This window comes from Ammospiza nelsoni, chromosome 16 (assembly GCF_027579445.1).
Source record: "Ammospiza nelsoni isolate bAmmNel1 chromosome 16, bAmmNel1.pri, whole genome shotgun sequence".
Taxonomy (NCBI): domain Eukaryota; kingdom Metazoa; phylum Chordata; class Aves; order Passeriformes; family Passerellidae; genus Ammospiza; species Ammospiza nelsoni.
In genome coordinates, this window is record NC_080648.1 from 2246456 (window position 1) to 2307403 (window position 60948).

General features: G+C 47.6%; 2 protein-coding genes, 1 long non-coding RNA gene and 1 other non-coding gene across 9 annotated transcripts in view; 3 read left to right on the forward strand and 1 right to left on the reverse strand.

The window, feature by feature from the left end:
- Positions 1-17653, reverse strand: part of SIL1 (SIL1 nucleotide exchange factor) — a 328507-nt gene extending 310854 nt beyond the window's left edge. The window contains exon 1 of one of the 2 annotated variants that reach the window (XM_059483627.1): positions 17552-17653. The gene's annotated coding sequence lies outside the window, so the exon portion shown is untranslated. Of the gene's footprint in view, positions 1-4198; positions 4292-17551 lie in introns of those variants that run through there. The other variant, XM_059483629.1, reaches the window with a different exon arrangement.
- Positions 17654-30360: 12707 nt separating this feature from the next.
- On the forward strand, positions 30361-32006 carry LOC132080516 (uncharacterized). The gene is made up of 3 exons (XR_009419575.1): positions 30361-30567; positions 30882-31120; positions 31712-32006. It is a non-coding gene; the product is annotated as an uncharacterized LOC132080516 (long non-coding RNA).
- On the forward strand, positions 31368-31570 carry LOC132080734 (small nucleolar RNA SNORA74). The gene has a single exon (XR_009419604.1). It is a non-coding gene; the product is annotated as a small nucleolar RNA SNORA74 (small nucleolar RNA).
- Positions 32007-34886: 2880 nt separating the features above from the next.
- MATR3 (matrin 3) lies at positions 34887-60485 on the forward strand. Of its 5 annotated transcripts, none has more exons than XM_059483873.1 (16): positions 34914-34964; positions 42726-43807; positions 48087-48148; positions 48704-48745; positions 49011-49114; positions 49397-49447; positions 50122-50174; positions 50638-50763; positions 51371-51496; positions 51677-51847; positions 53090-53221; positions 54417-54460; positions 54926-55316; positions 56848-57241; positions 57823-57944; positions 59420-60485. In XM_059483873.1, exons 2-16 carry the CDS (start codon positions 42917-42919, stop codon positions 59468-59470), a joined length of 2760 nt encoding a protein of 919 aa, XP_059339856.1. In that variant the 5' UTR covers positions 34914-34964; positions 42726-42916; the 3' UTR covers positions 59471-60485. The 5 variants fall into 5 exon arrangements, with proteins under 5 accessions (XP_059339858.1, XP_059339859.1, XP_059339856.1 ...); XM_059483872.1 differs by lacking the exon at positions 34914-34964 and adding an exon at positions 35054-35325; XM_059483875.1 differs by lacking the exon at positions 42726-43807 and having other exon boundaries at positions 34887-34964.
- Positions 60486-60948: the final 463 nt, after the last annotated feature.

Here is a 60948-nt window from a genome sequence, read left to right on the forward strand (position 1 = left end):
GCTGTGCAGTGCCACAGACAAAGAGAAGGAAATGCAGCTGACCTGACCTGCAATTTCCCTCCTCTGAGCAAGAGGGTCCCCAGGTCTGTGAGGAGCACTCATGTTTGCTGGTGTGCTACAGACACCTTGGGAGCACCCTGTGGCCAGCTGTCCCTCCTGCTTGCCAACTGCACAGCTACACCAGCAGGAGAAAGAGGAGGCTTGGAGCTGAAATTCAGCCTATGCCTAGGACAGGAAACAGCTGGACGGCAAAGAGAGGATTATTGGGAGGCCACAGAGGATTACTGGGAGGCCACACTCTAATGCCCTTCCCCAGTCACTAGCTGGGTGTGCATAACCCTGTGCTTTCACACAGGACAACCTGCACACACCATCACCCGAGGTCAATGCCCAGGATGATCCCAGCAGCTCTGCTCCTCCAGGCATCCTGACCTCAGGAAAGCACCCCTGTACCTCCAGTGGGTGTCCCAGCCCCACTCCAGTGAGAGCCCCAAGCCCTGCCAGAGGGTCCCACCTGGGCACAAAGCCCCAGCCAGGCAGGGCAGCCCAGGGAGCAGCAGTTGTTTGCCAGCCCCCTCACACCTCCAGGATCCCAGTGGAGAGGGTGTAGCTGCCACACAGACCATTCCATTCATGTCGCTTATGAAATGGCTTTAAAAAAACATTTATTCTTCTTGCCTGCTCCTCATCATTTACTCCTACTAGGACTCTGCTCTGGCATGTTAAAAACACTCCTACACAAAGGGAAAAGTTGTGGGAACACCTTCTTGCTGCCTACAGAGAACCCACACAGCAAGGAAGCCACACTTTGAGGCTGGTAGGAATAAACTGGGCTGGCTGAGCCCAGCCTGAGCAGGGGCAGCAGGTCCTGCTCCAAACTCAAACCAGCCCACAGGAGGGAATTGTAACACGGGCACAGGGTGGCAGGGGCAGGATAACCATGGCACAAACACGTTTACAGAGCTTGGCATCTACTGAGCACTCATGCAACCTTTGTAACCGCTGCTAACAAATAATAACAATAAATATTAATAACCCCTCCAGGCTACCTGTGCAGCCATCAGCTCACATCAGCCCCTCGAGCAGCAGCTTGGCCATGACACCACCCAACACAGCTCCGACAGCCCTGCCAGGTGCCAGGGATGTGTCCAGCAGCAGGAGACAGCCCAGCAGTGCCCGGGACAGCTCTTGGCACCAGCAGCTTCACCAGCACTGCCATAGCTCCCCCAAGAGCAGGGGAGGGGTTGTTGTGTGTTGGATAAAGCCAGAACTGCCCCTTCTAATGGCCACAGCAACCCTGACCCTGCTGTTTATACAGCTCGCACAGTTTAACACTAAGCATTGTTTAGTCTATCATTTAAATTGACTTAATTAATTCATTCAGCAAGCTGCATTCACACAAAACGCTGCTCTCCAGAGGGCAGGAGCACAGCTTTGAGCTGGGGTGGTGTGAAGGCTGAGCAAGGCTGCCCTCACCCTCGTTAGCGGCCGTGGCACAGGGGCCACGCTCATTAGTGCTGCTGGCAGAAGGGGCCACGCTCCACCAGGGCTCAGCACGACCCCAGTTCCATGAGCTGCCTCCCCCAGACCCTCCACGCCAGAGACAGACTGCTGAGTCCAGCATGGGGAATCTTCTCTGCCAGCATGGAGTGTGCAGAAGCAGAGCGTGCCTCGGAGATCAGAGGCTGAATTTATCATTTATTATTTATAAGCAGCGCATCTCTCTGAATTTCTGGCAGCTGCTCTCACAGGGCTCTGCTCTGCCTGCACACCACATGACACTGACTCCTCAGAGCTCTGGGGTTGGCAGGGACCTCTGGGCCCACACCAGAGCACTGGTGCTGATTTGCTCCAATGTAGGACTTCAGGACTTGCCTGGAGATGAGAGTGCACAGGGACCTTCAGGACAAACATCTTTCTAAAAGCTGTCACACTGCCTGACCTCCACCACATGAAACAGCTTTTCCCTTCCTCCTCACCTCCCCACCACCCCAAATCCCAGCCAAAACACCTCTCATCCTACCCATACCTATTCCCTTCTCCCACTCCTTGCTGCAATTTCCCATGCACAGCACACACAATAAGTGATGTTTTCTCCCCCCCCTCAGATCTATCCTTTCCACCAGTTCCTATTTGCAAGGTGACACCTTGCCTCACACTATCCCAGGAGTCTCCCAGCATTCTGTGTGTTTTTATCCCCTCTGCTTTCCCAAGCTTGGAGAATCTAACAGGAAAGAAAGCACATGCTGCACTAACAAGGTCCCAGAGAATCCTGATGTCCCACTGCAGCTGGGCCCACGAATTGTCAAAGATTTAACTGGCTTGTTCCCAGCCTCTCTGGAAACAGCTTTTTGTATTTTCCAAGTTCCTGCTGTTCACCCATGGTTCTCACAGGGAATAACAACCTCCTTCCCCTGTCAGATACCAGCTTCCCTATAAAGAAACTCAATTAAGAGGTTAAGAAACCATGAAAAAAAAATTCCTGCTCAGTGTTACAGAAATCCAGCGGTGATGGATCCAGCACACGACTCCCACAGCAGCAGCCACACCACACTGCCTGCCCAGCACAACCATCCCTGCCCTGGCTGAATCTCAGTCAGGAGCCCCAGCTCAGCCTGCAGGTTTCCTTCCCACGGGGATTGCCAAGCCAAGGAACCCCTGCCAGTCCCTGCAGAGCACTGGCACAGAGCTGCCCCAACACTGGGCACGCAAAGGACTCCTCCAGCTGCCCTATTGATCTGCCAGGAGCCACGAGCTGTGAGCTTCATGAAAAATGCATTTTCTCACCTCTCCACAGAGCGACAGTCAGTGGTGACAGCTCTGAGTCCCCGTGACAAGCCAGGGGACCGGGAGCAGCAGGGAGCAGGATGGCACACGGGCAGCAAGCGTGGGGCTCACCGGCTGCATGCCCTGGGTATGTGCGCAGGAATAACATGGCATAGCAGCTTGTGGATTGAGCTCATGAGATGCCTGGCTGGATGTCCAGCCCTGGCTTGGCTCCCACATGCTTCCAGTTTTGTGGCAAGCTCCCAGATGAAAAGGCAGAGGCCACTGGGATCAACCTTGTGGGTCAAATCCAGTCAGGAGCTGCCAGACGGGCAGCAAAACCTGGGATAAAGCCCTAACAAGCCAATCTCAAACCCACCCCTGAAGGGGAGGAAGGAGCTCTCTGGGGATGAACACAACCTGCTGCCACACAGGCTCCCTCAGGACCAGTCCTGGCTTTGCCCCAAGTCCCTGCATCAATCTGGACACATCAGTGCCCACGCTGGGGCTCAGCTGCTCCATTCCAACACTGACACCATGGTTACAAACACTGAGGTCAGCAGCAGTAGCTCCCTGTGCTTGGATCAAAGGCTTGATGCAAGTTTGCTTTTTTTCCATCCCTGCACTGGTCCTTTCTCAGTGGTTGCAGAGGATGCCTTTGTTAAGCAGTTAAATAAGCCCTGGGACAGGAATGAGCATGAAGTGAGAGCTGAGAGATTGGCAGTCCCACCATCCAGAAGTGACTCTTGTGGTCATTGCCGTTCCTCTATCCAGGCATTTCCCACCAAGACTGAAAAGCAACTCCTGCTCCCCAACCATCAAAGCTTCCCCAGGACAAAGCGAAAGCAGAACAGCCAGCCACTGCAGGCAGCATTCCTTCAACAGGGTTTTTCCTAAGGAAATTTAAATTAAAACAAGCCCCAAGGCCTGCAAATGCAGAAGCAAATGCACAGACACAGAAAGCAAAAAGAGAACATAATTCCTTCCTTCTCCTGCTGTTCATCTGCCACCCCTGCTTTGGGGAATGGCTTGTTGCCTTTTAGAGCTATTTTAGATGTTACTTGCAGCAACGTGTGGAGAAAACAGTTGAAATGTGATGGTGCAGCATTCTTTTTAATTAAACAATCCCTCAGGCACCAAGGAATGGCTCCAGTCAAGCCCAGGACACTGCAGGTCTGCCTCCTCGGGGGGAGGTGCTGGCCCCACTCCTCCAGCACAGCAGAAGGTCTCCCAGGCCCCTCTGGAGGTCTGCTATCAGATGGCCCAGATCTTCTGCAGGGTTTGTCCTCCCTGCTGCCATCCTGGCTTTTTGTCCTGTCAGCCTCTGCTAAGCAGAGCTTTGATCCCCCAAGCAACTCCTGGTTCAGGGACCTTCCTTCTTTTTGCTGCCCAAACAGGAAGGACATGGAGCTGGAGCTCCCCATCACCTCACCTTCAGATGGGAAGGCTTTGATGTCGTACAGAGTGCCTGGATCTGAGATTCCTCAGGTCTCTTCAAACAGCAGCAGAGCCACAGCTTGTGATCTGTGCAAAAGAGCATTTTCCTTAGGATTGGAAGTCACGCCAGCGTTCATCTCCACCTTGTCATGGCAGAACAAGCTGCATCGGTGCTTCAAAGAGCTCCTCAGCCTTAAATCCTTATAAAAAGTTGACTAAGTGGAGAACCTGTCTCTGAACATCTCATGAATTCCAGCAGAGGTTATGAAACAGCTTTCCTGTGACTGCACTGCCTGGGACCCTGCACGTGCCACTGGAACCGCAGCACCATGGGCTCCCCTCACAAGGAACGCTCTGCTGCCCCAGGAGATCTGCACTCACGGGTTTTGGAGAGAGAACTAAAGAGCCAGTAAAGCTCCCAGGTCCCTCCTGGGCTCCATGACCAGTCTCCCTGCTCCTCAGAGCCGTGGGGTTCACTCAGCAGAACTTCAGCTCCATCCCCATTGCCCCTCAGTCACAGCACTCCTAAACCTGCTCTAAGGAAGGAGAAGAACAGAGATGTGTTCTGAGTGGGTTTCCTCCACAATTTTCTCTTCCAAGAGACAATTACTCTGTCTGTAACCTCAGTACCTTCCAGTCAATGCACTGTTTCTCATCTGGAGCTCAGACCAACAGCAGGAGATCCAGACACTCAAAGGGAAAATCCTTTTGGTGAGACACCCTATAAAGAGCCATTTCATGGACTGGCATATCTCAGTATTGAGCAGCACTGCTCCACAGAGGGTTCCTCCTTTGACAGTCCTGACTGTCACTGCACCTGCTGGCTCTGCAAACACCCAAGCAGCAGCCAAAGGACACAGGGACTTTCACTCCCATGTCTTGGTGTTTGCTGTGAGGTGATTGGCAAAGCCAAGAGCTCGAAATCTGCTGTCAGAGTGAGCAGCAGACTGTTCCGTCACACACCCTCAGCTCTGATCCAAGAGGCACCTGCAGCACCTTCCTCTCTGCTGTGAGACACCAGAACATCCTGAGCAGCTGCCTGTGCATCCTGGTGGTGCCATGGCAGGTGGGGACATGGCATATCCACCACAGGTTTGCCACACCACGTCTGTACATGTCTGAGCTTCTCCCACGATAACTGCAGCTCTCAGCTGTCCCCTCCTGCACACAGGTTTTCTACCCAGCCGTTCTGCAGAGCTCCTCCATCAGCTGCCATCTAAATGAAGCTGCTCTGTGAATCCAGGCTGTTTCAGTGACAGCCTCCACAGTGACTTCCAGTGACCACACACGTCACACATCAAGACAAGTTTGGCACTGACCCCAATGAGGGAGTGAGAAATCTCCACACACCCAGAGGCAGGCAGGGGCAGTTCCTCATATGTCAAAGGGAACAGCAGTGGGAACAGGCCACATGTTTTCTGAGGCAAGGACCCTGACAAATGGCACATTTATTGTGCTATTCAGGAAGAAATAATAACTACAGTGGCCTCCAGTCTCCAGCTCTTTTAAGTCTGTACTTAAAGAAAGAGCAAAAAAAGACCAAAGCAAACAAGGCTTCCACAAAACCCTCTAAACAGGCTTTTAGCTGCTGGACAAAAGCGTGGCAGCAGGAACTGCTCTGCATTGTCCCATCTCGTTCCTGTTTCGTAACAGCCCCGGCACTGCAGGCAAAGCACAGCAGCAGCAAAGCCCTGCTTGGGTGCTGGAGCTGCCCTGGCTCCAGCTCCTGCCTCGCCACTGTGCTCCAGGTGTGCTCCAGGTGTTTCCCAGGTGTGCTTCAGGTGTGCTCCACGTGTGCCCAGCTGCCCTGGCACGTGCTGCCTGCTGGGCTTGTTCATCCCAGGGCAAAGAGCAGGGAGCCAACCCAGGCACCTGTGATGCCATGAGGATTTTTGCCTTTTCTTTTATATACCTTTTATGTATTCTCAGTGCCCTTATTCCTTATGTCTGATAACTTACCATGAGCCTGGCATTCTGTAAGGCCAGAAAACCAAACATCCAAAAGGCCTCTCAGCTGGAGGCTGGAAAGCCCTAAGCTGTCTTGAGAAACTAAGGTCCCCTCTAAAATACATCCTGTAAATTAAAATTAGGCCCATCTAGTGAGAAATACTTTGAAATAGGAAGATATCAGGCTATTCCTTCAAGCCTTTCATTGAGGCATCTTTGTTAAATATGCTAATTTGCAAGGTCTACAAATTGTATACGTGATCTACCATGTGTGTGCAGTTCAGCACATTCCACCTTGGTGAAGTGGTGCACCATAAAGATCCATATTAAATACCAAGATAAAAACCCTTTTTCCCCTGTCTATGTCTGGCTCTTAATTTTAAGACCAAGGAAAAGGCATCACCTGGTGGGTTCTGTGCCAAGGGCATGGAACAGCAGCACCCAGGGCTCCATGCACAGCTCCAGGATGATCTCCTGGGAACACATTCCCAGCACACATAACTCTCTGTCTAATCAGGCACTCAGCCCTCTTTTGGAGGAGATTTACAGAGAGGTTTTTTTTTTCTCTTGGAAGCAATAATAGATGGACAGCAGGAAAGGGAAGAAATTAATGAACAAGTAATCATTCCCAAAGTTGCAAATAGGAACAATTCCTCACTCTGAGACAACCCTGAAAAACAAGATTAAAATGCTTAGGGGACATATTCTGAAAACTGCAGGTAATAGAACAGATAAAATGTATTTACACTATCTCACAGGGGACATGTACTTTTTATTCTGCTGAGGAATGTAATATTCTGCTGCTCATTGCAGAGCTAAAAGGGTGTCCTAAAAAAAGGAACTTAACAAAGTGTTTTTAGTGGCAACTGGGTCTGATTCCAGAACACAGGTTCTCCTCTGCCCTGCAGCCAACACGCCATGGGAGCCACAACCAGCACCTGCAGACACACCCAGCACACAAACACCATTAATAATCCATGCCAGCAGCACCGTTACCAAGCAGCAGAAAGGAGGCTGGGATGGCAGGGGGGGTCACAGCAACACTCTCTGCACTGATGTTTCCTAAGAGGAGGAGGCAGGGCTGCCTTCCTCCACTTCCCAGCGCCCGCAGAGCCGCGGCTGCCAGCGAACAGACTGTGCCTCAAGTAGCCGCCAGCAGAAACAATTTGTCATGTGTCAGATCAAATAAACTCTTATGAGGCCACTGTGCTCCCTGAAGCAGACGGCTGCCAAACTCCAGAGGAGAAATCCAAGGAAGCGAGGCGGCCGTGTCAGCCCCGAGTGCTTGAGGAGCCCAGCACACTCCTTGCTGTGAGACTGCAGATCCCGTGCAGCACCCCACACCAGGCAGACACCAGCAGCTCCCATCAGGAACAAGGGTTTGGTGTTTAAATTAGCACTCCACATAGTCCAGAAAGTCCACATTCCTCATCCAGCAGCACAGCACCTCGCTCATCCCAGGGAGGCCTGAGGAAGGCTGGTATCTGCCAGGTGTCTGGAACGGGCTGCAATGGATTATCACTTGTCTGAGCAAGTGCTTCTTCCCTCCCAGCCAGCACATGCTCTCCTGCTACAAGAATTCCCTCAAAACGGCATTACAGATTACTACTTTTTCATTTTAAATAGACTTATTTTTGTTCACTCCCAAGCACCATTGCAGTTCCCCATGCATTGGGCTTGTGCCCTTGTGCTGAGGCCCCTTGCAGGTCCTGTTTGCTGCACAGTCCTGCAAGAGCCACTAAAGCACAGGGCCCAGGCATGTCCTTGTCTGTGATCCTGCTGGGAAGAACAAACCCCTAAAGTTGCTGCGGGCACTTCTGCAAGAATAAATCATGCCAGCAGTACTGTGAGGATCTCAAATCACTCACCTGCTCCTGCAAAGACCAGGCTCAAGCACTCCCTGGTCTGCACAGAGGGTACATCCCTCAGCCCAGGGCTCAGCCACTGGCTCCAGATGATCCAGTGTGCTCCATCTGGGAGCAGCCACCTGAGCCCTGCCACAGCCAAGAAAGCCTCTCCTTCTGTAGATGATGGATAATGGCCCCATAAAAGTGGGTCTGCAAGAGGCCTGAGGTTCCTGGCTGGAAGGAGATTAGTTTATGGCAGAGTGAGAGCAGCCACAGGTAGAAAGGCAGGAGATGCAAAGGAAGGACAGGAGAAGCTGGACGTGTTGCTTCAAGTCACCAGAAAGCAACCTCCTGCCCCAAAGCCCAGCAACAGAACCTTGACACTGCCTATCAACAAAAGGAAGTGAGCAAATGGGAAATCTGGCAGCCTAAAGCAAGGAACAAGGGAAGAACAAGGATTCAGGCATGGGGCATTCCCCCAGCATTAGCAGGGCCAGTACAAACCTCAGCTGTGAGGGGTTTTTCCAGTTTATTTAAACAGCATCCGGTGCCTGATGACGAGTTCTATTTATACCCCTTCTATCTGTACCAGGACTCCTCTCCAGCCACAGGGACTGGCAGGAGCACAGGACCCCATCCATTGCTCCAGGAGCCTCTCACCAGCTCAGAACACAACCCTCAGCCGGCCCAGGCACCAGGAGAGCTGCAAAGGACTCACGGTGCTGCTTCCAGCAAGGAGCAAACAACACAGGCTGTGCCTGGAACACGGCAAGCGTTACACTGAGATCCAGGGAGGAGGAGGAGGTTACAGCCTCCAGTCTGTCATTTCCAGCCATGCTTTTCAGGCAGGTACAGCTGCACAGACATCAGGAGTCAGGTTCCCACAGATTCCCAGCCTTTGCACGCTCCAGTTTCCAGCCAGCAGCTCTCTGGACTGTGACCCAGCCCAGCTCAGGGGTGGAAAGCAGTGCCAGCTCCAGGCACAGCCCTTGCCCCCAGCCTTTGAAGGCAGGTTAAGCAGGCAAAGCTTTAGGCATCAACCCAGGACATGGCTTGAACTCACATCTCTGAATGGAGACTCTGCCTCTGAAAAATTAATGCTTTTTTCAGCTCTCTGCCTTTGAGAGATTTCTGAGAGAATCAAAGGGCTGGAGTGCAGTGGGAGTCACACTCACATCGGGTTCCTCAGCAAACTCTGGTTCTGTTCCTGAACAATGGTAATTTCTCCAGACACCTGGAGAAACCAAATCTGCCTCAGCCAGCCCATCTCACCCTGCTCCTCAAATCTGAACTAAGGAGCCCATTAACAGCATCAGTGACAAATTTCTTTACCCAAGAACACGTGTCCAAGTGCCACGCTGTGAGCACTCAGATGGTTCCCAGAAGCCTCCTGCTGATGTGGAACACTCTTCCCAAGCTTCCCCACATACACTCTGTACTTGATTACCCCACACTTGCTGGGAGAAGAGGAACAAAATGCACTCCAGAGCCACTTACTGATTCCTGATTTGAGTACAACCATGGCAGCAACACCATTTTTCCCTCCCTCTCCAAGGCTGGCACATGCCATGTCCAGTTCCCAGAGACAGGAACCTCACACCCAGCCCTTCTGTTCTGTCACCCTCAGGAGGGCCCATCTGGAAGAGCCATCACACACTAGGTACCAACACAGTATTCAAAACTACATGCAGAACTTGCAGAAGCACTTAGATCACCCACGGCTCCTGTTGGAAATTTTCCACAGTGCAAGAGTTTATTTTGTGGGCAGGAAGAGAGCAAGAAAATTAATTAAGGCAGAGTAAGAAGAAAAAACTCCTCCTGAAGTGAGTTAAATACACTAAAGCAGCAGTTGTGAGCAGGCCAAGTCCATTTTAAGGGTTATACATTTTCACTTCCACAGTCTTGAAAAGGAAAATGAAGAGACTTTGTTCTGTATGCATATTGTCCACCATTTGTTATTGTCTGTCTATTGATGCTCAGTTGAAAAACAAAATTTAATTAAACCCCACAGTACTGCATTGCCTGCCTTTGAAATATGCCTGCATTAGTGGATCATTACAGTAAATGAAATACAGCTTCATATCGGATTTTTCAAATAACGTCCTAAAACTGTTACAAATTAAATAATACTCCTGCAGAGAGAAATTAAGAGACAGTGTTTTTAGCAAGGGCAAAGAGATGTTTACAGATGAAGTCTGGAATAAGACGTGGAAGCAATCAGGCAGAGTTGCCACAGGGCCCTTCCAGACCTTGTTGGGAGGGTGCTGTGTACCAGAAACTGGAAAGGAAAGAGTGTGCCAGGGGCAGGCACAGGGAAAGGGCAGTGTCCCCAACCCCACAAGAATGTCTGCATGACTAGACCAGGGTTTTGGGGTGTTCTCAACCCAGAGAGGTGTTTCTGCATGGGGGAGAGCTCACTGCAGCCACACACCCTCCACGTCCTCCCCAAACCCGGCCAAAGCAGCCATGGGAGTGAAGCCTTGTAACCACTCAAAGCATTGAAAGCCTGGACACTCAGTGGGCAAGGAAAGGGATCCAGGAAGGTGCTGTTGTGGCAGGATGAGAAATACATCCACAGGGAGGAGAAAGCAACAGGAGCTTTGTTATCTCGGGGTAAGTAAAAGCACATGTGGGTCAGTGAGTCAGCATTGGGCACAGCAGCAATGCCTGATGTGGAACACAGCAAAGCACGTGAATATTGTATGAGCCTTACAGCTCTGGCTTCAAGAGATCTTCTCCTTAATAGCACCTGAGCTAATGCCAAGTGTTCTTTGACGATTTATTTACTCCAAGAAACCATTTTCCCTAAATAAGAGGAGCCCGTTACCGCATCCTTCTTCACGTGAGCCTGGAAAAGGCTGCGCCCTGCAGCTCCTGTGGCCTCATCTCCATGGTGATGCACCAACACACACACACACACTGACTCCAGCAAGAAGGCAAACCTCCCCAAAGGAAAGGCTGAACCTCCCAAAAAGAAAGGCTGAACCTGCCCAAGGGAGAGGCTGAACCTCCCCAAAGGAAAGGCTGAACATGCCCAAGGGAAAGGCTGAACCTGCCCAAGGGAAAGGCTGAACCTGCCCAAGGGAAAGGCTGAACTTGCCCGAGGGAAAGGCTGAACTTGCCCGAGGGAAAGGCTGAACCTGTCCTAGGAAAAGGCTGAACCTGCCCAAAGGAAAGGCTGAACATGCCCAAGAGAGAGGCTGAACAGCCCCCAGGGAAAGGCTGCAGGTGGCAGAGCTCTCAGCAGCACCAGCCCTGGCACAAGGTGTGCTGCAGGTGTTGGCAGGCAGGGCTTTCCCAAGAAGCAGAGCAGGTCAGCCTATCAACAGGCTGGAAATAAAGAAAACCTTGCAAGGGCTCCTCTGGATCCATTTTATAGGAAAACAGCAGATTTCCAGCTGCTGTCCATGCCAGGGAGCAGCAACTGAGAGACAAGTTCCTGTAGTTCTCATCAGCCTGTGAATCAATTATTTATAGGAAGAAGGTTCAGCATATAATCATTGAAAGCTGTCAACTTCCAGCCCACACAGAGCTTCCTCTGTGGAAAGGCTGCTGGTCTGTGAGCCAGGGACTCCTCACCCCTCATGTCACAGGATTAAATGAGCAGCTGTGATACGAGGGGATCCATTACACTACAGCCACAATGAGCACTGGCACCCCAAGGCACTAACAGCACTCAGCAACATCGGGCAAAAACCACAGGAACACAGCAAATGCAGCCCAGCATCCTTCCTAAAGGAAAAATACAGCAGTGAAAGGGCATGGGGAGTGATGTAACGGGGCTGGCACATGGAGCAGCTGGGGAAGGAGACTCTGACAAGGCTCTGTGGGGCCAGCCTGTCGAAGGCAAGGCAAGCACAGCACTCAAGAACCAGCCCAGTGCTCTCCTACCCCCACAGCAAAGCCTCTGTAGGGATCAACAGCTCTCAGCCACTCACCTGCACATCCCCAAACACTATCCCATCAGGAGACTCTGGCTTTGTGCTTCCCAGGCTGTGGCAAAGCCACTCCTAATGGTTAAGAGCAGCACAAGCAGCTTGCAGAGAGGATGGAGATTGCTGAGGCTCTGCAGCTCCCAAGGGTGGGAGCAATCCTCGAGTGCCACAATCATCAGGCTGTGGGAGCACGCCAGGAGCAGGGCAGACAGAGGCTGAAAATGAGCAGGCTTCACACTCCCAGGTACTGCAGGAAACGTGCTCATCCTCAGCTTACCAGCACTCTTTGAGCATAGCCAGAATGAGGTGTGAACATTAAAAACACACCAGAGTGCTGCTCCCAGTCTGCTGGAGGAAATAGAGGGAGGGGGATGTCTGATGGGGAGGAGAGGGCGCAGCACAGGCACCTCTGGAAGAGCCCTGCCTCTGCAGTTCAAGGTTAAACACCTCCTTTGCACTCATCTCTGAATCTGCCTCTCTTTAAAGCTGCACCAGGTAATTAGAATCATTATAACTATTATTAGACCATAATATTATTATAGCATTTTTGCTACACTTGACATCTGTTGGCTGATAGATTTAACTGGTACATAAGAAATAACTGTGCAGAGATTTCTTGCAAATGAGCACCAACACGGAAGACATTAAAGCATTCTGCATTCAAAAAGTTAATTTTATGGAAGGACACTTGAAATACAAATTCTAAAATTAGGTTAAACCTTTAAAACCTGCCGTTAAAGGAATTATTTGGGCTTTAAGTAGGCAACCATTTAAAAAATCCTGACTTTTATTTAGATGCTGGAAGACATATATGTGGCTTGGTATCTCCTTCAGATCAACATATGCATCTTTTTCCCATCTACTCCAGAGATTTCTAAATCATCCTTCCAACTTCCTTTCCCTCTCTCTGCAGCAGGCACTTGAATTATTTGGGCAGAGTCTGACTGCACAGGGAACCAGTATAATCAGGGCTCTTACAACCTGCTGTCTGCAAATCCTATAGAATTATCAGCAAACACACATCCAGAATAAAATACAGCCTCCTGCAGCCCATGAAGCCCAAAGGGCTTTGCAAACTAGACTTGGGATGCAATTTATCCACCACTGAGATTCAGCTGTAATCCAGAGTGGAACACAACCTTTCCATTCATATTTAACTACAGCACACAGCCCCCTGGAGAAAAGTGAGGAAGAATCCAACAGAAGCCATAGGAAGGTTTTAGGGAGACTGAATTTTCTCCCCTAGAACTGAAATTAGGTCAGGGCATCCACCAAGTTGGACACAATGATGCTTGTAGGTGCCTTCCAACTCAGAATATTCCATGATTCCATGACTCTACCATCAGCCACAGACCAATAGAGGAGAACAAAGAGGGCACAGCATCTCCATCCTGTTGATGGTGTCCCTGAAGCACAGCTGGATTGAACAGCTGGGTACCACAAGTTACCAGCCTGGAGAGGAGGAAGACATGAACACCACAGAGGAATCCTGTGTTGTCCTTAAATTCAGTGGGGCCCAAATTTCACCCCACCGTTACACCCATGTGCAAAGAAAGATGGAATAGCACTTCAGAAAAGGACCAATTCTTGAACCTCAGGCAGCTGAGCCCAGCAGCTCAGTACTCACAGAACTCAGGGAGGGTAGAGTTGGGCAGAGATGTTTGCTCCAGTGAAATCTATTTCAGCTCTTCCTTAATCAGTTGGCACTGAGGTGACAGCAGAGGCCTGGTGCAGTGAGGTGTCCTGCAACCACCCACCAGGACACAATATTTGGGATTAAAAATGAGTGTCATTAATTTCTCCAGAACAAGTAGTTTTCTCTTTTCCAGAGAAGAGCAACCACACAAGGAACTTGGAATTGCTTGAGGAGAAAAATGCATTTTTGCTACCTTAGCCACATACAGACAAGCCCAACTCTCACTGAGGAGAGACTTATAGAGAGAAAAGGGGAGCAGGAGATGCTGGACACAACTTCCCCCACTGCTGAGGCAGCTCTGAGTGGGAAGCAGGGCTGAGGATTGTCTCAGAGCTGTGACAGCTCCAGCAAGTGTCAGCAAGAAGACCCAGGTGAACAAAGTTCATGAAAGCTCTTAAAAATCACCTCAGCCTTCAGAAGGAGAGCACAACACAATCCTCCCCTACAGAGACCTGCCCATCACACCTCTGACCAGCACAAAGCAGGTTTTTCACTCTATCCATCTGATGCTTTTTGAATAGCCAGAGGAGCTGGGTCTGGGCAAGCTCACCTTCATGAGGCCCAGTGCTCATTAATAAGAAAAAAAAGACCAACCAAAGCAACTCAACCCCACACACTTGAGGGGTAGCTATCAGCAATTCCCTGTCACCACAAGAGAAATCCTTGTGTATGAGCCCTCGGAGCTCAGCCCAGGTCTGCTTCTGTTCAACCTTTCCATTAATAGTTTGAACAAAGAAGAGAAAGCACTTTTATAAAACCTGAAAGGATGCCCAGGAGTTAAGAGCTGGAGGCACTCTGGAGGTCATGATCGGAATTGATAAACTGAAGAAAAGTTCCCAAAACACCAACAAATCAATAGAAAGAAAAGCAAGGAAAACAATGCAAAGAAGTGTACTTGGAAACAGCACAAACAGAGATCAAGCACACAGAGTCCAGGGTAAGTTCTCCAGACAGAGGGAACCTGGGGAAAACTGGGGACCTGACTAAATGTGCCAGTGCTGTGACACCACAGCTCCAAAGAGCTGAACTCCCCTCTGTGATCCAGGAACATAAAATACCCAGTTCTGGGCTCCATGCTGGGTATCAGCTCTGAGGTACAGACAAACCAGAGGGTCTGGGCAGCCAGCAGAGCAGTCAGCAGTATAAAACATGCTGCCCTACACCAGCTGTGGAGGGGTTTCTCCATCCCTGCTCCCTCCAGGGCCAGTCCCAGCTCTCAGATTTTAACAGGGTTTACTCACAAGGAAAACCAGCCACAGGACTCCCCACTCTATGAAGGCAAGAGACAAACTGGCTGCTCAGTTTGCTGCAAGGACAAGTTAGATGGGCTGTCAGGCTCTGAGAGTGGGATTCCACCAAGGCCCAGAGGGAACTGGGCCCTGTCCAGATCTGCACTACCATCCACCGCTGCCCAGCCTGGAGCCAAGCATCTCTCACCTGGCTCAGGACAGGGGCACGGACAAGGAGGCTGTTCCAGGCCTGTATTTCCTTTTAGCATCCTCCATCTGGCTACTCCTACAGCAGTGACAAAGCCAAATGAACAGCCTTCTCTTCCCCAAAATACAACAGAGCTCCTCATCCTGCTGAGGGGCACCCACACAACACAGAGCCAGCACTGCTGTGACCGTTTCCATTCACGCCTTCCTTATCCCTCACTAACAGAGCTCATCAAGCTTCATTTGCCACCTGCTGCTGCAGCAGAGAAGCCAGCAGGGAATGGGATGCTGCCCTGGGGGAGGGCATGGTTTCCTAGCTTCCCTCCTCCCCTTCCACCCCACTGACCTCTGCAATGCCTGAAGCCCACAGGGGCCATCACCCAGCCCTGCCCACCCCAGACACCTTAATTTGAGGGGACAGTTGTTAAAAGCCATTGCCACAAGGTGTTACAAAGCAGGTGACACCAGAACACAGCTGCACCAAACCCAACCAGCAGCTTGGGAGAAACCCAGCAAGGGGGCAAAAGCTACAAATCTCATGCAAAAGCAGGGCTTAGCTCTCAGGAACGTTTCACATTTCCCAAAGACTCAGAGGGATTTGGGGTTTTGCTGAGCTGCCTGGTGAACCACAGCCAGAATGGATCTCACGGGGAGCAGGCGCCGTCTCCCTTGCAGGGCTGCTTCCCAGAGACCCCCAGCCTTGTGTCACTTCCCACTGCAGGTGCTAAGAATATCTGTGTGCTCATAAAAAATAGCAACCAGCTATTGAGAACTTATCAACAAAGTGCTCAACAAATCTTAATTAAAGCTGATTCACCTCGCTCACGAGCCCGAGTGGAGCGTTATTTCTCAGAGGAGAACACTGGGTGTAAGAGCTGAGGTGGGTTACAAAAGCCACGGAGGGAGTCAGTAGCACAGAGGATAAGCACATGGAAAGGCTGACTATTATCCCTAAATTTATCCCAATAATCCACTGCCTCACAAATTCTCAAGGTATGGCTGCTGTGCTTTCAACCCCATCTGCTCAACCCAAGCAGAAGCAGAGACAGGTGTGGGGGTGCTGGAGTTTGCCAGGTGTTTTATTGCTCAGGCCAAAGGAATTCTCCACTGTAAAAATGAAGGTGGTGGTGGCAGTAGCACCAGCCCTGCTCTTGTGCTGCTTCAGGACACAGGGACAACACTGTGGGGTCAAAGGCTGTTCTGACAGTTCACCAGGAATTGTTTCCAGCTGATTTCTTACCAAGAATCGTATTTGTATCCTTTCCAATTTAGTAAATACATGGTCACATAGACAGCAGCCTCCAGAACACTGCTGCTCTCACCTCTGCTAGCTGGACTCCTACACTGAAGTTTCTGGGACAGTATTTTGGATACTTTCACCACAGAAATACCCTAGAGGCTGCTGAAAAACTAAGTGGATCAGGCTGGGTCATTTTAAGGCAGGATTGGGGGAAAGAAAAGACAGAAACTTAGAAGTGCGTCCCTTAACAGTGCTACTCCCAGAGAACAAATTAATTCAAATCATCACAGGGAGCAGGAGCACTGCGGCAGCACGTAGGGTAAATGACAGGGCGTGCCATCATCTTCTAACATCCTCTGAACACGTATCTGCACTTAAAAGGCTCCTGCCAGGCTGTGCACGGACCAGCCTCTTGCACAGACAGCTCCACCACAGAAATGCCTCTGCTGATCACCCTCCTTTGGCAGGCACACTGAGCAGCACCAGCGCAGGCAGCTCTGCCTCTGCGCTGCACTCGGACTGGGTTAGTTCTAGCAAAGAAACACTGCAGAATAAATAACTTAAGAAATTGTGTCTATAGAGCTTGGTGTAAACCCAGACCCTCCTGAAGGTGGGCAGCATCAGAGCTCTGTCAAAGCTCACTCCTAATGCAAGTGTTAGTCAACCAGTGAACTTAAACATTTTAACGCAACATTCCAAACAGTGTTTATATACAAAATCCCATTTGCTCAGCGTTCTCTTCCTGGCCTTGTGGAATGCATCGTTTCACCAGTTCTCCTGCCAGAAAACCATATGCGGGCTTGTACCAAAACAATTAAACCGGTTTTAAAATTCAGACCTCGAGTTACAGAGCGCACACCCTGAAGAAACATCCATTTTAATATTCCAGAACTACTTCAATTTTTCCAGCACGTTTTTATTCCACAGCAGCCTGGGCACACAGTAGGCCAGAGGTCACGCAACCTCGTGCTCCAGGCAGGATCCAAACTGCGCCCGTTGGGGGAAACTCACGTGTAAGATTTTTGTTTAAAAGTCCTGAGTGTAAGGGACCCCTGCCCTGCTCCGACTGTGTGCCTAAGTGCCCCTCACAGGGCACGCGTTTGCTGCAGCACTCCAGCCGCACAGGCTGCCCGTCCTGCCGGGGCTGCCGAGCCTCCGGGGCCGCACACGCAACGTCCCCAACGGCCCGGCCACAGCCAATGAGGGGAACCGGGCCGGCGGGCAGCCTCCACCCGGCAAGGCCTTACCGCCGGGTCCGCTCGCGCGAGGGCAAAGCAGGGAGGCAGCAGTGGGTACCCCCGGGCCGGGACCAGGGCTCCGTCCCGGATCGCGGATCCCCGACCCGCAGCTACGCCCCGGCCCTCACGGGCCGCCAGCACCACCGCCCCCTGCTACCCCCCCACCCCGACTCACCGCTCCGCACTGCGCACGCGCCGCCCGGCCCCAGCCGCCCCGCCCCGGCCCCCCTCTAGCCAATCAGCGCCGTCCTTGCACGAGTTCCTGCCATTGGCCCCGCCCCTGGCCCCGCCCTACTCACTCAGCACGGCCCCACTCTTGGCCACACCCCCTGATCCGTGCCTGTCTGTCACCGCCGCTCTTGGTCCCGCCCCCTGGTCCTGGCCCCGCCCCCTGATCCTGGCCCCGCCTGTGCCCTGTGAGGCGGCGGTGGCGGCGCTGTCCCGGCTCCGCCGTGTCCCGGACTGGATTCGCCGGCCTGAGCCTCAGCCTGAGCCTGAGCCTGAGCCTGAGCCTGAGCCTGAGCCTGAGCCTGAGCCGTGTCCCGGGCCGATCTGAGCCATGTCCCGGCCTGAACCTGAGCCTGAGCCTGAGCCTGTCTGACTGAGCCTGAGTCTGAGCCGTGTCCCGGGCCGATCTGAGCTGTGTCCCGGGCCGATCTGAGCCGTGTCCCGAGCCCATCGGAGCCATGTCCCGGGCTGAGCCTGAGCCGTGTCCCCGGCTGAGCCTGAGCCGTGTCCCGGGCCGATCTGAGCCGTGTCCCGGGCTGGGTTAGCCGGGCTGAGCCGTGTCCGCTGCCCTGGACTGCGGGAGCCTCCCTGGCTGTGGGAACGGCGTGTCCCGGGCAGCAACCCCATCCTGGAGGATCTGTCCCTCAGGAGTGAATGCCTGCTTTGGCGCGCCTCTGTGCATCGTGTTAGGTTGGACTAATGGAGGAATTTCTCCGTGGAAAAGGTGGTCCGGCCTTGGCAGGGGCTGCCCAGGGAAGGTGTTGGATTCTCCTGCCCTGCACATGTCCAAGGAAGGGCTGGAGGTGGCGCCCAGTGCTCTGGGCTGGTGACAAGGTGGGAATATCTGGGATGGATGCCTGGGATCAGGAGGGAATATTTGCAATGATCTGGAGATGCTGGCTTTACACATCACATCATCCCTGCCACAGGCTACTTCAGCATCCCCTTTATTTTTCACAGGTTTAGAGGAAGGTAGTGAGGTTTCAGGTAAACAAGGGTGTAAATTATCAGTCTTGGCACCCCTGGTTTATGCTGAAATGAGGTGAGAAAGTCAGAGAAGGCACAGGGAGCTCACTGGTCCCCTCACCTCATTCACTCAAAGCACTCTGCTGATTAAAATCATGCCAAAGCATTTCCCACCCCTCTCCGAACTGCAACTGAGTGATGGCATTGCAGAGATGATGGAAAATCAGCCACGAGCTGTGCAGCCCTCCCTGATGAGGGCTGGGCTGTGGCTGAGGAACAGGCCATGGGATCAACTGCACAGCATCCAAAACCAACGTGCCAGCCCCAAAATTAAACTGCAATGCTTAATCATCTAGTGAAAGGTGCTCAGTGACATCAGGGGGATCTGTCCCTGGGTCACTGTCCCCACAGCTCTGCTCACCCATGCTGTGTTTCACTGCTGGCACCCACAGAGATGCTGGAGGCAGGAGATTGACTGTAAGCAAATCTCAGCTCTCCTTGCCAGTAATTGAATATTTTCAATCTTTCCAGGTTGGTTGTAAACATCTCAAAAACATAATCTGGAATCAAATCCCTCAAAGCCTGTCAGGAGTGCACCAGAGCTTTATAGATGTTTATGATTTTTGTTGAGGTTTATAGTTTCTTAGGCAGCTACGTGATTGCTGCCTGGGTGTAACTCCTGGCTTTTGGATGGGGGAAGTACTGCTGTACTTCATCCTCTTCCTCCTCCTTTAGGGCTCCACACACCAAGCCAAGGCTGGCAGCCAGGCAGGACTGGTCTCTCTGCTTGCAGCCCAGGAGCCAAATGTCAGCTAGGGCACTGGGAAGAGGACTTTCCCCCTGCTTGTCTCAGGCTGCTGCACACCAGGCACTTTGGGAAGCCTCACTGAGATGCTCAGTCCATCCAGAGAGGAGCACTGCTGCATCCCCGGGCAATCCCAACCAAATCCCACATCTGAAACTGCTCCCACATCTAATAGATAAGAAATATACTCTGCATGTATTACCTTCTGCATCTGGAGTTCCTCTCTCTGGTCTGATGGGTTGGAGGGCTTTTTCAAAAGGTATTAGAGAAGATGGGTGTGAGAGAGTAATTTGGGACTGGGAGTAATTTTTCATCAGTATACTTAAAGACAATCACAGCACTAGGAGGGAGGCCTAATTGTGGAGTTGTGTAATTAGTTTTTATGTCACTGCAATTATTCTGTTGGCTACATATAAAGAACATGGGAAAATGCAGCACTTAATTTTAAATCAAGACTTGATTCTCTTTTAGTAGGTAATTGATGTTGATCACATCACTTAGCAGCAACTATAAAATGTGCTATTTAGATTGTAAAAGGATGGAGAAAAGGACTGAGCAGATAGGTAATTGATGAATCGCGGCAGCGTTGGTGGGAGGCAGCAGGAATCCCTCAGCTGCCTCTGCCTGCAGCTGCTCCTGGGCTTCCTCAGTGCCCAGGGCTTTAACAGGCACTGAGCCCCTGTCCCAATCCCACAGCATTGCTCTGTCCTGGACAGCAGTGGAACAGGGCAGCTGCTTTTCATGGAATTGATCCCTCCTGGTTACACCTCTTCCTTTAAGGAATCCAGATTTTCTTCATGGAATTGATCCCTCCTGGTTAAACCCCTTCCTTTAAGCAATCCAAGTTTTCTTTGTGGAATTGATCCCTCCTGGTTAAACCCTTTCCTTAAGGAATCCAGATTTTCTTCATGGAGTTGATCCTTCCTGGTTAAACCCCTTCCTTTAAGCAATCCAAGTTTTCTTTGTGGAATTGATCCCTCCTGGTTAAACCCTTTCCTTAAGGAATCCAGATTTTCTTCATGGAGTTGATCCTTCCTGGTTAAACCCCTTCCTTTAAGCAATCCAAGTTTTCTTTGCGGAATTGATCCCTCCTGGTTAAACCCCTTCCTTTAAGCAATCCAGATGTTCCTCTGGCAAAGGTGTGTGAGTTTGCTCCCAGGACTGCCATATGCTCATCTGGAGCCACCAGGCTCCTCTCCTCTCAAGGCTGTTCGGCTTCTCCCATGGCTCAGTTGTGGCAATGTGTCCCAAATTTGGTCACAACAGCTAAACACTCCCAGACACATAATTGGACATTTAAGTCTACAAGCAAAATTAAGTCACAAGGTGCCAATGCTGTGAAGCCTCACAGTGCTGCCCTTGACAGGTAACTTAGTTTTTGGTGATGTTTTCATACTAAAAGTACCTGCAAGTAGTTTTGGTTGGGGGAAGACCCAGAGACAAGGCCCACAGCAAGGCACAGACATCCAGAGGGTTCATTGCCCTTTTCTCTCTGGAAGGATGCCAGGATGAGCAGGAGAGGTGTCTCTTCTGGGTACAAAGCAAACTCCACAGGCTACAGGAGACTCTTGAGGTCACATTTCCAGGTGGCAGGTCCAGGCTTGGCACTTGCACCAAAACAGATGGATTTGTGGCCAGACAAGCCACTGCATAGAGTCCTACCAGGATTTTTAAGTGAAACACTTTTCCCCTTCAGCCTTTCCTTCCCCTGAACCTCTTTTGTGTGCTGTACAAAATATGAGATGGAATTTGGGCTCCAGTGGGTGTAATTGCTGAACAGCCTGCCCTGGCCAGCCTCACCGCTGCCAGAGCGCTGCCCACAGCCACTTTCCTGCTGACACAATGAAATGCATTTTTACAGCCCAAGACATGAGTCATGACCCAGCCTGAGTTCAGAGCAGAGCATTTTTGGAGTACTTATGACTCCAAAGAGGCCGGAGGGGAACCCTGGGCTTGAGATGGGATCACAACTGCAGAGTTTCCCCAGTCACTTTTAAAAATGTTTTTTCTCACCCATTTTGTGTGCTGGGACGTGAAGACTATTGTAGGACCTGTTCTGCCATGTCAGCATCAGCCTCTCTGAATTGCTGTGAGGATCAGATGAGTCCATCTTGCAGTCTCTTATCACCAGCAGCACAAATCCTATTTCATTCACTGCCAAAAAACAGACTCATCCAAAGGCTTTTGCCATCAGTCCCTCGGGGGCTCTGGAGCCATAAGTGGGATGCAATGAGCCCAGGGCCATCCCTGCTCTAGAAGGGCTCTGCCGGCGGGGGTGCAGCTCGGGTTCGCGGGTGAGCTGCTGCCCATGCAGCCCTGGCACAGCTCGGGGTCAGTGCCCGCTGGGTGACAGCCGCTGACGGTCCCTGTGCCGTGGCCCCAGGACAGGACAGCTGTCCTGGCACTAAGGGCTCACCACCCACCGGGTGACAGCCCCTGACAGTCCCTGTGCCATGTCCCCAGGACAGGACAGCTGTCCTGGCACTAAGGGCTCACCACCCACTGGGTGACAACCCCTGACGGTCCCTGTGCCATGTCCCCAGGACAGGACAGCTGTCCTGGCACTAAGGGCTCAGCACCCGCTGGGTGACAGCCCCTGACGGTCTCTGTGCCATGTCCCCAGCACAGCTCTATCCTGGCACAGCTCGGGGTCAGCACCCACCGGGTGACAGCCTCTGATGGTCCCTGTGCCGTGTCCCCAGGACAGCTCTGTCCCCGTGGGAGCTCCAGGGGTGGAGGGCGGGCTGTGCCAGGGTGAGAGGGGCAATACCGGGGGGCTGCCGCCTTTCACCCCCGTTATTAACGGCACCGCTCGGCATCGACGGGTTCTTCACTGCACACAGGGCCCCCGGGCTGCCCTCGCTCGCTCCCGCCTGGTACCGGCTTTGGATTAAATCAGCGAAGCCAACACAGTGATAATTCCCAGTGCTCTCCTCCGGAGCTGGGCACAAATGAGGGGAAAGCAGGGAGGAGGATAAAGCCCGGAGTGAGGGCACAGGGACATGCAGGTACAAGAGGGATGTGAAGGGAAACTTGAGTTTTCAGTGCCACCAGCTCAGCTGTGACCAGGCAGGGATAGCGACCCTAGGGACGCTTTTCTAGAAGCCATCATGCCAGATGACCTGGGCAGGGGCTTTATGTGTGCTCAAGCAGGGATTTGGGTGAAAAAGGCAGCCAGGGGACAGTTCAGTCCCCTGCCTCCTCCCCACGGAACAGAGCCCGGTCACAGACACACAGTCCTGGTTATCCCCCAGCAAAGCCAGACTCCCTTGGCCTGGAGCAGTCAGTCCCTCCCAGGGCTGAAGGTTTCAGATCACTGGACAGCCGTGGGCAGCACCATCCCTGCCTCTCTGGCTGCCTCCCCCAGGAGCCACATCTCAGCTGCCACCTCCTTGTCACTGCATTTGAAGCACGTCCACATCACAGCACACACAGGCTCAGGAGCAGGGACAATTCATAAAACACCTCCCCTAAGGTGGAAATGAGACCACCCATCTCAGCAGTGTCACACCACTAAAGGAGAGGGGATGGTTATGAGCCATTATTCCCTGCACAAATGGGCTTTAAATCATCATCTGTCACCAGCACCCAGCACTGGATGTTCCAAAGGTGTCGAGCAAAGCCTTTGTGGCTCCTTTCCACCATGGCATGGGTGACCACAGTGCCCATCACCTGGAGATCCTTGTGGAGCCTCCACACCCACACTCTGCTGCTGCTCTGGGAAGAAATCAGCCCTGCCAAACATCAGCAAGACCAAACGTGCTGCTTTGGGGTCTCAGGTCCATCTCCCTGGGATGGGATCACAGGAGGACAAAGCTCCCCAGCTGCCCCACTCCTCCGGGCCTGGAAGGGAAATTGGGTTGTTATGGAGCAGCAGTGCAGGAATTGAAAGCCTTTTTCCTTCTGGAAGCCCTTGAGGCTGCCAGTCTCAGCTGAGCCACTGCTTGCCAACAGTTTTTCATTTCTTCTCTGTTTCATCTAAACTTTCCATTGGGTTCCTCATCCATCTGAGCTGCAATGATAAATATGGAAATAAAGAGGCATTTACAGCCCCTCTCTTGGGCTGGTTCTGTGTGTAAACAAACTGTGCTCACAGCATCCTCCTCTCCACAGTGCTGGCTCAGGAGTAGCAGGGTCTGCCCAAGACTCAGTGGGCTGAAGGATTTGGGGGAAATCCCTGGGTCACTGTGGGGAGAAAACTGCAGCAAAAGGAATGGGGCAAGCAAGGCCCACAGGGACTTCTGTAAAGGACTAGAAGGGAAAGAGCAACAGCTGAAGAGCTGGATGGGCAAAGTATGAAGAAAGACTTTAATTTGCACAGAATCTCCTAATCCATTAATCACAGGGACATTTGTGTATGAAAACCTCCCTCTCATTTAACACTATCTCAGGTTTGTCCAAGAAGGTAATAACTGTTTGGCAGGGGAGTGGGAGGAGCGAGGTGGGACAGGCAAAGGCCTTGGGCTTGTTTCCAGGGAGAGATCAGCCATTAACAGTGTGGAGCCAGCCCAGGGATGAGCAGCCATGAAAAGCACTGGACATGGCAGTCCAGGAGTCACAGTGGCACTGGGACACCAGTCCCCTGAAAGAGGATGCCTCAGTGCCTCTTGGCTCTCTGGAGGTTGCCTGTAAAGGCTGGACAAACTTGCCTGGGTGCCTGGAATAGAGGGTTTGGGGGTTTAAGAGCAGACTGACATCTTCCCTTCCCCTCCACCACAGTCATTTCCTCTTCATTCACTGCTCCAGTGTTCCTTTCCTCGCCCTACAGAGCTGGATTGTGAGGATCATCCTGGAGGCAGGGGGAAGCTCTGGCAGCACAGCATGAACTGATCCATCCCCTGATCTTCCCCTTATGCTTCTCTCAGGTTTAACCTGTTCTGCTTTAATCCTGCGTTCTTTTCCAGCAAATCCAGCCTTGCACCAGACCAGCCAAAGTCTCCTTGTGTCCCATGATGGTCCCACAGACCTCAGAATTCCCTGTCAGCCAGTGAGTAAACATAATATCTACAAACCCAGCTGCCTTCCTGGAGCTGTTACCTGTGTTCCTCAAGGGAGGAAAACAGGAAAAATTAGTATGCAGCTTCTTCCTCGAGAAATCAATGCGATCTCAACTCACTGTGAAGTTCTCTGACTGTTAGAGATGCTGCACTGGTAAAAACTAACCCTCAGAGGAGAAAGGGTGGGGAAAAAAGAAAGAAAAATAAATTCCAGTGACTAGACAAGTCTAAAATGTTGCAGAAGGCTAAACTGCCAGGGCTGGGGCTTGTTTGGAAGTCCCAGAGTGGAGAGGGCTGTGCAGTCCAGCTGTTTATCACCCCACCAAGAATCAGCTGTAATTGTTAATTCTAATTAGAGCTGTTGGGTAAAAATGTAATCAAGAGTTTCCATTAGGAAAAAAAAAAGACATTTCATCTAAATTAAAAATTTTGTTTTTTAAGAAAGGGGGTAAACGTTGAAAATTTTGTAACAACTCATTTCAGCATTTTCAAGATGAAAAGGGATGTATTTTTGCTGTGAAATGCATCATCAATTCAAATGTGTTTTATCTTACAGTCTGAAGAGCAAAAAATAGTTTTCAAATCAAAGCAAAAATGGTATTTTTAGGCATTTTCTTTAAAAAGCCTATCTGGAGGTTTCTGTCCTAATTAAGAATGATTATTGGTTTTCTTTTTTCCTTAATGGAATAAGCTGTTCCTAGTTAGCTCTGTTCTAAAACACCAGGTTGATGTTGATGTGCCCACCCATCTGTCCCAGCACCTGACCCCAGGGCTGTGCTCACACCACCCCACTCTGCGTGTCAGCACTGCCTGAAATCCCTGGGATTTGAGTCAGGCTTTATAAAACTCACAGAACTAAAGCAAATTCCTTGCTGCCAGGAGATCTGATGGGGCACTGGAAGGACGCAGGTGTGTTTGGTGGGCCTTGTGCAGGTCTCAATTCCTAAGGCAGGCTGATTGTGGTGCCCACACTCGGGCAAGGCAGCTGCAACCCCTCCTTGCACGTTTGACCCTGTGGCTGATGCCATGGGATTGCCACAGATCCCAGCAGGGGTTTGCATCCTGGGGAATCCTCTCCACAGGGTTAGCAGATCACCTTTATCACACTGAGACAGTGGCTTGGGATCTGGTAGATGAATAGCAGAGCTTGCGGTGTGTGATCTGTCCTCTGGCTAGGAGCACTGAAGGAGAGGACAGAAAAGACGAGGGTTAAATAGGAGCTGGGAGCAGAAGGGGACAGCAGGGGAGGAGAGTGGGTCAGGGAGAAGCTCAGAAGGAGGAGAGGAGGGTGGAAGAGGAAGGGAGCAAAGCTCAAGGGCTCTGCCAGAGATGAAATGGAAAAAGAAATTGCTGTGCAGCAGTTTCAGCCCAGAACAGAGGGAACTGCACGGGCTCCTCGAGCTGCCCGAGGGCATTTTGAACAACAAAACCAGCAAGCTCTGACAGGGCCAGGAGACCCAGGCAAGAGTGAATGGACAGAGGAGCTGCAGGGTCCCACAGGCAGGGTCCCACAGGCAGGGCATGCTCCTGCCCAGCCACATCCAGAGTGGCACTGCCCTTGCTGCTGCTGCACCACCTCTCTGGCAGCCTGATCGGGGTTATGTAACCTTTCCTGACTGCTCTTTCCCCCGACCAAGTGAGGTTGCTGCTCCAGCTCCCTGCAAGGAGCAGCCGGAGCAGCCTTTCCTGAGCTGCCCAGAGGGACACAGCCAGCCCCAGCCTCCGAGGCAGCTGAGCAGCAGATCCTGCCCCACTGCCACCCCCGGGGAGCTGTGCTGGCAGAGCTGGCACCCAGGACATGGCACCAAGCCCTGGTGGGAGGCTGCAGGCCCTTGGCCAGGGAAGGAGATGGTTCAATCATGGGTTCTTCCTGCAGGGAGCAACTGGTGGGTGAAGCCTGGAGCACCCACTCACACGTGGGAGCAGACACAGGGTAACACACTGCACCAGTGCTTTATGCACCTAACTCAAAATAAGCTTTCTTTTTAAAAAACATATCTAATAAGAATGATTTTTCTCTCTCTCTTTTTTTTTTTTTTTTTTTGTTATTATTTTGAAGTTATAAATTATTGAAACCAATTATTCTCACTGCTCTCCCAAATCATTCTCAGGCAAAGAAAAGGCAGCTCTACCTTCAACACTGCTTTGTAACAAAATGAGTCAGATTCATTTTGCTCATGATTTGCCCTTGGCTCCCTTTGTCCATGTCTTAAACTACATCCTGGCTCGGTCTGATTAGCAGCGTGTCCTCGGAGGCAGAGGAGGCCCTGCAAGAGCTCGAGGTATTGCAGGTCAAGATTAAAGTGCTCTGCATGCCATTCACTGTCAAAGCTGTAACTGGCTTAACTCAGTGCAATTAGATGGCTCAGAGGTTACACAGTAACGGCAGCAGTGTTTCAGTGCAGCTGATTAAAGCACAGCCCTGGCGTTAACGGATGTGATTAAAAGGCAGTGTCAGGGCTGAGACCTGGCAGAGGAGCTCAGCAGGCAGGGTTAAATCTACAGCTTCTTCTGGGGTTGGACACCCCAGGGCCTGGAAAAGATCTCCAAGTATCAGCTGAGCCAGCTCAGCTTCTAGGTCTGGAATGCCATCTTGTGATGGCAGTGGGGAAGTGGAAATGGCCCCTCTGTGGAGGCAGAGGAGATGATGGAATTACAGAATGGGTTGGGTCCGAAGAGACCATAAAAATAATTTTATTCCTCCCCCTGCCATGGCAGGAACACCTCCCACTGTCCCAGGCTGCTCCAGCCCCAATGTCCAGCCTGGCCTTGGGCACTGCCAGGGATCCAGGGGCAGCCACAGCTGCTCTGGGCACCCTGTGCCAGGGCCTGCCCACCCTCCCAGGGAACAATTCCTCATTCCCAATCTCCCATCCAGCCCTGCCCTCTGGCAGTGGGAGCCATTCCCTGTGTGCTGTCCCTCCATCCCTTGTCCCCAGTCCCTCTCCAGCTCTCCTGGAGCCCCTTTAGGCCCTGGAAGGGACTCTGAGCTCTCCCTGGATCCTTCTTTTTTCCAGGTGAGCATCCCCAGCTCTCCCAGCCTGGCTCCATGGCAGAGGGGCTCCAATCCTGGGAGCATCTCCATGGCCTCTCTGGACTTGCTCCAACAGCTTCAGGTCCTTCTGATGCTGGAGCAGCTCTGCAGGGGTATCTCACAAGGGCAGAATAGAAGGGGACCATCCCCCCCCTCACCTGCTGCCCACTCCTCTGTGCGTGCAGCCCAGCACAGGGGAGTTTCTGGGCTGCCACTGTTGGCTCATGTCCAGCTTTTCATCCATGATATCCTCCAAGTCCTTCTTTGCTGGTCAATGAGCTCTTCTCCCAGTCTGTGCTCATGTGTGGGGTATCCCTGATCTGGGTGCAGCACCTCAAAGAGGAAAAGGCACCATCGAGGCCATGGCTGCCCTGCCTTCTGCTGTGTGGGAGCCAAGCAAGGCTGGTGTCACTCACAGGGCAGTGCAAGCACCAACACCCATGAGGTGTCATCATCATGGGCCCCAGCCATGACAGACACCAGGGGGATAAAAGTTCTTCTCACCAAAGCCTGAACATGCTTGGCTGTGGGGCTGGAGGTGACCACATGGTAAATGATGATGTACAACCACAAATCTTTTCTTCCATAGGTTTACTGAATTTTCTTCCTCTTCCCACGGTACTACTCTGTCTTTTTCTCCAGTGTGGCCAAACGGTGTTGAGCCAAAATCTGATTGGTACGGAAGGATCACAGTCCCAGCCCTGCAGTGCCAGAGCTGAGCAGTGACGGGGGGCAGGCAGTGAGCCCTGGGCACGGGTGTGTTCAGGGCTGAGGTGACAGTAAAGGATCTCTCTTGCTGCCACAGAAGCTGCAGACATCAGCTACATGGGGGATGTCCCACCCCAGACTTGGAGCACACATCTTTTGAAGCACTACAGCTCCATGCCAGTGCAGATCTCTTGAGTGGATGCATTGTGCCAGCAGACAGTGCTCATGTCCTGGTTTAACCCATCCTGCTAATTTATGGGAGCAAAATCACTCAGATGTGATTCCTCCTTTATGTTGTAACTGAACATTCACTCGACAGAGGTTACCCAGGCTTCTGGAGCCTGTTGAGTTGCTTTGAACACAAGCTGCAGGGCTGTGCTGGGATGCAGGGAGCTCAGGGGAGGCTGTGTCTAGACTAGAGGAACTCTCCTGAAGGCTTGCTGGGCTTTTGTTTTGTAGTAACTCATATCTCTAATCTGGCTTGGAACAAAGCATCTCAGTCCTTTCAGGCCCTGCCACAACACTTGCAGGAGAAAAGGAGGCTCTGTTAATGGTCAGCAAGCCAAGATGAACAACAGGGACTGGCTGCAGCTAATGCAGAGAGCACATTCCTGTGACAGAAAAGGGCTTCACCCCCATGGCAGAGCTGCTCTGCTGTGTTTCATCTGGTTTGATGCAGTTCACAAATGATGTGCAGGCCTTGGTTTGAGCCCCCCTCCAAGGCCAGCAGGCAGAGGAAAAGCTGTGCACACAGAGGGAATCTGTACTGGGAAGTGAGAGACTGGTCCTGGCACTGAGAGTTGCTGAGTTCTGGTATTTGGCATTCAGGAAGCTTTTGAAGTATCTCCCCAATCCTGCTGAAAATGTCTTATTAAAGAGACAAAGCATATTAATTTGGGCCCCATGCTGCGCTAATGGATTAAACAGTTCCAAACTGAAGCTGTGGCTTAGGGTCTTGGCAGAGTCATCATCCATGCCTGTGTGGGCACGTGCCCTTGGCCATGGGCAGCGAGACCCCCAGGAACAAGAGCATGAAGTGTTCTTACCTGTGTCTGCTCTTACCTGTCTCTCCCCCAGACAGGCTTTGCTGTGTGCACTGGGCATAGCTGGGAAACCTGTTCCTCACCAGGTTCATCAGTGACAGGGGAAGCACTGAGCTCCTTCTGCTCAGCACCAGCCTCTGTCCCTGCACACAGCCGTGTCCTGGGCACAATGAGCCCAGAGCTTCCCAGGACAAGGCAGGATCAGGCTGAGCTGGAGAGGAGCACCCCACATCCAGGAAGAATAGCTGCCTGCTTGGGCTGAAAATAGACCATGAAACATTTGAAGAAGACAGAGCTGGAGTGGATGATTGCCTGAGGCAAGGCACAGCTCCAGCTGAGTTCACTGCTGAGTTCTGAGAGCATAAGCACATGAGGAGCATGGGGGACGGATGCCAGGCTTTCTGGAAAGGTCTTCAAGGGTCTCACTGGAGCACAAAGCCCAGAGAAAAACTTCCTGTGAATGGATCTCCAGCGAGAGAGTTACAGTTACACTGCTGTGCCTGGACATGGATACACAGAGCACTGGGCTGATGTTACAGCATCCAGTGGAGACCAGGGAAGGTGTGGAACTGCGCTTCTCTCAGCAGGGCACTTGGCAGCACCACAGCTTTTTCTCTGCTTATTTCAGGGCTGGATTTTTGTTGCCGGCAGCTGTTTCTGAGCTGATACTTCTACCTCCTGTGCCCACATCAGGGGGACACATCAGTGGGACACATCAGGGGCAAGCAGAGGCAGCTCACCAGCCCGCTGCTTCCCACGAGCTGGTGCTTGAGTGTTCCTGCTCCGGCTGTGTCAGGGATGCTGGAAGCGTCCAAGGCCAGGTCGGACGGGGACTGGAGCAACCTGGGATTGTGAAAGGAGGTGTCCCTGCCCATGGCAGGGAGTGGGAAGAGACGATCTTTAAAGTCCCTCCCCGTGACTGATTATTGAGGGTTCTTCCCCGCCCCGAGGGGAGCGGCCGAGGCGAGCGGGGCGGTGCCTGTGGAATCACCTCAGCAACGTGGCCAGAGCTCTTCCTTTTCTGCCCCCCGCCGCCGCTTGGGGATGAAGCGATTCTGGCGGGCTGGGCTCCCTCAGCTCGCCGCCATGAGGGCAAGGAGTGGCTCTGGCGGGCCGGGCTCCCTCGCTCTGAGGGCAAGGAGCGGCTCTGGCGGGCCGGGCTCTTTCGGCTCGCCGCCATGAGGGCAAGGAGCTGCTCTGGTGAACCGAGCTCCCTCGCCATGAGGGGCCACCGCCGCCATTAGGTGAGGGGGGTACAGAGCACGGGTGGCGGCGGCGGCAGCGGGGCTGGACGCCGGGGCTCCGGGGAAGGAAGGTGCCACCTGAAATACTAATTTTCTCCTATTTAGCTGTTCCTGCCGGCCGGCGAGCGCTGCAGCCCGCGGTGCCCGGGACTGGGGGTGTTGCTCGGCTGTGCCGTTCAGCATTAATTCCTCAGCCTTTCGCTCGGTGTGCTGGCTTTTGTCCTCTACCACAAGCCAGGCCGCTGCTGTTGAGCTTTGTGAATGCAGATGGAACTAATGGCTTATTTGCGATGTTTCTGCTGTCCTCTCTTTAGGCCTTCAGCCGATGACCGATGGCGCTGACCCGCAGCTGGGGGTGACCTGGAGCCGCCCGAAGGAGCAGCCCTGAGGTGCCCCGGCCCCGTCGCGTGTGGAACCCCGAGCTGAGCTCTGCTATGCTGGGCTGGGACAGCCGGGGAGGCGCTCCGGGAGGGCACTGGAGCCTGGGAGAGCACATGTGAAGGGATGACCTGCCCGTGGGACACAGCGAAAGCTCTGGAGCCACGTGGGTGAGGTGTGACCGTGAGCCAGCCAGGGGAAATAGGCAAAAATGTTTTGCTGTCTTAGAATTAAAAGGTCTCTGCTGGCTCCTATGCTAGCCTCAGGTCCTCAGGGTGGAAATAACGTGGTGTATCCAGAAATAAGTTTAGCTTATCTAATTCCTCTTGCTGGATGAAGCCTTGATGAGAGTAGGCATCATCAGAAAAGTGCCTCCACGTTTTTTCTGCCCTGTAAACCCCCCAGTTTTGGGGTTTTTGTCTCCCAGCAGTAGTCAGCTGCTCGTGGCTGCTCAGTGCCTGTGCCAGTGTTATGCTGCTGGGAGAGAAAGGTGCTGCTGAGCTTTCCTGGCACCAGCGAGGCCGTCCTGGTGCTCAGTGGTGCCAGGTTTTGGCAGCACTCTGCATGCCTGAGAGTGGAGTAACTCCTGCCCGTGGAGTTAGAGCCTAGATTGGATGCAGACAACACACAGAAAATTGAAAATTCTGTTGCAGATATTTTAATGTGCATTTTCATATAAAAATGAATGTCAGTTAATTGATTTGTCAGTACTAAGGGTTGAGTAGGAGTCCTCTTTTCAACTTTCTTTATTGGGTTTTTATTACAGGTAAATTGTTGGTGTGGGGCTTCCTGGAGCAGCAGGAGTGGTCAGAAGTAAAGCTGTGGATGCTGCTTTGAAGAGCCTGGTTTAAAAGGTGAAGATTGGAAACCTGGAGCCCACAGTTTAAATGGGACAGCTGGAGAATTTGTTTTGAGAATGTGGATGTAGGAATTAAAAATATCAAAGGTGTTTTGGGGCAAGGTATAACAAGAATTATGTGTACAATTTATTGTTAATCTCCTCTCATTGCTTGTTGGAAATACATTTTTACATGACCTCAATTAAATGTATTTATATTTAAGCTTGCTCTGTTTGCTTTTCATTATCTTACAAGGCTGTTGGGTGCAGCAGAATTTTAGAATAGAGACTGGAGAGGTTGTACGGAGGCACCAGCTCTCATCCCTAGGCCTGGGGGGAAGTGAGCCCACAATGAAAGGTTGGAAAAGGCTGATAAATATGTAAAATACATCAGAACTGGTGGGGAAGAGCAAGATGACCAACAGGGCTTCAGACAAAAATGGTATTTAAATGCAAAAGTTGGAACAAAAGGAGTGTTTTGCTCTCCAGATGAGAGTTGGATCCCTTTGGATTCCTTGCAGTCTTCTAGGAAACCCTGAGTTTGTGAAATAATCCAGACTCCTTAAATGTCCCTGACACTGTTAGTTTAGCCATGAGCCCTTCTGCCAGCTGAATATCCAGAGCTTTGAATGGACAGTTTTTGTACTGCACATGGGAATACTTGTTAAAATACTAACCATTGGGAAATAAAGGTTTTTCCTGGTTCAAGCCTGAGTTCTATTGTTTTTGTAGAACAAATCCTGCCTGCGAAACTAATCAGGGGTTTCCCCATGGATTTATATTGTGCCCAGCAATTTTCCTCTTTCCTAGAGCTGGGCACCTGGTGTCCTTACAGAGGGGGGTCCTGCCTGCTGGCAGCCAAAGAACACTGACTGTGTAAGGGTCTGCTGCTGGAGCAGGTATTCCCAAAAGTGGCAAAAAATGGGGAATATGGGCTCTTCCCAATATCCCATCCATCCCTGCCCCTGGCAGTGGGAGCCATTCCCTGTGCCCTGTCCCTCCATCCCTTGTCAATTGTCTCTCTCCAGGTTTCCTGGGGCTCCTTCAGGCCCTGCAAGGCCACCCTGAGCTCCCCCCAGAGCTTCTCCTGTGCAGGTGAACAATGGCAGCTGTGCCAGCCTTTCCTCCCAGCAGAGCTGCTCCATCCCTGGGATCATCCTGGAGCCTCCTCTGGCCTGGCCCCAGCAGCTCCAGCTCCTGCCTGGGCTGGGGCAGCTCTGCAGGTGGGAAATCACCTGAGCACAGGGGCATAGGTGATGCCTCAGGTTTCAGTTTTTATATTTTTCAGGTTTATTCTGCTTTAGTGTATAAGTCTGGGCTTCATATTATGGGATGGTGAGTTCTCTGCACAGAGTGGGGAGACAAAACAATTCCTACTCTAGCTGGGCACCAAGGACAAATGATCCAGATCTCAGGCCTAAGAGCACAAACAACATGGACTGGAAAGAGAAAAACAAGCAGGATGGGACTGCCTGGGCTAAAGCTGGAATTGGACAATTAGCTCCAATATGCTTATGGACCTAGAGTGTGAGACCCCGTGACCTGTTGTCCCTTTTGTGCCCATTTTGGGTTGTGCTGCCCAAGGTGGATCTATTTGAGGCCTCTTAATAAATCCCTACTTTATTCTTTAGCTCAGTCTGGTCTCTGTTCTAGGTCCGCCCTCACAAGGCATCACAGGGACAGAATCCCCCCTGCCCGGCTGCCAATGCTGGTGCTCATGGGGTGTGGTCTGGGTTCTGGGGCATGTCCAGCTTCCAGCTTTGTGCAAAACTGGGAAATAAAAAATAGGGATGTCCTGAAGGTTCTGTAATGGTCAGCACAGGGTCTGGAGCTCAGGGTGTCCCCTCTGCAGGAAGGGGACAGTGAGCACCATGCAGCTCCTTCTGCAGCACACAGCTGATCAGTAAAGGTCAGAATGAGTCACCTTGGACCTGGTCTGGTGCCCCGAGTGCAGGACAGCAAAGGGAATTGGCAGAGAACCCATGAGGTCCAAGACTGGCAGTGAAATAAAGCCAGGAAATGGAGCAGGACCTGCATTTGTTCTTGGGAAATGACAATGTGATTTATGGTTCTGTTCAGGAGAACCATACATTTTGCAATCCATATCTGACTTCTGCTAGGCAAAAGTGGCTGGATTGCTTTACATTTGCTCTGCTTTTACTGCTCTGCAGCACCACAGCACAGGAAGATTGTTAACTTAGATTTATGGGCTTGTTTTTGAGCACTTCATTGTTTTTTTACCTTGAGCTTGTTAAGAGCTGAATTTCTTGTGATTGTTCTCTGAGCATTTCCATGTTATTTCAACACATATATTGTACCACTTCCATTTTTTAAAAATACCTTGTGTTGTTGTTTCATTGTGCTCTCCGGCCACTTACAGAGAAGAAAAATCAGCCTGTGATGAATTGAAGAGGTAGATTTTTCCTTTCCCTGAATTCACGTACATACCCTCACCTTCCTAAAGCTGCTGGAGCGCAACAGTTTCCAGGCTGATGGAGAGACCGGTTCTTTGGCCACAAAATTAAATAGGGAGAAAGATGTTGAATTTGGAATTACTACGGAGTAAATCCAAATTACGAATAGTACTTGAGGGGTTGTACGAGTACTTTGGTGACAGCTCACGGGTTTCCGGAGGGCAGCGGCACAGGGACCTCTCCTCATCCAGCACAAGGTGGCAATGTTGGATCAGTGGAACAGCACAGCCTTGCACATCGGCGGCAGGGCCTTTTTACCAGAACCTTCTAACGGCCTCACAGCCAGCGAGGGCCCAGAGTTTTGAATATTTTAGCGATGGTGACACCTGCGTTGTGCTGAGGAGAGCGGCCTCGGGCGGGGCGGGGCCGGCTGCCCGCGATCGTGCCCTGGGACACAGAGAACAGCGTGGGGACCAGAGGATACTGTGGATATCCCGGACAGCCTGGATCCCCCGGACGCCTCGGATAGCCCGGGCACAGCCCGCGGCGGCGGTGCCGGCGCTGCCGGCGCTGCCGCTGCCCGGAAGCGGCTGAGGGGAGCCGCGAACCTGCGGTCCCGGGCCCCGTGCTCCTCCTGGGGGGCGTGGCCACCGTCCCGCTCCGCCCCCCGCGCCTTCCCATGTTACCCCGCGGGAGCGCGGACAATGAGCGGGGCGCGGGCGGCGGGCTGGCGGCGCGCGGTGCAGCGGCGCTCTCGCGAGAGCACGGTGAGCGGCCCCTACCTCTCGCGAGAGCCCTACCGGCTGCGCCTCCTCCCCGTCCCCATCCCACACCCCACATCCCTCACGGCGGGCGGGGCGGGCGGTCCCGGCCAGCGGCGGGAGCGGCGCGGACTCACAGGCGATACCGGAGCCGAGCGGGGCGGCCGCCGCCGGGCACGTGAGCAGGCGGGCAGCGGGCGGGCGTGCTCTCGCGAGCGCGGCGAGGCGCGCGCGGGGCTCGCGCAGCCGCCTCAGTCCCTCTGTCCCTCCCTCAGTCCCGCCGTCCGTCCGTTCGTCCCTTTTCCCCCGCCGCCGGCGCCGCACCGAGCGGGAGGCGCCGCCGCGTTGCGTCCCCGCCGGCCCGCAGGTAGGAGCGGCGCCGCGCCCCCGGCCCGCCGCCATCTCGGGGTCGTGCGGCTGCCGCCCCGCCGTGAGGGGTGGGGGGCGAGGCGGGAGCGCGCGGCGGGGGGGGGCGCGGGCCGGCGCGCGGCGGTCACGCGCAGGCCCGGCCCGGCCGGTGCCGCGGCCCCCGGGGCGCCCCCGCCCGCCGCCAGCCGGAACTGCGGCCGCGCCGGGCCCGAACAAAGCCCCGACCCCCCCCGCCGCCCCCCGGGCCCGGGAACTGCGGCTCCCGCTCGGGCCCTCGGCGCTGCAGCCGTGGCCCGGCTCCGCTGCCCGGAGCTCTGCCCTGCTCCCTGCCCGCTCCAGCCGCGGCCTCGCTGCCGGCCCTGTTCCTCCCTCCTTCCTTAACCTCTAAACGCCGTTAGAGCCTAAAACCGCTGGTTTTGATGTCCATCTGGCCTTAAGAATTAATGAATTGAGTAACAAGAATCCTGTCAGTGCAGGCAGCCGTTTGACCCCTCTTTCTACTCAGTTTCACTTTCATATAATTCAGGCTGTGCTTACAAATCAAGCTGCGGGGGTGTTTTTTTTCTTCTCCTGGTGGATTGATAACGTTCCGTTTCTTTAATGTACACACACTGCTTTCAGAGTCAGAGTAATGAGATACAAAGTTCACCTATTCTGAAAACCTCCAGAAGTTGAAAAGAACTTTCTGGGAGCCTGAAAAACTGCTTTGTTAAATGATAAATGAGGCATTTACGCTGTTGAAAGAAAGCTGAACCATCCCTCAGATTCCAAATGTGTGGCTGTTTTTCTTTCCACGATGCAGACCTTTGGGAAAAAAGTATCTAATAGTGGTTCAAACTGCTGAACGATCTTCATTCTTTTTACTCAGCCTTAAATTCTTCAGGTTTTTTGAACTGTAGGTGGTCCTGATTTCCTGGAGTCAGATAAGTAGGGAGCAGCTCTGGTCGAAAATGTAAGTTTCTTAAAGCAGTCTGTGTAGTTTTCATGGGGAGAAGAAAAGGGTGCATTTTCAGGAGCTTCTTTACAAAGAATCTATTGATCCAGTGATTTCATCTTCTCCTATTTGAAACGTTAATATTTCATGTTTTCAATGTGCTAAAATGGTAAATTACTTTTATAACATGTAGTGGAACATACTAAGGTTTTTATTGTATTCCCAAGAAATTATTGAACTTCTGTCTTGAATTTTATCAAAAAAACTTCCCAGAATGATTCATTACTGAGTTCTGAGTGAGGATACTGGCACTCAGACCTTGGATGTGTTTGTGAAGTGATAAGTCAGTGTTTGTACTTCTACATTGTGCACTTGGTGTTACATACATCCTGGAACTAAGTGATGGGAAAAGAACACCAGAGAAATTCCTAAATGTGTCCTTAAAATGTGGATATCCATGTTCCTAAAGATAAAAACTGAAAATCAGTTCAAGAGGGGGGAAGAAGAGTCAGTGTTTGGGGCTCCAGACTGAAGTTTTGTATAGCTATTATATTATAACCATTGGTTTACTCAGGAATAAACTGCACTTAAATAAAAGCACTCATTAATTGGGTGAGAAATTTGGAAAAGCTGTGTGCTGCCCTTTGCTGTGATTGCACATGTCTCTGCTGAGAGATTTGGTGAATACAAAGGTATTTTATAATGTAATACTCAGGAGGCTTCTGGGTGGCTCAACAAATCTGGGAGAGAAGCTGTTGCAAGCAGAGCTGCAATTAAATTATTTCCATTCAGTTTGTTCATTTATGAGGTTTTTTTTTAATGCTGCTTCCTTTCTTCATCAGCTCTCTGAGTCAACAAGTCTTGAAAACAAAAGCAAATACTTCATAATATTTCTGAACTCATTTAGTTTGTGAGTGTTTAAATACCATATTGTGCAGTTATAATTTCAACAAAAGGGGTTTTATTTTGAGCACTGAACCAGTGAAACAGTTCTTTGATTTTTTTCTCTGCAGCTTCTTGCAACTTCAAGCAGGATTTCAGCTGGGAAAGACCAGGATTTTATCCCAGCCCTGGAAATGCCTCAAGGCAGATGGAAATTCAGGTTACCAGATCAGAACACACAACTGTTCTGTGTGAGGTTTTTCTTTTTTTTTTTTTTTTTTTTTCTTTCTTTTTAATTTTTTTAATGGTAAAAATTGTTCTGTGATTTGTTCTGGGGTTGATGTCAGAATTTTGGTGTCTGAGGGGCTGTTGGTCCCCACAGCTGCTGGGAATGCAGGAGGATTGTGTCCTTGTTGTGCATGGGAGCACATTTCTGTTGCTGGAGTTTCCCAGTAAAACCCCACAGCATTCCACACAGACTGGTTTTGGCAGAGCCCCTCTGTTAGTGCCTCCATGGAGCTTTTTGGAGCTTTAGGAGCCTGTGTGCATCTTCTTACTGGAGAGCAGGGGCTCTGAAGGTGTCCCTGGGATTGAAAGCAGTGGGAAGGAATGGCTGGAAGCCATAGAGGTGTTTGTGGTGTGGTCACCACAGTGACAACAGTTACCTCTTGTTTCTGGGTGTAAACTTCTTTCCCTTTCAAAAAATAAGTGGGTTTTGCCTTCTTTCTCTTGTTCTTGAGTCTTCTTTTTTCTACTTCTGTTTATGTAAAGGAATAAATGCACTTTTAAAATGCACCTCTTACATGAGAGGCCTGGTTGAATTTATTAAATTACATAATGAACAGAAATAGGAAACCAATCTCTTTTATGTTCCTTTTTGCATTCAGATGTTGAAAACTGTAAGTTCTTTAAAGATTCTTAATTGCTAAACCAGTCATTTGAATTCCCCATTTGTAAATGTTCTGTTCAGATGTCACACTTCCCTGTTCTGAAGCAATCCTCTGTTACAGTCACTTCAACTCTCAGATTATTTTGTGTTCCTCTGATCAGGAAGTCCCTGGGATGAAGAGAAACATAATCCTAAGAACTGAAACTCCTCCAGTTGTTGTGCCTGAAGCAGAGTGGTTAATCTGTGCCCAGAAAAAGCGTGAGTCCTGTGTGCCAGGTGCTCCTGAAGTTTCATGAAGGCATGACCTTTGAGGTGGCTTGAGCAAGATGAGTGCTTTTCTTGCATGTGGAACAGCTATACTAAATAAATTACCACTCTGAGTATTGGCAGCTGAAATGAGCAGGAATCTGCATTTCTCTGAGGCAGCTGGGCAATTCCTCCTTTGCCTTTGGGCAATGCAGTGGCCTTTGCTGTGTTGTCCAAAAGTTAATCCCTTGGATTTGAGATCCATTGTACTTGGTCATTCAGCAACTAGACAACATCTGCTTCCAATTTCCTTGCAAGTTCTTGGTTTTGCTACCATTAATTCTCAGACCAGCGTGGGGGGGCTGTGTGTCCAAATTCCAATCTCTTCCCTCAATAGCTCTTTTTGCCATGATGTGCTGGAGCCAGTTTTGCCAAGGAGCAGAAGAATTGTCCCATGGCAGAAGGGATTGCCACACAGAGTATGATGTGTAAGAGATAAGGAAAACCTATAGATGTTTATAAAGAGCAGACTTCCAAAAACTTCTGTGGTACTTTTTTCCCAAGGGTGTACGGTCTGCAAAAGCATTGTGTTGTTACAAAATGAGGGTGTGCTTTTCAGCTTGTAGATAATTTCAGGTTTTTACCATAAAATTTTGGTTTTTTACCTGATTTATTTGTTCTAATTCAATGTGTTCTGAAGTGAAAGTGAAGCTGACTAGAAAGTGAAAACAGTTACTTGTAATTTTTAACACTTTTTTTATAAATAGTGGAAGAGGAATGGGTAAAAAAAGAGTTCTTCTAAGAGCAAGATTACCATTAAAATTACAGTAACTCTGCATAAGTTAAAACCCCCTGAGAGTGGCAAAAGGAACAGGGAGCTGGGGACTTATTTTCAGCCTATTTGTGTTCCATAAAAGGTGACAAGCTGAGGTTATTGTGTTCAGCATGATCAATATATTCCAAAAATTCACTGAATTAAACTGTTGTCAGGTCAAACTTAATATTGGAGCAAGAGTTCATATTCATTAGCTTTATTGAAAAGATATGTTCAGATTTACACTAAGAGAAAAACCTTCTACAGTGTTTAAAAATCAGCCTCATTTTGGGCTCTGTTTGATAACAGTGTACTCTGTAGGATTCAAATTCCTTATTTTTGTTGTCTGCCTTTATAGAACACTCTTTTGCAACTTGTAGATACAAATTGTTTTCATTGTCTGGAAATCTAATAACATTTTGACTTTCAACTTATTTCAAGATTGCTTGATAATATATATTTTCAAATCTTAATATGGCCAAATTTTTCCCCAGAGATCTTTAAAAAAGGTGTTACCTGCAAGGCTGTCTGTTCCCAGTTAGCTGAAATTTCATGGAGAACAAGTAGCACAACACTTTGAACTAATTCATGTCTGGCTCTCAGGCAGCTCTGTTCAGTCCTGCCCATCTTGTTGCTGTGACTCAGTTGATGGCACCCTGTCTCAAAAGCTGGCCCTGCTCCATGGGAACCTGTCCCCATCAGATACTGGGATGGAATCAGCAGCACAGCAAGTGCTGCCTTAGGACCACGTTAAACCTGACCCTGTGGAAGTTAAACATCCTTGGAGTGAGGGTAGAGCTCTTCCCCACCTCTTTCTGTTGTCTTAAAGGATGGGCTTGGTTAGGAGTGGAGTGCAGCAGCTGTTGTAAGATGATGGTGTGATAAATAGTGGTTTTTTGAGGATATTCAAACTGGTTAATTTAAGTACTCAAGTACCTAATTGGATGTAGGGCATTTCCTGACTAGTACCAATTGCCAACTTGTGCTGTGTCTTCATCATACACTTGTCTTACTGTCCCACTTCATGCTTTTCCATAAGATTGTCCCTCTCTATGTCTTTGTCTTGGTTATTCTGCCATCTTTCCTGTTTTTATTTTCCCTTTGCCCCTTCCCTGGGTGTTTGCAGCTGCAGGAGCTGGGTGTGGTTCTGTGAAGCTCTGCAGTGGGGTCTCAGCATGGCACCATCGGGTCCTGCAGCCCTGGTCCTGCCAGCCTGGGGTGCCATGGGGTTTGCACCCTGCTAATCTCTGCAGCAGCACACAATGAACTGCCACTTGACAGCTGTGACAGGAGGATTAGGGAGCATTTGTTCAGATAAAGGGTGTTTTTCAAAAGTGGAGAACTTTCCTGATTTGGTGGAAACTTGAATAATGTTGGTCCTTGCACTAACAGCAGGACACAGTGAGCCTGTCCTGACCACAGGGGTATCTGTGGAATTCCTGCTGGCTCAGCTCAGAGGGCCCTCTGGAATACCTGATTTTATGAAGAACCCAGTAAGTTCAGCTTCAAACCCTTCTGAAAGAGGGTGAATGAACTAGGAAGAAATTCAGGTGTAAAAATTAAATGAGTAAGGATTAGCTTGTAAAATTGTCATAAAAGTACTTCAAAGAACACTGAATGAATGTAAGATAAAAGCATGGTACCCAGGTGAATATTAGAGTTCCTCTCTGTTTGAACTCAGAAGAGTTTTGATTTTTACAATGTAGTTCTTCAGTGCTTTGTGTTCGGGTGTCCTCCAGTGTGGCCCCCTTCTCTGGGACATCTCCCTCAGAATTCACCTGGTATGTTCCCCCTCTGTTCTTGTGTTACTGTTTTCCTCTGAAGCTTTCTGCAGTGTTTTTCTGTCTTCTGCCTCAGAACTTTCAAACTTATTTTCATACCCATGTTTCTCAATCTCTTATTCTTAACAAATGTCACACAGTTAAGCTTCATTTTAATGACTCCAGCATATTTGAATCTTAAAAATGTAGCTGAGATGAGTTTAAATGCATTGATAACAGAGTGTGTAGCAAATTGTATAAAGAAGTTAGTTGGCAAAGGTGGAGTTGTAGGAGTTATGTGTGTTTTGTGTATTTTTCAGGGAATCTTTTGGTTTTTTTTACATAAATGCATAGTTTTGTGACATGCTGCTACTGAGAAAAACCCAAGTGCTTTTCAGCTTTGTGCAGTGTTGGAACAGGCTGTGTATTGAGCAGGCAGTGGAGCTAGAGACCTCTAACCTTGACCTTTTTCCTTCTCTTTCCAGTACAAGAGCCATTGCCTCCTGCAGAGCTGGTCTCTTCAAGGAAAATCCTTGCTTTCATTTTGTCCTTTCCATTCCTCCCCAAACTACCTGTTCTCTTGGGAGCTGACTTCATTTGCAGCTGTGCAGCCTGTGCCTGTTTCTTTTCCCAGTGATTGTGTGTTTGATGTGCTCCTCGGTGGCTCTGCTGGAGAGGCAGAGCTGCTCTGCCCACACTGGCAGTGTTGGGGACCCAGGAGCAGATTATTCCTGCTGGAATATTTTCACGTGTTGAATTGCTTTGAACTTTGTGTATCTGTTCCAAGGCTGGAGGAGGATGGGGTGAAGTATTACAGTTATTCCTGCTCTGTCCTGAAAGAACATTTTATGAAATGTATTCATTGCAGCATGCTGTGGATATTAATGGATTGTTTAGTTAGAACTTTGTGTAAATGCAGTTGAACCTAATGTTGGAGTGCTAGGTCAGTGTTTAGTGGGGCACCAAAGAGTCACCTCTCTCTTGTGAGCAGTGGTTTAGGATCTTTAACTCCCACAGGTGGTCACGGTGTCAGTGCCAGCCCCAGTGCCACTGGGATGTGGTGCCATCTCCTGACTCACTGGGGTCTCTTCCTGCAGGAGCAGGGTTTTCCTTGGGTCTCCCATCCCTGCACTAAGCCTGACCTTGTTTAGTTTGAGGTCTGAGAGTACAGGCTGGTGTGTCACAGCTGCCATGTAACAGAGTAAAGAATCCCTTCAGAAATGCTGTTAGCAGTGTAACTGCAATTGGAACAAGAGGTCTTGTTTACTTCCTGCAAAATGTAAAACTTGTTTTTCTTGTTCACATCTGTCTTCACATCAGTAATTGGAATTTTACTGCGTAAAGACTGAATATTGTGTTTGGTCTTATTTACAGATCTTATAGCAGAAACTTTTTGCCCAAACTTCAGTTACTTTTAACTTCCTTTCGTCCTGTTCTGTGGTGCTAGAGGTTTCATTTTCAAATATGTGTTATATGCCAAAGTCATCTTGGATTCTATGGGCCTAAGTTTTTTGTGTTCTTCTCACAGACACAGTACAGTAATGTAGGGTAAGAATAAAGCCATTAACCAGAGATCAAGACTTACATGTCAGTAAACTTTATAGATGCTTTCAGACATCACAAACTTCTGAAATTCACCTTTCTTCAGTGTGAAAGTAGCTTTTTGTGGAAGAAGAGTAGTATGTATAGGAAACACTACTGTATTTTTATCTGCAATAATATATGTAGGTTCTGGGTACCTCTTGAATCTGTTATGTGATAAAAGCCTTGTAAGATTGAGATCTTTAATGTTTTTTAGCTCAACATGATGCATAAGTTTAAAACTGCATCTGTTTAAAGGGATTTATGACTAAAACTGCTTGTTTTTCTACAGAATTGTCTGGTGTTTCTCAGCTTGAAGAAGATCTGCAGTCATTATTGATCCTCTTTCTTGGCGTTACCGTTTTTGAAGTGAAGTTTGCCTAGCTTTCTAGTGTGAGCTCTCTTTGCAGCCATCTTAAAAAAAAAAAAAACTAAACAAAAAGAATTTTTTGATCCATAAAGTAGACAAGCTCTAGTTCTACAATGTCCAAGTCATTCCAGCAGTCATCTCTGAGTAGGGATTCACAAGGTCATGGGCGTGACCTCTCTGCAGGAATAGGCCTTCTTGCTGCTGCTACCCAGTCTTTAAATATGCCAGCATCTCTTGGAAGGATGAACCAGGGTACTGCACGCCTTGCTAGCTTAATGAATCTTGGAATGAGTTCTTCATTGAACCAACAAGGATCTCATAGTGCACTGTCTTCTGGTAGTACCTCTTCCCATAATTTGCAGTCTATATTTAACATTGGAAGTAGAGGTCCGCTCCCTTTGTCTTCTCAGCACCGTGGAGATGCAGACCAGGCCACAAACATTTTGGCCAGCTTTGGTCTGTCTGCTAGAGACTTAGATGAACTGAGTCGCTATCCAGAGGACAAGATCACTCCTGAAAACTTGCCTCAGATCCTTCTACAACTTAAAAGGAGGAGAGCTGAAGAAGGTTATGGTAGAGATGGCAGATCATCCACACGGGAACCACCATACAGAGTACCTAGGGATGATTGGGAAGAAAAAAGGCATTTTAGAAGAGATAGCTTTGATGATCGTGGTCCTAGTCTCAACCCAGTGGTTGACTATGACCATGGAAGTCGTTCTCAAGAATCTGGTTATTATGACAGAATGGATTATGAAGATGACAGATTGAGAGATGGAGAAAGGTGTAGGGATGAATCTTTTTATGGTGAGACTTCGCATAACTATCATAAATTTGACAGTGAGTATGACAGAATGGGTCGTGGTCCTGGTCCCGAGAGATCTCTCTTTGAGAAAAAGAGAGGTGCTCCTCCAAATAGCAATATTGAAGACTTCCATGGATTCTTACCGAAGGGTTATCCCCATCTGTGCTCTATATGTGATATGCCAGTTCATTCTAATAAGGTGAGTTATGCACCAGATACTTCTATTTTCCTTTACGTTGTAGTATCTGTTCTGTTTTTACCTATTTCTTTAATTATTTCTATGGCCTGGTTGCTTTTGAAATGATCTGAAAGTTGGTTTGAGAGTGAAAAAGGCACTTGGTTTATTTGCAAGGTAATTGTTGACAAACATTGTAAACCAGGGCTTTACATTAATGTATTTTATTTGCCCAGATTGCTTAACTTCAAGTCAAACAGCTATCATCTACTGGGGTATCTTGTTTATATTTTACATCTACATGTTCTCTTAACCACAAACATCTGGCATTCAAGCAGTTTTGGGGTGGGTTTTGGTATTTTTTTGTTGGTTTGGGGTTTTTTTGCAGTGTATCTACTGTGCCATTCCGGAAGCTAGTTTCAGCTCTCCTCCACATCTGTCTTGATTGCTGATTTATATGTAGTTAAGATGCATTCTTGCACAGTTCTGCTTTTTCCCTGTCCAGAGGGAAAGAGTTAATGTAGAGCCCTGGAACTTATTTGCAAAAGTAAAAACCACGTTTTAGATTAGCTCATTCTTGCCTTTTTAATTTCACTTTAACACTCTATCTCATACTATGGCTGAAATTTGTCGTCATTTTTCTCCTTTTTTCACAACTCTCTTAGAACACTTCAGACTCACTTTTTATTGTCACATGTTGCATCTATCCCTGTAGACTCTCCCAGCAATCAGTCTGCTGTTGCAGTATCCTGCTCTGTGTTCCTAGTAGTGTTCTTTACTTGGCTCACGAGTAGAGTGGATCTTCGGGTGTGTTCGGTGATGCTGGAACTTCCCTCTTAGTTATCCACACCTAGTGCAGCTCTGCAAAGGGAGCAGGTTGCTCAACATGATTCAGATGGTGTTTTCAGAGCCTTCTCACTTTCACCTTTTCCAATGTACTCATCTTGCTGATTTCCAGTGTACTAGGCAATTTAATTGGCTAATTGGCTAATACAGTGCCCCTCTTGTCTCAATTAGTGGCTAATTAGCTTGAAGGCCTTCAATTGAAAACATAATACATGCTGTTACTGTAAAATTGATACAATGTGGAATTGCTGTTACTAACCATTTCTTTACAGTTACCTCTCAAAAAGTGCTGTTCTGTACATCTGATCTTTTTGAAACACAAGAATTATTCTTTCCCTGCAAGGAAAGGATCAAACCAGTTCTAGAGCACAAGCTGTATGGCTCCACCTGATCTGACAGTTTATGAACTTGTGTTGCTTTAATTACTTTTGATACAAAATACAGTAATCCAGGTTTCTCGTCTCCTGTATTTGACGTTTATTTTCACTAAAGTTTTAAGTGTTAACAGCTTAGCTGCCATGCTCAGTTCTGTAAAAGGACTTCATTTGGTTAGATTGAAAACATTAACTTCTGAGGTCCTTGAAGATGGCAACCAGTAATCCTGTAAGTAGGGGTCTTTTTAGCTCTTTATTTTAAAGGCTCGTGACTCTTAGTGTGCTTTGGACTGCAGATCTAATGAAAGGATATCCTCATGGAAATACCTTTCCAGGTATGAGAAATACCAAATTCTTTTAACAGCATAACCTAAGTGGCTGACCTCTTCTGTAACATGTAAAAGATTTTTTCTTTTTAGGAATATACTCTGACTTTAAAACTGCTAGTACACAGTAAAATACTTGTGGTTGGATCATCTGGTTCTTATGACCCAAGTCGAGGCTTTATTTCTGATTTCAGAAATCATGTCACCACAAGAATTTTCTTTCTCTCCTTCTTTCCTCTGCTTTGTATACCCAACCATTACACAATTCCTTATTTTGTGTCTCCCACAAAATCAAATCAAGTAAAACATAACTTTTAAAGTAATCTGATTTGAACCGAAATGTATGGAAAGCAGAAAGGGAATGCTTTTCATAGCTGGGACTATGTAAATTTATTACTGTAGTAACAAAATATCATTTTCCCCACCTCCAAATAAAAATATCGGTGATTTTAAAAAGTGTTTGATCAAGCTATGTGTGTTTAAAATGCAAGCAAGGTGTTAAATATCCTTAGTGTAAATTAAATTGGCAGAGTAGTCTTCTGGTGTTATTTTTTAAAAATTTTAGTGATGTTCTTAATTGCTTCTTTATTTGATGTGTGTATATTTTAAGATGAAGTTTATTTTCTGTCTGTGAAGTAAATCGTGCCCCAGTTCTTCAGGCATTTTGTCAATCCTGATCCCTTTATCAGGGAATGAGGTGTTAGATGTGGAGGGATTGTTTTCCTGCCAGAGACAAAAAGGCTGATGCAACCTGAGCAGATGAATTTGGAGGTGAAGTGCTTGAACCTGGTACATCTCAGAGGGAGAACCTGGCTGTGGCCCTGGGAGAGGGCTGGCTAAAATTAGGTGCTCGAGTGTGGCCTCATTTTCTGAGGAACAGAGTGTCCTCTGGCTTGCATCAACCCAGCCAAAGGGGAATCTGGGTTTTCCAGAAACTCAGTTCAGGTTTTCTCTCTCTCAGCTTGGGGCCTTTGTGTTAAAGAGTTCCTGTAAATACAAATAATCTGGTGCCCCAAAACTCTGGGGAGGGGATGCTTCCAAATGGGTGCAGGCAGCAAAGGGAATCCAGATTAAGAATTGTGTAATAAAAAGTTATTGTAGATGAGCTGCCATTGTTCCCTGGGGGAGAAGAGAAATCTGAACTTGCAATCACATCCCCCTTTTCTGCCAATTGGAAAGCATTTTAATAGAATTAAATCTCCCAAACTTTGCTTGTGGTTTGCAGATAACTTCTACATCAGTTTTGTGTTGAGACAGATTCAAAGCATGTTATGTCTGGTGGAACCAGCCCCTGAATTTAGAGGGGTTTAGGGTTTAAAGGACTATTTTCTAGAGTGTAATGCTAACACTTGGTAGCAGGTACTGAACTGAAGAAACTTTGTATTGAATGGTTCATAGATTTTTTTTTTTTGGTGGGTATTTTTCATCCTAATTGCCAGCCTATTTATAGTTGCAGAGCGTACATCTTGTGCAGTTAACAAGAAAAAGTGGTGCTCTCATTTTACATCTTGCTAAAAGGGATGACTTCATCTTGCTCCATGTCAGGAGCATCATGGAGTAATATTGTAGTACTTTATGAGAGACTTTAAATCCAGATTTTTCTCCTTTGTAGGAAGTGCAGGATAGGCATTTAACATATGGAAACACTACAGTGAGCCTTGGGAATGTCTCATTGTATCCAGGACTGCTGTAGTGTGGCAGAGACCAAAAATCTGGAAAGATAAGGGATTAGGCAAAAATCCTTTGTGGGTGCTGAGCAGAAGCAGACATTTAAGAAGAGCCGCATAAAGCAGTTGCCAGTGCACTTTGTGTTCATAGTTGAAAATGTGGCTGATAAGAAAAAACCTTCAGTTGGAGAAAACCTTCAGCCCCAAGGCTCTTGAATAACTCTCCCCCCTGTTTATCTCTGCTGGTGCTTTTCTTCCCTGAGGAGCAGCAGAGTGAAGGTCAGGCTGTGGCTCCCAGATGTGCAGCAGGGAAACTCCAGAGCTTCTGTCACTTCACAAATGTGAATAAAGCACAGATTTGTGTTTGTACTTGTAAGAGTATAAAGATACAGAGCTCAGGCACTAAAATAAGTAACTCCCTTTGTAGTTAAAATGGTCTGCAGAGAAAAAGCAGAAATCCCTCATTCCTTTCTAGTGCTTAAACCAGAACCAGGAGGGGTTTTACCTGGATAATATGGTTCAATTTCATTACTTCTCCTTTGTACCATCTTGGTTTAGATCTGCTTTTTTCTTTTATTATTCCCCTCAAGTGGTCATATATTTTATATTTCACCTATATATTTGTAGTTTGTCCTAGCTATGCACTTAGGTTTCTTTTAGTCTTTCCTTTCTGAATTCCGTGCAATTTCTTGGCCTCTTTATGGTTCTAAAAATTTGAGTCTTACTTCATAATAATCTGTAGAAATCTGAGGAATGAAGCAGAGTAGAGGAAATTCTGCAATGCCTGAAGAGATACAAACAGCCTTCAGTTGCAAAGGCTGCCATGGCCCTCTGTGCCTGGGCTGGAGTTTTCCAGGGAGTTTTGCACTCTGAGGCAGCAGCAGCCCCGTTCCCATCAGGCACCTTTTGAGCCAGGTTAGCAGAGAAGAGGTAGGTCCAGTGTCAGTGTCTCCTCAAAGCACCAGCACAGATTCCATTCTATGGATCTGCAAAACTGCAGCTTAGCAGAGCAGACGCTGCTGTAGGCCATGACTTTGTGGGAAGGGCCGCCCTGTGTGGCTGCTAATTGTGCCTTGTTTACTTTGTGCAGGAGTGGAACCATCACATCAATGGAGCGACTCACAGCCGCCGCTGTCAGCTGCTGCTCGAAATGTATGAACTGGAAGTACAGTAACTGGGGAGGAGGGCTCAGCCTGGGACAGCACTCAGGCACACCCTGCCATTCCTGGCTGTCCTGTGCAGGGCCAGGAGCTGGGCTGGATGGTCCTTGGGGGTCCTTTCCAGCTCACAGTGTTCCCTGATTATAAATAACAGTTGCACAAAGCAAGTTTAGAAAACTTACTGTGCCTTCTAGGGGATAAAAGCAACTTGGAGCATCTTCAGGACAAAAAGGGATCCTGGTTCATAGCTTTGGAATCCTACTGATGTATATGTAACAGCTAGAACTTAGCAGTTGAGAATCTGTTGTAACTGTAGTTGTTGATACCACTTGTACATTTTTCTTGTAAAACCGGCAGATATGCAAACAGAGTAGGGAGTTTGTCCTGAAGAGCAGCATTTCTGTCAGCTGCTCATGGCTCTGGCAGTGGGCCTGGAGTGTTGCCTGTGCTGCAGCTGTCTTACACCTCCAGGTATTGCTGCTTGTGTTACACAGCTAGAGGAGATGGCATGTTTCTTACATTTTCTTTTAATTTTGTTTCTTTTAAGATACCCAGAATGGAATCCTGACAGTGATTCAGGACATGGAATGTAAGTAGTAATTAATTTTGAAGTATTTATAATTGTTTATTTGAAGCAAAGGGAGTTCCTAACATTTTATGTGAACAGCTTTTTTTTTTTTTTTTTTTTTTTTTGTTCAAATGGGTTCCTCCCTTTGTTGTCCATCTGAAGGGCAGCAGTAAAAGTAGCCTGAGTTGTGTGCATAGAAGCTCTGCAGAAATTAGGGTGTTTTGTGAATGAAAGCTTCACAGTTCCTTGGTTTAAAATGACAGTGTGTTTTCTCCTTTTTTTTTAGGGGTGATCCCTTTATGTTGCAGCAATCTACAAACCCTGCACCGGGAATTTTGGGACCACCACCACCTCCATTCCACCTTGGAGGACCTCCTGTTGGGCCCAGAGGTAACCTCAGCAGGCACCTACCTTCACCAGGCTTATTTTCAGGGGTTTTGTGATTTTTTTTTTTTATTCTTGCTTTAATTTGTCACTGGTGTTCTCAAACAGTAAAGGAAAATCTTTTTCTCAGCACTAGAGCTAAAATACTTTGGCTGTGGTGGGATTAAAGACTGGTACTGAGTTCCCACACTTCACCTTTTTGCCAGCTGCCACCTCCCTATGGCTGGGGATTTTTAACTGAGATTAATCTACATGTGTTGAGCACTTGGATTTTTTTTTCCTATGTAGGAGATTTTTCTGTCTGTGTTCTGAGTAGCTACATGTTGGTGCAGTTTTCTGGTAAGAATTCAGTGTCCTAAGTGTTTTTTCCCCCTATTTTCAAGTGAATATGAGAAATAAATTGGAATAGAAGTGGGAAGATGGATGATGCAAACCTCTTCCTCTCAGGAAAGGAGGTTAAGAATCAGATTCTTGCCTGATGCTCTTACTTCCTACCTTTAGATAGTTCAAATAACTAAAAGAGCAAAACTAATTAATTTACCTGGATATCCTGACAGAGTACAAATATTTTACTTGCTTACATACAAATATTACACTTTTTTACACAATTTTTTACAAATATTACACATTACTATGTTTACTTACAAATATTGCACTTTTTAGATTATAGATGCATTCATACTTTATAACATTAAAATAACATAATTAATTTTTCAAAGTATCTCAGATTTAACTGTAGGCCAAACTATTTGAAAGGGAGTTTTTTTTGTGTTTGGTTTTTTGGATTTTTTTAATGGGTATTGTGATTGAATTGGTGATGTGTGGACCCCAGGTTACAAGAGCTCTGAAATAAATAAAAAGCCTTTTTAGAGTGCAATGAAATAATTAGTTTTAAGAACTTGATCGCACTCTGGTATTACAAGTGACATATCTTTTAAGAACTCATGATGAGACACATTAATCCCAGTCTTACAGATTTAACTAAGATTGTTTATTAATTTAATTTCTTAAAGGAGCTGGAAATGGAAATATGCAAGGACCCAGACACATGCAGAAGGGCAGAGTGGTTAGTATTGAAATTATTTCCTTTTTTTAACTCACGTTTTTGTTGTACAATTTTTCTGTGTTTGCTTAAGGTGTGGATTTTGTTTTTAATTAGTTGATTGTCTTTAGAAGTGAGATTTTAAAATTTGTGTGGAAGTACTGAAACTTTGGCAGGAGATTGGGAGTTTGTTGTGTTGAGTACTCTACAAAATATTTATTCCAAAAGTGTACAGAACTTCTTTAGAGGTTCTCTTTATCATAAAGCTGTGGGAAATGAACTTAAGGAAAGGGAGCTTTGGCATGGCAGGCATCTTGCTCTGGAAATCCATAGAAATTCTGTGCCTTTTCTGGATGCATCCTTTGGTCACTAGTGAAGATAGTTAAAAATAGTTTTTAGAAACTTAAACAGTTACACCAGTAGAGCAGAGCCTTGGCCGAATTAGGTTTGTTGGTACTCAGGATTTCTCATGCTGTGTGTTCAACAGGAAACAAGCAGAGTTGTGCACATCATGGATTTCCAGAGGGGAAAGAACCTGAGATATCAGCTGCTGCAGCTTGTTGAACCCTTTGGGATAATCACAAATCACCTGATTCTGAACAAAATCAATGAGGTGAGGTTGGGTCCCAGGGCACTGCTGGTGGGGCTGGCTGCTGTGTCTGCTGGGCTTCCTGTCACTGTCTGAGCTTTGTTTTTGGCAAAGGACTTGCTCAGCCACCCACTGAGATGGCACATCTGGCATCGGGGCATGTGGGAAAGGAAAGGAAAGGAAAGGAGTGTTTCCAGCAATGCTCATTTCTGCATTTTCACTTGTATATTGGAAAATCCTCCTGGTTGGTTTTCATTGCTTTCTCAACAACACCACATTCTGCTCTTGTTTGAAAGCTATCTGAAAACTTACTTGATCTTAGTTTGTATTATGGAGTGTGCCTTATTTTGAAGTGTGAAAAAAAGCAATACTGTAGAAGTGGAAAAAGCAGGAAGCAATTGAATGTTTTGAATCCAAATCTAGGTGGAATGTAAACAAACAAAATTGTTTTGTTTGTGCACCTAAATAAAGTGTCTGCCAAGTTCTGCAGGTCAGTTCATGTTGTAACCAAAAAGCAGTTTTCATTTCTGATGCAGTTATTTTTATAAGGAAGCATGGAAGAGCTTGAAAATTTGAAACAAAATTAGATTCCTGAAAGAACAGCACTTAATTTGATTTTGTATGATTTCAGGCATTTATTGAAATGTCAACCACTGAAGATGCCCAGGCTGCAGTGGAATATTATTCAACAACACCTGCCCTGGTGTTTGGTAAACCAGTCAGAGTCCACTTGTCACAGAAATACAAGAGAATAAAGGTAAAACACTTCTGCTTTTTTAGCATTGCCTTATTTTAATTTGGGGCAGTCAGTGTTATGAGGCTGCTGCATTTTAGTTATTCCTAATTTCTGTACTTTTCAGTGCATCAGATTAATCAAGGAACAGTCACTATATTTTTTATATGGATCTTAAAAAAACCCTTTCCCTTTTAATCTTAGAAACCTGAGGGTAAGCCTGACCAAAAGACTGAGCCCCCAAAACCAGAGCTCGGTCGTGTGATCCACCTGAGCAATTTGCCCCACTCGGGCTACTCCGACAACGCCGTGCTCAAGCTGGCTGAGCCCTATGGCAAGATCAAGAACTACATCCTCATGAGAATGAAAAGCCAGGTGAAGCAGGGGAATCCTGGGGCAGGCCTTGAAGGGGGGTTAACTGGGAAAAAATTACACCTTCACCTGGGGCATATATGGACTTGGTGCTCTGGCATAGGTTTGGAAATGACCCAGGGTCTGTCTAGGTCAGGGGTTTGCTTTGGAGCTTCCTGTGGGATGTCCCTGGGATATGAACTGCTTTAAAAACAGAACAAATGTATTTCAGTAAGGAAGTTGAATTACTGGATTATGCAGATTCCTGCCTGGAGCCTTGTTTTGTTAGGGCTGAAAAACCCATGGGATTGTTTCCTTAGGGCTGAAAAAACATTTTCTATGAAACATAAATATATTCCACTGTTACATGTTTCTTTTATTCACCCTTTATTTTTCATTCTTTAAACAAAAGCAGTCCTACTGTGCTTTTCTAGCTTGGAAGAGAAAGATTTGAAGACAGACCATTGCATGTGTGTAGTGAAATGCTTTGGATGTGCATGGTCAAGGTTTCTATAAATATACAGGAGTTTAAACTATTTAGCTCTAATTTTTTAAGCTTTACTGTCCCAGTTCATTGCTCTCTTGAGTAAAAAAGAAAGTTCTACTGCTCTTACAAAGAGATGGGTGCCTGAATCCCCTAATGCCACACTTGAGAAGTGAAAAATTACTGAACTATTGTGTGACCCCTAGGAAGTCCTCCCTGACCTTTTTTCACTGGAAAAACAAAATCCCTTTGCTGTCTAAGTTGGCTGCTGAAACAGCTTTCAGTTTTTTTGGCAAGGATACTCCAACCCAGATGTGTTGGTTTAAAGCTCATTCAGCAGCCTCATGAGATCTCCTCACAAAGCTGGAGGAGCAGCAGTTGCTGCCTTTCTGTTTCAGCCTTCTCTCAAAAACCAAAAATAAAATACTGAGGTAGTCTCACAGCTACCCTGAAATTCCCAGGTACATAAGCACTAAATAAGAGTTTCATTGTCCTGATACTTTTTTATTTAAATCATGTTTTACTTTATGGTGACTTTTTTGGCAGATTATTTGAATGCCTGTTTAATTTCAGAACTGTCTATGGGACAGATGTTCTGAGTGGAAAAGCTGGGGTTTGTAGAGCACTTGGGTAAATGTTAAAGTGTTTGGTGAGGATAGATGTAGTTAAACCTCATGATTTTGTTTCAGTATTTGGAAATGCTGTGTTTTAAGTTAAATCACTGCCTGGAAAAGTGTTGTGTGTTTCAGAGTCCTTTGTAATGTGTGTTTTAATCTTTTCAGGCCTTCATTGAGATGGAGACCAGAGAAGATGCTTTGGCCATGGTTGAGCATTGTGCCAACAAAGCCCTTTGGTTCCAAGGCAGATGTGTCAAAGTGGATTTATCTGAAAAATACAAGAAACTGGTGTTAAGGGTAAGGAATTTTTAATTGTAGTTGAACATGTAAAGGGAAGTAGATGACAGCCATTGCTTATTGAAAATTCAGTGTTGCATGTAAAATTGAACAGTTGGATGTGATATTTTCTGGCTCCTCAAGTGCAGTTACTTGGCATGAGTGTGGTGTTATGAGACAAGTTAAAGGATATTCCTTTCAGATTAAACCCAGTTGCTATAATTCAGATTTTAGAGTAAATTATGTAGATTTTAATTAAAATTACTCCATTTAGAACATTCTCTAATGTGGGATCCTTTTTCTTTCCCCTTCATCTTTGAAAATGAAGAAGGTTTGTGAAAACTTACAATGTATTAGAACTGCACCTCTGCCTGTGCAGCTGATATAAAGGAGGGAAAGATTGACTGAAGGGTTTTTTTACATAACACTAGGGTAATATCCATGCAATTATAGGTGGTTCTTCATCAGACTGTGACAGTAGGTAGAAAACTGAGAGGAGGTCAGCTGGTCAGAGCATGGTGCTGATAATGCCAAGGTTGTGGGTTCAACCCTTTTGGGCCATTCACTGGAGAGCTGGACTTGATGATCCTTATGGATCCCTTTCAACTCAGAATATTCTGTGATAATAATAAAGTCCTGTGATAATGAAAGTAGGAGAAATCTGAAGTGTCAGGCTGTCTCCTAGAAACATCAGCTTTGTTGTGGAGCTTGAAGAAATCTTAGTGATGCACATGGTAGTGCAGCAAAATGAGCACTTAGAGGCAATTGGAATAGATTTCCTTGTTACTGCCTACAAGTGACATTTCCTGTTCAGTAATTCATAAACAGTTCAAGTGATGGGAGTCTGCTAAAGGTTTTCATTAATGATGGAAAAAAGTACAGCTTAGGACTGATTTGTGCCAGTGCCTGCACTACATGCTGTTGGTTCATAAACAAACCAAGAATTGTATGTGAATTTTCTGGAGCAGGATATCCCATTTGTTTTGTATTGAATAATTACTGTGAATACAGGCAGGGGATTTCTAGGTTGGTCAGATCCTGTCTGACATGAAATAAAGGTTTACTGATCAGTTGGTGGGTGACATGGACAGAGCTCCTGGGGGTTAATGTAGCTGGAAGGACTTGGCTGGATTGGATTCTGGTCTGAATTAATGCTGCAGCAGTTGTGTAAGTCATAATCTGCTGTGACTCACAGATTTCTAAAATTTTGTTGTAGATTCCCAACAAAGGAGTTGAACTGCTGAAAAAGGATAAAACCAGGTAATTTCCTATTGTTAAAGCATGATATTGTTTAAAGGAAATATGAAAATACCTTATACAGAGTATAGAAACAATACAAAAAAGGCAACCTTTGAGATCAAATGGCTGGAGGTTGTGCCCAGAGATTAACTGTTTCAAATATGCTACCCACCCTCTTCCTCTAATGATGGAGATTTCACAGCCTCTTCAGGCTCCTCAGGAAATCCTTTGCAGTCCCTAATTAGCCTTGCCTTCCTGCAATTTAAACCCACAAGCAGTTGTCCTGTCTTGTAAGGATAATTTCTCCTTGGAGCAGCCTTTTGTATGTTTGAAGAATGATGTCCTTCAGGGTTTCCCTCAGCTTTCCATTTTCTGAACTGAAACACAATAGTTTCTAGGGTTGTCTAAAGAAATATGATCTTTTTCTTTAGTAATTTCTGGACTCTCTCCAGGTTTACAAGCAGCAATGTTCTTTGTTCTTTACAGAAAGAGAACATATTCCCCAGACAGCAAAGATTCTCCCAGTGATAAGAAGTCCAAAACAGAACCTGCTCAGAAACCTGAAAGTGGCAATACAGAAGAAAAAGCAAAAGAGGAGAAACAGGAGGATGCTGCTGAGCCTTCAGGTGCCAAAAGTGGGGAACAGACAGAGCAAGATGAGCCCAGTTTACTCCTGGAGTCTGAAGATGAGCTGCTGGTGGATGAGGAGGAGGCAGCAGCACTGTTAGAAAGTGGCAGCTCAGCAGGAGAGGATGCAGATGTTGCCAATTTAGGTGATGTGGCTACTGAGGAAAAAAAGGACACGCCTGATGATGCAACTGTAAAAACTGAGGGCAATGCTGCAACCACTCCAGCAGCCAAGAAAAAGCTTAAAAAGGTAACTCACACAGTGAGCTGCTGAGTGGGGGAAGCCCTGTCTAACTTAGGTAGCACACCATGTACATTCTGGTGCAGACCTTCCTCTGTGGGCCTTTAAAACACCTGTCTGGAGAGGAACAGGTGTTAAAGCTCTGTGAAGAAAATGGAAGATCTCACTGGGTGTAACTTGCACGTGGATTCAGTTATAGATCCCTGATTCTGTTTTGACAGAAGCTTTAATTTTGGGGCTTCTACCCTTGTTGCTTGCTGGGGATTTGCTTGCTTTTCACCCCTTTTTTGATTAATACTCTAGCCAGGAGCTGTGTTCTCCCAAGCAGTTTCTCAGCAAACTGCCTGCAGTTACCCATGAGCCAGAAATTATGTTCGAAAATAGTGGAATGGGAGCTTGAGGCTAATCTGGGCTTGGACAGAATTGGATGTACAGCTACACCTTAAACTGAGGGGCAGTTGGGGCCATCTGCAGTCAGCCAGGGCCCCTTTCCCACTGGAGAAAGACAAGAAATGTGTTCAAGGTGTTTCCAGTCACAAGCTACTTGCTGTGAATTCCCTTTTTCTCACCACATATCCCACACTCTTGTGGTTTTTATGTCCTGCCTGCTTTGTTAATCACACTCAGTTCTGTGGAGTAGTGTGCAAAGTTGTAGTAATTTGTTGACTTGGAATGTTGTTTTGCAAGAAAGGCACGTTCCTGATTAGTGAATGAGATGTGCATGGATCTGAGTTTTGGGGGATCCTTGTCAGGAACCTGGTTAATGGTGCTGAGATGGATACTGGCCATGCAAATGGCATTTCCCAGTTTTCTTAGTGTTCCTTATTGGTATGTGGGCATTGGCTGTGACAAACTGCTTCAGAGCCAAACTTTATTCTTTGAAACCCACATTCACAAAGCTGATGCTGCCTCAGTCCTGCTCTCAGTTGCTGTTAAGTATGTGGAATAGTGATATCTCCATATCAGCAGGAGCATTTCCAAAAATTCTGAATTTAGACAGTGCCTCTTCTAATGAAACCTGGATTTTGAGAGGCTTTCACAGTTTGGGTGGTTGGTGGCTTTGGGTTGGGTTTTGTTTGTGTTTTAGTGGTTGTTATAATGTGGATGATGAACTTTCATATCATTAGTGGAGACAATAGTTCTTGTAAGGTTTTGCCTTCTGTTCAGGCCATGAATTCAAGGATCTTGCGGGATTCTCAGAAACAAAATTTGTGCACTCCAAAATTACTTTCACTTAAGGTACTCATGTTAAAAGAACTTTCATCTTGAGAATTTAAGTGATTTTGGCTCTGTTCTTAAGTTGAAATTACGTTGCTGTGGTGAAACAGTGGCCACTCCAGATGCAAAAAAAAAAAACTCATTGCGACTGGGAACCCTTGATTCTGGGGGCAGTGGGGTACAGAAAGAGCTGGTTAAACCTTGAGTGAGTGAGCAAGGCAGCTCTCACAGGAGGAGTTTGGGGGATGTATTTGTGCTCTGAAGCTCAGGGAGTTTGAGGGCAGCACTCAGGCTGAGCTGACACGGCCCCTTGTCCCCGCAGCGCTACGTGGGCGGCTTCCCCCGCAGCATGGAGGGCTTCGTCACCCTGGACGAGGTGGGCGACGAGGAGGACTCCGACCACCAGAAACTGCGCAAGTCCGGGCTGGCTGCCAAGGCTGCGGGCAAGGGCGAGGACAGCCTGGCAGAGATCAAGGTGGACAAGATTGAGGAGCCAGAGCAGGAGAGTGAAACGTTAGAAAACGGAACAAAAAGCGAGGAGAACGCCAAGGCTGAAAGTGTTGAAGGTTCTGATGCTACGACAGCACAGGATGCTGAGAAAAGCACCCAGGAAAGCACAGACCCCCAGGGCGAGCAGGAAACAAAGAGTGTTCTGGAGAAACCTCTTGTCCCAGATGAGTTTAGGATTGGGCCATACCAGCCAAACATTCCTGTTGGTAAGGCTGTTTCCGTTTCTTTTCCAAAATGTCTCTGTGCATCGCAGTAGCATTTCTCATTTCATCTGACTTTTATTTTTGGCGATACATTGCCCCATAGCCTTTCATTTTAGGGCTTTCCCCTCCTCCCCCTTTTCACTCCTGCCCTAAACCCAGTACTTTCTTCCTTTATTCCTTCTTTTCATAGAGTTTTCATAACCCCTTCCTTAGGCAGAAATTGACAGAGGTATCTTTTAGCAACACAAATTCAATTGCTAGCACAACAGTGGTAATAGTTCAGAGTCATATTAAATACTCCAAAACTGATCACAAAACGTTGTGAGTTCTTGAAGGACCTAATAAAATGGACTCTTAAACCAAAAGATTGATTTTTAAATTAAAAAAAAAAAAAAAAAACTGCACATATTTAGTTACTACTAGGCCCCTCCTTGACTAAACTAAAACAGAGACTTTTAAAGATAAAGTAGCTTTTAATGTAAAGTGAATTATGGTTTTAAGATTTAGCTGAAATGACATATGACATTAAAAGAAATGATGTAGAGTAGATCTCTTAGTTTATTTTGTGGTGTTTACTCCTCTAGGTGTGAATTATGTGGTACCCAAAACAGGGTTTTATTGCAAATTGTGTTCCCTGTTCTACACAAATGAAGATGTTGCAAAAAAGACCCATTGCAGCAGCCTTCCTCATTATCAAAAGTTGAAGGTAAGGCAAAAACTTGTTCATTTTAAATGGCTTGATTCTTTCTGGGGAATAGAGCTCAACGAGACTGGACTGACAATAAAAATACCTTTCAGGCAGTGGAAATTGGCTTATTCACTTTCAACTCTAGATAGACCTCTCCAAAACATCATCTTGTGAAAACAGTATGCAGAATACACAGTTTAAAGAGTGGCTCCAGCATTTTTTTTTCATCTTGTAAATTTGGATTAAAGAGGGAATTCCAATTGGAATAAGGCCAGGCCTAGAAGTAGTGATGCAGAGTAAATACAGATGGCCCAGATCCCTTCCAGTTGTCCCTTTGGGAATGTTTTCAACCAGTCAACAAAGCTTAAGATGAAGCTTTTATATGTTTAAAAAAGGAAAAACCTTTGCAACTTCTGATTTTGTGAGCACTTTTTCCATTTTCTAAGTGGATGAGGTATCACATGATTGCATGGCATGAGTGACAATGCTGCTGCTGTAACCTCATACTGTGAGCTGCAAACATGACCTCCAGGAAAGGGCAATCCCAGAGGAATTCTGATAGTCCTGCAGTGTCACATTAATGCATTGCAGGGCAGTTGATCCCTGAGCTGAAAGCAAACCCCAAGGGCTCCACAGAGAAGGAGAATGTGGCACCTCATAATTCAAACATTTGCCTTCTTGCAGTAACAGGGAACCCCCAAATAAACAAAGGGCCCAGGAAGGCAGATGGCACAGAAATTGTCACCAAATACTGTGAAGGAGTAGATCAGAAAATCAATTCCCATGCAGGATCTTGTAGGAAGAAAATTCACCTCATCCATCACCATGGTGTTTTTTTCTTTTTTCTTTTTTTTTTTCCATTGAGGTACCTGCTTATGGGACATTAAAGCCTTGATGTAAAAAGGGAAGGGGGGAAAATGCTAATTTGGGAGCTTTATTACTTGAATGAAACATGATTTGCTTTGCTTTTTCCATGGTCAGTGAGCTGCTTGTGGGTGATTTGTGTGACTGTGGTGGGGTTTGGAATTGGGGAGGGAAGGGGGGAATGCAGCTTCTGTTTCATAGTGACACTTGCTTGGAGATGGGAGTCTCCTTTTCTTGGAGAGCTGGGAGAATGAAATAGGTGAATTGATGTTGCTGCCAAATGTCACCAAAGCGGTACCAAATTCCTCAGACTTCCAAATTAACCCTTCTTCAGGGAAGGGAGATATTGAGCTATTGTGTCCCTGCCTCTCTAGAGGGCGGATTCCACCCGGGTAAGTGGCTCAGTCACAAGTCCATGACAAAAGGGGAGGGAATTCCCTTGGCTTGCCAAGGAGAGCTCCACTCCAGGGTGGGGAGAAGTGCCAGCCTTGTTGGTTATGACCTTTGCAATTGCAATTGATGCTCACAGATTTTAAACTTGGAAATTGGATTTATGTTTTTGTTCTTTATGTTGTGCCTGTGAGAAACTCTTTAAATATATCCCCAATATAACTGCTTTCTTTCAACAGAAAATTCTGGATAAAATGGCAGAAGACTTCAGGCAAAAGAAAGAAGGTTAAAAAAAAGAAGGATGTAAGGAAAACGTGGCTTTGTTTTTAATGTTAATCTTTTTTAAAAGCAGTACAAGTAGTAGATGGAGATACTGTATTCTTTTTTGTTTTAGTGAGATACAGTAGGCATTATAGGTCTGTTCATGTGTTTAAATGTTGTAGCAAAAAGCATATGCAGTTAAGTTAATGACAACAGTTTGTTCTTAATGTGAGAATGGCAACAACTTTTCATTTGACACTTCAAGCTATTACAGAAAAAGAAATCTTGCACCCTTGTGGAAAGCTCATCTATGAGAAGAAAACTGCGTTTAAATGAAACTTACTACTTTCAAGCTTCAGAAATTGTCTTTCAATTCCATTCTGAATAAAAAATGAAAAGTAATACTGTATTTTTATTTTATCTAGAACATTCCGTATTTTGGTCTGAGCCTAGCGCTGTTTAATTTTGAGTGTAAGGCTGTCATTGCATTTCACTTTGGAAAAGTCGTTAAATGTAAGTTGCATTTTTAAATGTTGAATTGCAGTTTCTTTTAATGTCACTGCTGTTATCTATAGCAAATAGGAAAATTAGTGATTAGTCAGCTTTACAACTTTGTGATTTTTTTTTTCCTAAGCTCTTGCTAGACTTTCCTATTCAGCTATTCCGTGTATTTTTAGTGAGAAGTAAATGCCCATTCTCTGACCAGTATTATTTCCTCAAGCTCTTCCTGCTTTTACTTGAATCTTGTCGCTGTCGTACATCTCTGGTATATCAAAAGCAGCATTGGAGTCCTAAAAGGGACAGAGGTATCTTTATATTCTTCACATGGAAGTTTTCATACCTGCATTTTAACACCATTTTTTTTTGTTAAAACTTGGTTTTGTCAAGACTCTTTAGAACTGTGCATTTAATGTACCTGCACATGTGAGATGTGAACAGGAATTTGCATGTGTAACCTGTGTTTATCTGTAGTTTTTGTTATTTACTGCTTATTTGTGACTTCAGGTTACTAAAGTGATTCCCAATAAACAAAGCTAGACCACAGTGATTTGTTAGAGATGTTTGGCATGTTAACCAGTGTGTCTGCTGAACTCTATCCTGTGTCATGTCACCACACCAAAACTCAAGCTCTCCTTTTAAAATGTGCATGTTTTTAACACCTGTGCTTCAGCAGCTTCCTGCATAACTCTTCTTTCTCTTCCCTAAACCCTCTTGCATTTCCAAACAAATTAAAATACCACTTGTTAAAACCCTGGTAGATATATTCTGCTGACACTTTTATTTCTGGAGATTTGGGGTGTTCTCATCAAAGCTGAAGCCACATTCCATTCATGCAGACAAAACAGACTGGGGCCCATTCTTCCAGCCTGAGCCTCCACCAGTGAGGATTGGAAGGGGTTTGGCATGCAGGAGGCTGAATGCTGCTGAAGTTAAAGCAGGCACACCCAGCAGACACAGGACTTTGTGTGTGTGCAAGTCAAGCCTCGAGAACTTGTTTTTCCAGCTG

Coding starts and splice junctions, on each gene's coding strand:
- MATR3 (XM_059483873.1), top strand. CDS start 42,917: ATGTCCAAGTCATTCCAGCAGTCATCTCTGAGTAGGGATTCACAAGGT. Junction 50,175..50,637: donor ACATGCAGAAGGGCAGAGTG/GTTAGTATTGAA, acceptor TGTGTTCAACAG/GAAACAAGCAGAGTTGTGCA. Junction 55,317..56,847: donor CCAAGAAAAAGCTTAAAAAG/GTAACTCACACA, acceptor TTGTCCCCGCAG/CGCTACGTGGGCGGCTTCCC.